Here is a 59973-nt window from a genome sequence, read left to right as displayed (position 1 = left end):
AAGATAAGGTATCTAGATATACATTTTTAAAGTTGAGGTGTTCAGTTGATATCACGTTAAGATGTTAACTTTCATTGTGACCATCTAGACACCTTTAAAGGGGTGCATTCTCAAACTTGGGGTGTTTACGATGTCAATTTAAACCAAAATAAGGTATCTGGATACATTTTTAAAATTGAGGTGTTTAATTGAGACCACGTTAAGATATTTATGTATGTGAGAGCAAGTGTCTTTTTCTTTTATCTGTTCAAAAACAACCATTTACTCCAAAGTTTTTGATGAAATAAAGATGATAATACTTCTACGTAAAAATGAATTTGAAGTTACCTACAAAACTAAAGTAAAAATTTATTGTCATATGCTTATATGTATCGATAATAAAGATTATAACACTTATTCAGTGTAATTTTGCAAGTGAATTTTAAGAGGATAGGATGTATATTGACCTAATCCTATTTTTGTGGAGTAGAGAGATTTTCGATAAACTTTTGACTCAAAAGAAAAGTTGTCAAAGCAGAATTGCAAAAAATAATATGACAATAAAATAACATGATAAAAAGCAAATGAAACAACAAGTAACAATATGCATTTTAGAATAAGCTACACAACTACTAAACAACCCCCAATATCCTCACATAAAGTGCAACAACGATTGGTTATTTATCAGTCTTTTACTCCGATCCTTGATGTTCAAATTTTCTTATCTAGGGCCATGTTTTAGTAAAGAAGACGTTGTGTTATGCCCTGTCTAATTACTTTCTTTCGGTTCATTTTCAGCCTTCCTATAAATCTCTTAATTTCTGCTACAATCAACTTTTGACACCTCCTAGTTCTTTTTATATTTATTTGCTATTTAAGTATACAAAAACATGGTTGGAGTTTTTCCCAAATTTCCTTATTTTGATTTTCAACAACACAACAAACAAACTTTGTCTTGAAAATAAAAGGCACATTCTTTTATTTTTATTTGGAAAAGGAATTTTCAACATTAAAAAATGCCCAAACAAAAAAAATGGACCCCAACATAGATCTGTCAATTCATTGTCCAACCTATTACAACCAAGAAACAGCAAATTATTTTTCTAATAAAAAGAGTAAATAATTGAACCAACAATTCCTAAAATAAGGCAAAACAATCACAACCAATAATAAGCCAACGGAAACACAAAGATTCACAAAATTACTAGTCATTATCTTTCGGACATGCATAAGATAAATTCGTTTTTGCGTAATAACTCATAAAAAAAATATAAATTATACTAATTAAATTTAATATGATGAGCTCAACTGAAAAAATATTCACGAATATCACCTGTGGTACTAATTCAATCATCCTGACCGACTACAAATTGAATTTTTGTTTTTTCACATTCATCCAAAAACAAGTAGTTGAAATTAAATAAAGAAAGAATAGTAATCAGATCATTTATTCAGATTCTTTTCATCTCTTTTGGATAATGACCGTTCAATCCAAAAGAGATTCTCTACAACTGGATTATTTATTTTATAGTATGATATATTGATAATCTCGATTTATATAATATTTATATAATAAAAAATAATATTTATTTTCAACTTTTCATAAAACGTATCAATTATTCATTCTAACACATTATATATGTATGAAAACAATATTCATACCACTATTCTACCATGCAAAAAAAATATATCTAAATTATCTTATAATTTATATATGTGAATTTTCAAATTACAAATTAAATATCATTGTGTTGAATTTTATAACATAGCAAAAAAAAAATACTACAAACCGTAATATTAATTATACATGATTAAATACATGAATAATTCAACTCCTAATCAGCTCGTGGTTATACTATTAGCTGTTAATCCCTCTTTAGTAATTTCTTGCTAACTCAAGGGCACATGTGTTATACTAATTCTCATATATATAAACACCCTACGCCCAGTATTTCAATGAACTCCATAGCTACGGAGGAGCTCCTCCATTTCTTCACCCAGATTCCGGTGAACAATTCGAACTATTTTCAGCGTAAAATGTGCTCGACGAAGCAAAATCAAAAACTCAATCAACGCCGTTCGAAGGGAGGTGGAGGTGGAGGTGGAGGTGGAAGAGATTGGAGGGAAGAAGTAATCGCCGGCGGGTCATTGAAATGCGTTGATTTGAATAATGGAACAAATGGATGGGCGTCACCTCCGGGAGATAATTTCAATCTCCGAGGTCCGAATTACTTCATTAAAAAGACGAAAATACCCTCAGGTGAATGGCTTCTACAACCCGCCGGAGTTGATTGGCTCCGATCAAATTCAAAACTCGAACACGTACTCTCTCGGAACGACAACCGTGTAATGCACGCTCTGAAGAAATGTCATTCACAAGGTGAGTTTCTAAAAACCTTTACACTCGCCGTAAACCTTCAAATCCCCGGTAGAGATCACCACAGCGCTGTTTTCTACTTCGCTACTGAACAAAACCGCCCGCTCGAACCGGGATCACTACTCTACCGGTTCGTACACGGCGACGACTCGTACCGTAACAACCGGTTCAAAATCGTTAACCGGATGATTAAAGGACCGTGGATTGTGAAAACCGCCGTCGGGAATTACTCCGCTTGTCTACTCGGTAAAGCTTTGAATTGTTATTACCATAAAGGACCTAATTACTTAGAAATTGATGTGGACATTGGTAGCTCGGCGATTGCTAGTGCGATTTTGCATTTGGCTTTAGGTTATGTTACGTCGGTGACGATTGATATGGGGTTTTTAGTGGAGGCGGCGACGAAGGAGGAGTTGCCGGAAAAGTTGTTTGGAGCGGTGAGGATTTGTCAAATGGAGATGAGTTCTGCTACTTTCATTGAAACGACGCCGTCTAGGAAATTAATTTCCAATAATAGTAGCAAAGTGCAGGCTGAAAACAACGAAGATGACGAAGACAAATGATTTTTTCTTAAAATTATTATTATTATTTTTGTAATTTCGGAAAATTTTAATGATGTGGAATTTTTTTTGGTGGGTCCCGGCCTCCCAGGTAGATAATATCTCTGTTGTCAATTTAATTTTAATAAAAATATTACAGTAATTTTTACTAGTATTTTGTTTTTCTAATTTGTGTCGTGTAAGATATATTTATCAAGAAAAAACTTGCTCTTTTGTGGCTATAAATTATTTATCAAGGCAAAAAAAGAAATATTAAAATTAAATTTTAATTTATAAAAAAGTGATAATTTGTTTAGAGTAGATTTAGAATTTCTTTACTCTCAAACTTGTTCCAAAGTTACTTTAGGATTCGATTTTCGATTTGGTTGGATATTTTAAAATTTACTAATTCAATTAATTTAGTTTTGTGTTATTTAAGATGTAAAGTGTTTTTAAGTAAAAACATGATACTCTCATTAAAATAAAGAAATCCAACTTTTTAATAGATTCAAGATTTTTATTACATTTAGGAGTAAAAAAACATGAAACATACCTCTTGTTAATACTCATAATCAAATATAAAATAAAATAATTTTACATTTTATCTTAAATTATTTCTTAATAAAAAAATAAAGTACTAGATGATTTTCTTTTTATTTGTCTAATTTTTAATAGATATAATTACCTTATATCTGTGCTGATAAAATATAATATGTACTCAAATAAAAAGTTTAGATGGATACAAGTTGAAGTTGGCATGAACATTATTATTATAAAATAAAAAAATAAAATTACTTGCGAAAATAATGTTTTATAAATTTATTTATGATTTTATATTTTTAGAAGAAATCTTGATTTATCACTCATAATTAATGTTTAATGTTTACACTTATGGTTGAGTGTGATCTACAATGAAGTGAGTGCAACCATGTGGTTTGTCGGTTTAAGTCGGTCACTTTTGACCACACGTACTATTATAATCAATATTTGCGATTTTAATTGCGCGAATATAATATATTTTATTTATTTTTTTTAAAAAAATGTTACAAGTAACATTTCCACTATATTTTACAAAAAAAGATAACTTGCAGAAATTCTACTACATAGGAGCTAATTACTTAGATGAAAGCTAGTTTATAATATATAGACAAATCTTGTCCGCCTTCCTCCCATTTTCCTCGTCACTCTCTTATCTCGCTTGTGTATTTGATATCCCATATATATGCAAATTACACCAGATACATTAAGGCTGCGTATCAATCGATTCAGTTCGATTTTGAAGTTTATCGATTTGACTTATCAGTTTATAGACATGCCAAACTGTTATGGAACCATTAAGATATTAACTTATCGGTTATTGATCATTATCGGTTTAACGGTTATGATTTGATACAAATTTTTTTATTGAAAATCACTTAGAAACAAGGTAACAAACCAAATGAACCATGTATATGAGTTGATAAATTGTGTCCTGCTCAAAAGCAAATCTAAAACATTGTATAATAACCAAGTGTTTGAGACAACAAGAAATAAAAGTATGATAACTAAACCCTAAGTAAAGGACTTTATATACCAAATGGTAATAAATATAAATTATTAAGTTATTATCAGATTATCGGTTAATCCGTTAAAAAAAATCTTAAACCGATAAGAACCGATAATAAAAAAAATTAAAATCATTACCGAAATCACTAAATCTATTCATTACCGATAAACCAATAACTTTTTTTCGTTTCAATTTATCGATTTCGGTTTGATTTTGAACATCCCTGAGATACATGATCTAGTGTAATTTACTAAACAAATCTCGCTCACCTTCCTCTTGTTCTCACTTGCCTCTCTCCCTATTTTACTATATCTGGTAGCAAAAAATATGTATTTGGGTGTATCTAACTATAAATCTGATATGAAATTATTAATTAGTAAGACAAAATATAATTATGTCAAACTATAGAAAGAATTAATAAATATGATAAAAATATTTGTATAATTAGATAGTTTCATGTTAATGGGTCCTAGTTGTGAAATTTTCCCATTATTTGTTTTCCTTTTCCCTGAACTTTTTCATCAACCACAATTGAAGTATTTGGAAAGTGGGGTTTTAGAGTTGGTACAAGTTTTTTCCTAATTATTTCCAGACTACGTTTCATATAGTCCCAAAATTAAAGCGCCCTTGTGCAAGTATATCAAGGGATCATTTGGTAGTTGATTCGGAGATCGGTTATGCGGATATTATATTTTGTATAAATAATATTATTTGGTAGTTGCTTAGAATTTAAGAGGTAAATTATTTATGTATAAAATTAATACGGTATTTGATTTACAATTTATAAATCCGCATAATTAATACATGTATAAATTATGAGAAATTAATGTATTATTATAATATGCATGATAGAGGTAGAATAACTAATATATGAATAACTAAAACCTGCATAAAATCATACATAAATCTTCTCATAACTAATCCATGCAAAACTTTAACCAGCTACCAAATGATCCCTAGAGCTCTAAGTTGCAATTCTTCTTATATCAATCGATATAATAAAAAAAACATACATCTTAAAATATCGATCAAAGTTCAAATAGTTCAAATGTAGTAACTTTTGGATGACATCATTGAAGAAAACCTTTTCTGTCTACAACTTTAACATGCTTACACAACTAACTAATCAAACAACCAATTATACCCCCAAAATGTCTAACAATCCTTAAATTTCTGTTCTTGCAATTTTCATACTAGACTGAATTTACAAGTGGATGAGAAGCTCTAGTGAAAACTTATGACACACAGAACACAGAAAAAGAGGATTGGTGATGCAACAAATTCTACAGAAGAATCATAAAGTAGGGGTAGAAATTCACTCTGGTGTTAACAGAGAAGAACGAAGAAGTTTCTTAACAATGGCGAGAAATTAACGGTAACCATTAACGTGAGACAAATGCCAGACTTTTCCAACATAATTGCACAGAGTCCATGGAGAAAAGGAGACACACGTATGCTTAGGCAAAGGGGGCTCGCTAATCACCAATGCCTTGAGTGTAAAACTTGTGTCTGAAATGTATAGAATGAATCCCTAGCAAAGAAAAGGAAAGTTTCAGTCATCACAAGGCAAAAATAAATAAATAAAAAACAAAAAAAGAGGAATATATGCACATAATGTATGACGAGTATTGTTTGATATAGAACCTGAATAGCATGAGCTACTTTATAAGATGCAGAGGCTTTGATTCTGTATATCGAAAACTCAGATAAATATTCTAAAACAATGATGCGGTACACCTAAGAATTGGTACAGTTATAGATATGCTCCTTCTACAGTGGTCAGATGATAACTCTGGAATTGAGAAATAGGGAACACAATGTGAGAAAGCAACAGTGCATCTAAGCGAAGATATAGCTCCTCAAAGAAATCAAAAATCAATCAAAACAAGTATCTGATAAAATCACTGAATAAAAGAAAATAATCAGGTTCATCAAACAATGAATGGCGTAGATGCAAAGCATGTCAGAAGAAAGAATGATTCGCAGTTAAAGAATAAAAAATGTATGTGAAGATGGAAAATGAGAGACTCCCACAATAGGGCAAATTAGAGTTGCAACTTTCAAGGCCTACTTATAACTACTACTTTCTATTGGTACGGATAAACCCCTAGTTTTGGTTATCAATAAACACCTATCACCTTCAGTTGCCTTTTGCATAAACTTCAAAAGTAGCAATGTTCAGTAAACAGCCAACCTTCACCCTACCTTCAGGCTTCAGCCCCTACCTCTCAAATAATCTGCCAGCCCTTCATCCTCCACTTTCCAAATACCATCATTCCTTTCTATGCTACCCAACAACTTTACTACATCATAGGGGTGATGGACACCCATGCTGCTCGGGGTGGGGTGGGATGTAGTTGGTTTCTGCTGATAACAAAATAAGGTAAGACAGCTTTTATTCTTGTTTCTCTTCGCCCATCTCTTCTATATTTCAATTTAAATTTCCTAGCCTTTCCAATCTCGTTCTTTTGTATTTCCACGCCAAGCATCACATGAAGAACAAGATGAAGTCGAGAAAATATATTGTACAGTCATTTTTGGGGGTAGGAGCATGTAACAATATTGCTTTGTTATTTATTATCAATATCAAAGATAAATAAGAGTAGAGAGTATGCTATAAAACTTCACCAGTTTCAATAAAAAGAGTATGCTATAAAGCTTAAACATGTTGTCACAAACTCGATTAGCTATTTATTATTATTTTTATCAATAGAGAAGGAAATAAGTGCATAATATGTTATAAACATCGCTTTCCTCATTAAGAAAGTGCTATAAACATTAGTTTTAGATTATTGGGGATTATCCAGAAATGAAAAAGAAATGTGATTATCCCATCTACGAGTTGTTGAATCGTGTGAACATCTTATTTAAAAGCTTAAATTGTCAAATAGAAGGCATTTATATTTATTTACTTGATGTGCAAAACACCCTCATTCTCATGTGGGCCTAATTCTTTCTCTTGGCCAAGAACATATAAATACTTTTTATCTCTGGGTAACAACAGGGATCAAACTCAGACTTCAGCTTAAACAATTAGAGAAAGGATATTTTTATTTTCATTTTCTATCTACGAAAAGGGATACAATATGAACATCCAACTCAATTTTTGAGGGGCTACAAACATTCAACTCAAAATATTAAAACAGGGGATTTACGAGTGGAACTGGCATTGTATCATGTGAAAGAATTTGAGCATCCAATCAAGAATATTACGGCAACAGATGAAATCTCAACACCTTTATAGAATTCTTTGGTTTCACTTATGTACCCAATGTGGGATATAAATAGTTCAACAAATGGAAGTAGTAGTATTCTGAATTTGATGTAGGATTCTCTCTAGTTAGCCCTGGTTTGTTAATTCCTCCATTTCACTTTATGTGACCCTGTTTGACTGGGCAAGGAGTTTAAGAAAGAAAGGAAGAATTTTGAAACTTGTAATCTTATTCAAGCGATAACATTTTTATGACTACAAGACTTTTGGAAATATGTGGTCTTAAGTGTCTTAACATTTGTGTGGCTATAAAGGCTTGTCATTTAGGGAAAATGGGAAGTTTAAGTCAAATTGTTTCCTAGTTTAGAAAGGAGTCATTCTGTCTGGAACAAAATAAAAAAAGAACTAGGACTGCATAAGCTGGAATGGAGAGAGTTGGATGTTATATATCTTTGATCTTCCTTCTTCATTCTCATGTTCGGAAGCTTTAATAACATGCTGATAGTTGATATTCTTGCACAATGCAGTCCTTATGTCATGTCACGTTTTGTAACAATCATTGCTATAAAATATTTCAACCCCCAACCCCAACTCCAGAACAATAAGAAAAGTTAAGGACCTATTCAGGCTTTTGCTCTATAGCTGGGAGTTCAGAATAACATCCCAGCAATCCTAGATCATGACTTTTTAAAAGCAAAACCTCCACCAAAGTATCCATCAATCATCCCGACACAAATGCAAAATACATACGTACACACACACACACACACACAAAAACACAAAAGCATGAAATTCCAAACCATAATAACAGATTTATAAATTATATCGTATTATCTTCTTCACTTAATCCCTGAATTCTACCAAACCATCTATGTCCAATAATAATTTTGCCACCAGTTCGCAGCAGTTCTGAGAGAACTACTAAGTAAAGGGGAAAGAGAGACAGTAAGACAAGATGTTCTCAAGTACAGAGTGCTCAGCAATCTCACAGGGATCACTTAAACAGTAAATCACCAAAATAGCTGACCTTTTGAAACTACCATGTCCTAAACATTACTGGAGACATAAAGTGCTTTTAAGAAATTTTTGCACTACGCTCCCACCAAACTCACCAGAAATCCACAAGAGTTGCAGAGTTTTTTAGGTTCTTTTATCAATAGAGGAAAAGGCTCTGAGAATTTATTAAAAAGAAAGGAAATAGATATTGAGTTCAGAAGAAGACCATAAAACTTCACACACATAACACCACATAAGTGCCACTAATCGCCAGAACCCCTAACAAAGGAAACAGTTGAAGTCAACTGATGTACATCCTTAGAAATTTGGAATATTTTAGTATTTATCCACATCACATCTTTATCATTATCCCTTGTTTCATTTTAGTTGCATTTTTTTCGTTTTTGTTTTTTGAAGCAGGAAAAAGGCAAATAGATAATCCTTTCGTCCCAATTTATGTGGCACCGATTGACTTCGCACAAAGTTTAAGAAAGAAAAGAAGACATTTGAAATGTGTGGTCTAAAACAAATCTCAGACATTTGTGTGGCTATAAATCATTTCATTAAGGTAGACGGAAATTTTAAAGTTGAGTTGTTTCTAACTATCCGAAAGGTCATTCTTTTCGGGACAGACTAAAAAGGAAAGTGTGCAACATAAATTGGGACAGAGGGAGTAAGGTTGATGCTATCTATCCTCATCTTCTCATTCTTCTTCTCCTACCAACCTTGAATTCTTGACCCAGTCGTGCAGAGAGGACTCCCTAACCACTATGAAAAAGCAAGGCCGGTGCTATCTATCTTTATCTCTTATTTGGAGATAAAGTTCCAATTGTTTTAGGATTTTACCTTGTGCAAGGTTCCCTAAGTGTAAATACGAGCCTCCTTTTTCTCATGCAGATTGACAGCTCACAATGTGATCTCTCATCCAGAAAGTTCAGCAATGCTTAGTCTATTTCATTTATACTGCAAAGAATTCTCTATTACCATATTTAACATACACATCATGCGCCTCTTAAAGAAGCTCAATGGCAAAAGAAAAGATTAATTCACTCTGCCCATGACTAAACTATGAAAATTCATTCACATTTGCAACCATCTTAGACATTAAGCAATACGAAAATGGGCACCAATTCAAAGAAAGCAAAACCCCTAATATGGGTGAGGGGTAAATAAAGTCAGTATATCAAGAATCATATGATCAGCCCAAAAATGAAAAAGAAAACACTGAAAAAAAAAGGCATCACTCATCGCAACATTAACTGCAAAATTGTTAGCTCACAATGTGGTCTCTCATGCACAAAGTTCAGCAAAATTTCAACAATGCTTAGTCTATATCATTTTGACTGTAAAGAATTCTCTACTACCATATTTAACATTCACATCATGTGCCTCTTAAAGAAATTTCCTTCATAAAAAAAAAATTAATTCACATTTTCAACCATCTTGAACATTAGGCAATACAAATATCGGCACTCCAATTCAAAGAAAACGAAAACCCACAAAAGCCCTAATATGGGTAAACAGTAAATGAAGTTGGGCCATCAAGAATCATATGATCAACCCCCCCAAAAAAAAGAAGGGATAAAACAATACACAAGCACCAATCTCCCAACAAATTAACATCAAAATTGACAGCTCACAAAGTGATCTCTCATGCACAAAATTCCGACTGATTTGACACAGATTCAACAAGAAATTATACTCACAAGAACTCGAATTTTCAAGTAATTCAAATTTCAAATAAACAAATCGTAAATTACATAAACGTAAAGGTAAAATTGAAAAGAGTGAGAAATACTAGGGTTTGTTTGTTACCTTGCATTTTCCTACAAGCTGAAGCGAAATGAAATCAATCTATCTACATTTTGCTAGTGCTTTTTACTTCTCTGAGGCTGTTTCTCAGTTGCTACCCGGTAAATCCAGTACACCTACACACAAATTCAGCAAATTACTCAATGTTACTTGTAACAAAACACAAACACACACACAGTGGGGAGTGAAAATACCAAAGCGAGGACATGAGCAGCGATTAGTATGACTACAAGAAGAGGCAATGCTTCGAGAATCCATGGCCGACTCGATTCTTGTTGCTGATTCGCCATTTTCAAGAATTTTAGTATTTCTCTTTCCTCCGGGACAAAGACGATCACTGCTAAAGCTTACAAAACACTAAGCACAAGGTTTTATTTCTACTTGAAAATGATATTTAAAAATATTATTATTATATTGATTTGTTCCGCGGCTTGATACACTTGAGTTGAGGTCTTTTGAAAATAGAACTTCCTCATTCTCTATTTTGTGAGTATGTTGTTGTAGTATTATTATCTTGATTTAAAAGATTATTATTATATTAATTTATTTCGGGGCTTGATTGTTGTTGTAGTATTATTATATTGATTTAAAAGATTATTATTATATTAATTTATTTCGGGGCTTGATATACTTATGCCGAAGTCTTTCGAAAACAGTTAAGATCAACGAATATTTAACTTCCTCATACTTCTCTTTGTGAGATTTTACTATGTATGCTGTATAGTATTATTATATTGATTTGCTAATTATTATTTAACTTTCTCGTACTCCACTTTGTGAGATTTTACTATGTATGCTATGTAGTATTAATATATTGATTTGCTAATTATACCTTTTTGTTTCTTTTTACAAGTTGCATGAAGAAATATAGGGGAAAAAACATTTTGCATTATTGATCTTGTAAAAGGCTTATTGTAGTTTTTAGGGTATGTTGGCTCCAATGAAAATGTTTTCCAAAGATATCCTTTCTATTTTGGTTTCAACTTTTAGTTACTATACCTTTCTTAGGCTTACTTCAATATTCATTGAAGTTTGTTGCAACAAAACCCATTTTTGGGACAAAATTTGACCAAACTAGCTTGGTGATGATATATACTAGTAAACCTCATCATATTTTCTGACCAAAAAAAAACCTCATCATATTTGAAACAATCTTTTGCACAAATGTATGCTAAGCCAACATATAACATACCCTTATAATCTAAACCTTTCCTGCACATAACAAAACCTTAATGCACCAGATTGACCTTTTTTTTAAAATCATATTTGAGAAAGACTCAAATTAGATTTTATTGGTCCGTCTTAAAAGCAAACTAATGCATCTTTTATGCAGTTCCTATACGGCAGAGTTTTAGAATAAAATAAATTATAAATCTCTCATATTGTAAAAATTTTGCTAGTAATAAAACAAGACACTCAATTTGGTAAAAACTAAGAGGAATGACCTTAACATCCGCTAACATGCTAGCATTCCCTGGATATGTTTCCATTAGAGAGCATAAGGTTCAAAACTCGGTAAATAAAACGTCCGCTCCTCTAAACTTTCTCCACTTAAATAATGGTTTTTTGTATGTGGTGAGGTTCAACTCCATGACGTGTGCTAACCCACACATCACGCGATGCACACATTACCACTCGACTAACTGACCACCAACTTAGTTTTTGTACAACGATGGACGCTAATCAAATACATGACCAACAATATATATGAAGATAATGGTTGCAAATCAAATCACAAGCTTGATCATTAATGTCGTTGATTTTCCAATGCAAGGTCGTGCCATGTATCTGCATCAACTTGTGGAGCCTCTTGATCTGCAAAAGGATACAATTCAATCATCCAAAGACGAGAACTGATGGAAAGTAGACAATAAGAAAATAACCAACAAACTGATCTGTTCCGTAACAACGAATGTAAGATTCCTGATATCAAAACTCAACAAAATGTGCACGGACCAGGAAATATCTGAATTACATCTATGTATAAGTGTTCCTGATCTCCGTTTATGCCAAAACCCATTTCAGAAATAACCCAACTATAGCATCCAGTTCTTCTCATTAAAATTCCATCAAATGCTTATAAGCAAAAGTCAAATGATACTAGTTGAAATAATGTACGCTATAAGGCAGCATCACAGAAACGAGTAAGTAAAGCCCTTCAGTACACACCAATCGTGGATGAACAGAGGCTAGATTAAACTTTAGGGAACGTCATTGCAGGCTTGCAGAGCCTACTAAAGAAATCTCAGAGATGACTTCAAATTTCAGCTTTCTTTTCTAAAAGCAATATAACCACATATGAAGTGCTTAACCAAGGAGATTTTTTCTTAAAACATAGGCCTACATAGGGCACTGCAAGACTTGGCTAAGAGCTAGAATACAACAGCTACTCACTTTATAAGTTATCTGTTCTAACAGAACGTGGCGATGAATGACTTAAAAGTCTTAACTTGTCATCTTTTGTTCTCACATTTCATACCCAAACCAACGATTAAGTGATAAAGCATTCCCACATTCAATATCTCCCAAGCATATGAATACAAGTAATACTTACTTGAGTCTTCATTGTCATCAATCTTTGGAAGTAGTACAGGTGGTAACGGGAGATCTGCAGAAAGATGAATTCAAAGCACCAGTAAATTCTACAATGCCTCAATTCTAAAGTAGTTAAGCTAAACAAGGAAACCGGAAAATGGAAAAAATTGAGACAAAAAATTATAAGAATATACAATAATCATTATTATACATCTGAATTGAGATAAGTGTATTAGAAAACCTCTAGCTTTAGAGGATTTCTAATTTGTCTCAAATAAAAATTATTTAGTATTGGAATGAATGGCCCTTAATAGAGCGAAAATATGATTCACAGTAAAAGCCAAAAATCCAAAAAAGAATAGAAGGAACTTATACTATGCAATAATTGATGAAGAAAACCCCAAATTAAGGAAAAAAACATGCAAGTCAAGAATAATAACTACAAATACAATCAAATATTATATGCACAAGGAAATTGAAAATATATATATAATTAAGTGAAATGTTTATTGTTTATACTGCTCTCTTCGAGATAGAAGCCAGGTGTGATGCACATACTTAGTGTCTCACTGGCGAACTGGAGTGCTGCCTAATTGAGACAACACATCATCCTATCTTGGACCAAACTTGAGAGCTAAGCATGCCGTGGGTAAGCATTTGATAAGACTGATGTAGTCGATTGCAACTAATTTGGGATTGAAGCACAGTTGATTGATTGATATACAATAACAATTGAGTGAGAATAGTACCATCTGCGGGCAGAGTATCTCGCATCCATTCTTCATCCACAACATCTATGAGGACTCCCAAGCTGAGGATTCGCTCTGCCATGCGTTGTTTTTTTCTATATACATTTCCATTTCAAAGATGAAATCTCTACTTAGATGAGAGAAATTCAAACAAGACAATCAACATCTATGCAAAAAAATATCAGATTAAAGCCCCAAAATAGTCCCTTTAACTTTGTCCTTAAATTCAAAATCATCATTCTTCGACTTGGATCACTAATAGTCCGCATTGTTGTCAAACTAGTGCACTTTTGATCCTTCTAGTTTTTAACGGAGAGAGCACCATGAAAGAAAATAACAACAGTTAATTCCATTACTACTCCGCTTCTTCTTCTTTCAAAAAGAAAAGAAAAGCCTCAACTGAAATAGACATTATGAATTATGACTGGCAAAGTTCAATATTTTATTTTCTTTATAAGAACAAAGAGCAATGGGCATGATCAGCAAGGTCACAATCCTCAATTTGCTTAAGACTTGAATAGACTACTCGTTTGCATTTCTTACCTACCCTGTAAGTGCTAAATAGATGAGATTTTTATGATACACGATAGGCATTAAATTTGGAATTATATACTTTCTATTCTCACAACAGCTAACATCTGAGAGTCAAAAGACAGACCCCAAGGTTTTAGAATCAACAGAATCTTCAAAAAAAAACAGCGAAAAACAACTGATTTTACTATCAGGTATTAACACTAGATCCTCCCAAGAGTCACTATCATAAATGATGATTACAGAGAAAAAATATTGCAAATTGAGCACAACTTAAGCAATCAAACATTGAGAAAAAATATTGCAAATTGAGCACAACTTAAGCAATCAAACATTCACCAGCCAAGACGGATAATCCCCAAGAAATGAAACATAGAACTGCAAAAAGGCTTTCAGAAAACAGAATTAGCGGAACTTTAGGAAATAATTTAAGCGAATTAAGATTATACAACAACAGAGTGATAAAATCATGGTGCTCTCTGTGTTCAAAAGTAGTCCCTCTGTCCCAAAATGTCACTTTTCGCTTCTCGAGATTCAAACAACATGAACTTTGACCAACATTTTAAGATGTATTTTTTTACCATATTAATATGAGAAAAATTGCAACTTAAAATATTTTCCCTACCATTTTCGAATATATAAATCTTAATTTTAAAATATTAAATTAATCTAATCCAGTCTACCTTCAAAGATTAGTCAAACTACCTCTGAAAAAACGAAAATACAACAGCATCATACCCAGTGTAATCCCAAAAGTGGGGTTTGAGAAGGGTGGTATGTACGCGGCCTTACCCCTGCCTTGAGAAGGCAGAGGTTGTTTCCGATGGAAACTAGCTCACGTAAAAGTGACATATTTTGGACGGCAGGAGTGACAGTTTACTTGGAAGGGGATTACAAGTGCACAAGTTTGGCGAACAATTAGTACCATTTAGTGCTTCATACGAAAAAAGAGATGATTAACAATCTGTAATCTACAATTCCTCCTCTAATAAATGGTGGAAATTCGAAAAATGATTAGGGTTATGACAGATACTGAACATCAACTTGTCTATCATGCAAAAGGTAAATTCGGAAAACTTCTGGAGAGAGAAAGAGCAGAACTTACAAGTCTGATTTCGCCGGAGACGGAGATGGAGAAGTTCGCCGGAGACGGCGATGTAGGGCACAAGTATTGGGGATTGTGACACTTAAATCAATTTGGGCTAATAATTGGAGAGCTTAAAGTAGCCTAGCAGGAGAGAGGGAAGACACGGAATAGCTGAAAAAGTTGTCTCAAGACGTTATAAATTTAAATCGCAAAAATGTAAGATAAGACTGTATTATAATAATTTGAATATGAAAATTCATCAAGGGTCTGTTTGAAGTTAAAATTTTAAATGTCAAAAGTTGTATTTTTCTAGAAATATGAAAATATTATAATTTGTGAAAATTACTCACTGTGTTATCCAATGAAGCATATTATAGATCATTTGCTAACAAAACCATGTCATATATATTTCTCATCTGGTAAAATTTGAGATGACTTAGCTGATTGGATCAACATTAGACTCCATGTACTTTTATGGTGATTTATGTTATACTCCGAGAGGTTATTTTAGGTGTGGTCGGTATTCGAAGACCATTGTTTGCTTCAAGCGAACTATTTGGTCTGATCATTTATTCAATCACTCGGCGGAAGACTCTACTTAATAGATAATTTACTCAAGTGGGAATTTAGAAACATCATCATCAATAAATAAATAATAAATTAAAAATACTCAAAATATAATGTAACTCAATGTCATAAACTCAATAATAAAATTATGGTTTAAAAACAGACTCTGAAAGAATCTTTCTACTCAACTCTACTATGTGTATGAAGCCTCTAACTGACTTATAAAAAGGTGCCAAGAAAAGTCCGTGGCTACCTCAAGAATTACTAAATAATAAAGGAATGACTGGAAAGAAAGGAGCTCATCCGAATGCAAAGAGATCTCACCAAATTGGAGAAGTAGATCCTCAATGATACGCCTGTTGATGATCTTTAATACCTATGTATGCATCATAAAACGATGAAGGCCAAATGACGTCAGTACATGGACTGTACGAATATGTAAAATAGCTAGAAAGAAACACAATCAACACAACTTCATGCAACTTAACTCAAGGGACTCACTCTAAAATGACTCTGCTCAATAAAGAATGAAGAAAAATAATACAATCCTTTAAATGATATGCAATAAAAGATGCAACTCAATATATAAACATAGAATGTTTTACTCTTAGAGAGTTTCTCTAACCGACAACCATCACTTATGAGCCAGTGATGATACAACACTTAAGAACTGTCGTTGCTGCAGCCGTCCAATACATTGCCAGAGTAAGGGATGCTCAAACTCACTAGATTCAAAATCAATCAAAGTCCATTGTTTTGGGACTTAGAGGGCATAACCTTTATCCTACGCTAGCTACATAGTTTATGGGGTTTAACTTTACTCTACTCTTACGCAAATTTATGCTCAATACTACTCCCAAAATACTTTATTATGCTCATATAGTGAACAAAATACTCAATTAACTCATTTAATCTCTTTTGGAATTTAGCTCAAAACCCAACTCATCTCAACTCATCTCTTCTCTTTAAAATAGGTATAATCTCAACTCAATTGAATGTATTCAAAAATAAAAATATAATTTAACTTCTCAACTCATGCTCAAACTCTTTCTCAATCAAAGATGAAAATAGTCATTTTTTAAACTCAAAATAATGCATAATTTAATTAATGCAAAACGTTCACAAATCATTCTAAAAAAAACTCCATCAACGCATAAAATACAAATGAAATCTCAATTAAGGTTCATGTGAATACAAACACTAATCCATACTCTCAACAAGACTCAACTCAAGAAACTCATCAAGGAATATTATAATATATATATATATATATATATATATATATATATATATATATATATATATATAATAATACAATGAAATTCATATACAAAACTCAATTAGAATTATAAATAATTCAAGAACTCAATTCATGGAACTTCAAAACTCAACTAGGGTTCATGTAAATGGAACCATGAACAGAAATCTCAAGAATTCAAGGTGTAGAATCAATAATAATCTCGATGCATAATTATATAGAAGTCAATGAACGAAGAAATTACTCATTCGAAACTCAAGGAACTAGGGCTAAACTCAACTCAACTATTTAATGGTAGAATTTAGATGTAGGGCGCATGGATGAACTCAACCCAACGTTATGATTAGCCTTACATACCTGGAATGAAGATTATATAAGCGAAAATCAAAAACTTGGCTTGAAACTCTTAAACCCTAGCTTTTCCTCATCTCTCCAACCTTACTCTCAAAAGTTTTGGGTGTTTAATGAGAGAAAAAAAATCCCTTCAGAAATTAATAAGGAAAGGATTTTGGTCTCAAATGTCATGGGTTAGGTATTGGAGGGGTGAAAAAAAGACCAGAACGCCTTTCATTAAAACTGAAAACAGACAAAAAAAATTACATGTATTCAAAGAATGCATTTTATGAACAAATCTTAAATCGCATTCCAAGAATGCGATTTATAGCCAATTTTGAGTTTTGGCCAAATTTCGGAAACAAAATTACACTATGGGGGAGCAGGTCTGCGAAGCGGACTGGTCGCGCACCTTTTTGGAAATGCAAATTTGCCCCAAAAAATTATCTTTTGATCTGATTGACCTAAAATTCAATCGAGACCACTTTCTCACATGGTTTGTTCCCCTGATCGATATTCCGACTTCGAATTGGCCCAAAAAATTAGGGATGATACGTTATGCGAGCATGCTGTCCACTAGGTATATTTTGATAATTTTTGAGGTATAACAATTTACGAAAAGGGGTCAAATATACCCCTGCATTATTGAAAATAGTTTAAATATACCCCTCAGTATACTTTCGAGCTAAATATGCCCCTGCTGTTATATTTTCGATTCAAATATACCCTCTCATTATACTTTGATACAAATTTACCCTTAATTTTAATGAAAGAACACATGAAAAACTCAAAATTAAATAACTCATTTTCAATTTTAAATATAACCCTAAATCTTCATTTATTTATTTTTCTCAAAAGTTATTTATATTTTAAAAATAAAAAAAGGTGAGATGTGTCTCTTCATTTTTTTTTGGACTAGTACTAATGAATAATAGACTCGTTGAATATAGTCCTTATTAAATAAATAATTTGATATTCGAAAAATACCAAATGATACTAATGTCTCATAGTAAACTCAAATCCGAAAATCATAATTTTAAAATTTTACTTCCGAATATCATACCGAATTATCGAAAATTTTAATTTGATTCAATAATTTAATTTTCGATATTTTATATCCATTGATGAGATTCGACGTTTAGTGCAAGAATTGATGTCACTTCGATTAAGAAATTGTATCCCGGCTCTTTGTCCAGCTAGACTATATTTTTCAAATTTAGTGAATTAATATATTTTAGTAGCTAAGAAAAAAGATAAATTAATTATTATAAGGAGAGCAATGATACACAAATAAATTGACTGAGCCCCCTTATGTGTATACTGCATAGTAGCAGCCCTAGATTAAAAGTATAGGGCTAGTCCAAAAAGAAATGAAGAGACACATCTGATTTTTTTATTTTTAAAATATAAATAATTTTTGAGAAAAAAAAATTTAGGGTTACATTTAAAATTGGGAATGAGTTATTTAATTTTGAGTTTTTCAATTATTCTTCAATTAAAATTAAGGGCAAATTTGTACCAAAGTATAATGAGAGGGGTATATTTGAATCGAAAGTATAGCAGAAGGGGTATATTTAACCCGAAAATATAGCAAAAAGGTATATTTAAACTATTTTCAATAATACAGGGATATATTTGACTCTTTTTCGAACAATTTATGTATGTTGGTTATACCAGTAAATGATATCGGCAACCTAATGTTTTCTTACTCCTTTTATTTTCTTATGTTGTGACAATGCTTTATCATTTATGTCTTATGCTTCATTTTGCCATTTCATATACAATATAATTTTATATGTATTTATGTTTCTTTTGTGGGAGGATTTTGCATTTTAAATAATGCAAATTTAGGTATTCAGGATGATCGAGCAACATGTTAAGGCTTATATTTCAGTTATTGGTGAATTTTATTCGTTCTTGGATCATATATGTTAGATTTATTTAGCGTATGGCTATGGCAGGAGTCTTGTCCCGATAAACTCATAAACAGTTTATTCATATTAGAGGATTCATAGATAGATGAGTCTAGAATATTCACGCAGGTTATAAAATTTCAATTTTGACTTAGGTGTCATCTTGTTTTCAAAACTTAAAGATTTTGTTAATGTGAAACCTTTTTATTTTTAAGAATTATTATTATATAAATAAATATGTTTTGAAAAAAAAACTTTTGGGAAAAGGCATAAATTTTTCCTTGAAGTTGTACCGAAAAGTCAGTTACACATTTAAACTATCATGGTGACCTATTACACATTTAAATTATCTAAAAGTGAATTTATTATCCCTGAAATGTATAACACCACTCTCATTGTATGTGGTGTATTACATCCGCTTCCATGTGGTGCCACGTCAGCGCCATATCAGAAATTATAATTTTTTATATATGTTTTTCTTTTTTTATTAATTAACATTTCTTTTATTAACAATATATTATACTAATTAACTCCTAATTAATTATTAACCGCCCATCCGATTTTTATATTTTTTTTCTTTTCTTTTCTTTATTAATTAACTTTTCTTTTATTGACTATATTTTATATTAATTAACTCTTAATTAATTATTAATCATCCATCCGATTTTTATATTTTTTTCTTTTCTTTATTAATCAACTTGTCTTTTATTAACTATATTTTATACTAATTAACTCCTAATTAATTATTAATCACTCATTCGACCTCCCCCCAACCCCAATCGTCTTCTCCACCAAAATTGGGAGAAGAATTCTTCTTCTTCTTAATGAGTTTTGAAAGAAAAAAAATCAAGATTCAAAATGGGGAGTAAATGGAGGTGGGTGTGAAGAAGAAGAGGGTAGGTGGATCTGAAAAAGAAAGGATGTGAGGTGGGTAATTTTGTTTTTTTAATTTTTTTTATTTTAATGGGTTTTGAAAGAAAAAAAATCAAGATTTAAAATGGGAGTAAATGGAGGTGGGTGTGAAGAAGAAGAGGGTAGGTGGGTGTGAAGAAGAAAGAATATGAGGGAGTGATTTTTATTTTTTTTCTGATGCGCTCTTTTAACAAAAAAAAATTTAATTTTTTTGCCACGTCAATTGGATAGGGGTAATAAATTGACTTTTAGATAGTTTAGGTGTGTAATAGGTCGTCATGATAGTTTTAGTGTTAACAGACTTTTCGATACAATTTCAGGCAAAAATTTGTGCCTTTTCCCGAAAACTTTTACTTATTAAACTCTTCCATCCTTTTTACGAATGTCTTATGTCTCATGCCATGTTAAGGGTTTGCTCATGCAAACTTTTACATACTTGAGTAATATTAGAGGAGCAATTTGTGTTTATCCAAGATTTCGAAAGGGTCTTACATCATTTTGAATAGATGATTGTTCTTGTTGGCAAATAGAGAAGCTCTTTGAGACATCAAAAGACAACTTGCTTGTGAAAATTGAACCAGTCCAAATTGTTGACATTTATTTTAAATCATGTTGCCTAGTTTTATTAGTATGTTAAGTCATTAACTTTTACCAATAATTGTCTTTGCCTTCTTGTTTACAGTCATTTGAGAGCTTCTCTATTAGCATACTGATCAGGACCAATTTTTGTCGATGGAAATACTTTTTAATGCTGTAGGTGGCTTGATTGTTGAGACGGTAAAGTATGTGTGTAAATGCATCTATCCTAAAGGTTGAAAATATCGTCCGTTTTTCGTCAAAAATTGAAAATTTAGAGGAAATGGAAAGGCTAACAACATTTAGAGATGATATCAAAGAAAAGGTGGAAGGAGCTAAGGGAGAAGGCCATAAACCAAAATCTAATGTTATCAAGTGGATAGAAGATGTTCGCAAGCTAGAGAATGAATGGGAAACTATGCAAGAAAGCATTATAACGGCTAAAAAACTTGCATATAAGTGTCGTCCAAAATGCAGCCTTCGTTCAGAAGTCTCCACTCAAGCACAAAACATTCGAGATGAACTTTGCAGGCATATAAAGGTTCAAGAAAGCTTTGGATCCAATTTGGTGGTAGAAAATTACCAAATGAAAGAAGTTGAGTTCATCCCGGGACCATCAATAGAAGGCCAGAAATCAATAACTAGAAATCTCCACAAAATCCTACAAATATTAAAAGATGATAAGGTATTGTTGGAATTAAATCAAGTTCACTAATTGTCATGACCCAACTCCGAGGCCGCGACTGGTGCCATATTTGGACACCCAAACGAACTTACATACTAAATCGTCATATCACAGGAGGATTCCGATTTAGTAAAAAAAATTTCAGAACAAAAGTCAATTTTTTTTTTATTTTAAGCGATCGCGCGTGTAGAAAATATTATATCAAACCAAAAGGGGCGACGGAACACGTATCGCCGGATATGTGCATATATATACAAACATATAGGTTGTTTTGGCCGTTATAACAGGAGGGACCGCATTAAGACACAAGTCATAGATAAATACGCATACACGACCCATGACCCACACTGATATCTATAGGCCTCTACCAAAGCATAACGAAAATATATGACGGGACAGGGCTTCATCGTGCCCAAATGGTCAAATACATAAGAGTGTGTACATCATAAAGACATATTCCAAAATGCAGCTCCGAGTCAAAGGAGCACTCTGTAGTAGCAGAAGGTGTGCAGCCTACGCCGATGGATCCGGAACGTCTGTACCTGCGGGCATAAATGCAGCCCCCGAAGAAAGGGGTCAGTACGAAATATGTACCGAGTATGTAAAGCACAAGTGTAAGGAATATAAATTGTAACTGAAAGAAAGGGTACAAGGAGCACATACCAAACCAAAACATCAAAATCTGTACTGAAAACATATGTACATAATGCAAATAAAATCATGCATAAGGCGTAGGGACGTGGTCACTACCCTGACGCTGGTGCCACAACACATCATACTCCGGAAGGTTTCAAATCTCCATACCAACCCCGAACATATCATATCATCACAGCATGCCATATCATCAGAGCATATCATATGTCATATCACATCATATCACCATAGACGGTACCCGGCCCTATGACGAGGTCTCGGGACCCGTAACACATCATACTGCCGAGTATATTATAAGGCGCACGATTACAAAGCCAGTCCGGGTTCCGACGAACGATATCATAGTAGTATGCACGAGCAAAGTAGTGAGAAACTAATGCAGCACATATATATATCAGACATTTCTGAAATTATGTTGTTAGTCCCAAAATGGGTATTAGAACATAAGGGGACGATTAGGATATTATTATTTTATTTTTAGTTTTTGTAGAAAAACTCATAGGCAAAAGTTATCCCTTTATGTTATATCAGAATAAACTAGATAGGACAACTAGGTAAATTTCGGAGCTAGTGGTCCTACCTCCGGCCAAGCCGAGGTGGCGTACATAAATTTCAAAAAGTTGGCCCTATGGAGTCATCTATCAAGGTTGTAGGATGATCCGGTCTTATAAGTAGAAGTTACGGATATTTGCACGTTTCTTTTCAATATACATGAATTTTTAATTCAATTTTACTGAATGGATTTCTAGGAAATTTAAGCTTGGATTCTCATGAGTAGAGTTTTTTTCGAGACTTAAATTACAACCTACTACACTTAGGATATGCCAAAAGAAGAAAAGGAAGAGCTTTACATACCTTATCCGCTTCTTACGCTCACTCAAACTCAAATTCCGTTTCTTCCAAAATCTATAAATGGTCACAATTACCAAATATAAATTATAAGCCTTTAAGAGTTTAATTTTTTTCCTTTACTTGCCTACAAAAATTTGGGCAGCACCTCCCCTATAAATTCAATATCCCCGAGAATTTAACTCGGCCGAAATATCAACAACAACAACCACAACAATACCGATAACATCAACAATCACTACAAAATACATCATAACATTAATAGTCTTTCTTCTTCTTCTTCTTCTTTCTCTTCTTTCTTTTTGTTACACAAAACAATAATTTCAACTCCAACTTCACACCTTGCCATAATATCAACATTTCATATTTACTTACTAACTAATTTGAAACCATTTAGACATAACTCAAAAGAAATTAACATTATTCCATACAATATACCAAAAATTCCACCAAACCATAATCCATCCAAAACTTCTACGAACACAAGGAAACTACCAAATCACATTACCTTCTTCCAAATTCGTTAAGAATGATAATAATTTCCACAATAGAATTCTACTTCCATAATTACATATAAACTATACTAAAATCACATAATTCCCTATAACAACTTATAACCCATTTTGAGGTTGTCTCGAATCATGAAACTATTAATTACACTGTAACCGCCATAACGACACAACTAACAAGCTAAATAAAGTTAAATTCCTCTTCTCCCAACCATCACACCACATGGACACACACACACCCACTTGCACACCCACATGGTCACACACACACATACATCACAATTACATGATTTCCACTTAATTCTACTAACTACTACGCATACACTTCTTCCATAACATAAAAAATAGAATTCTTACCTTATTCTTCAAATTTTGACTTGCCACAAATGAAATTTTCTCGCTCAATTAATTATACCACGTTGAAGAGGGCCTCGAACTTGACAAGAATTCAAGAAGACAAGATTTTTGGATCAAAATTGAAGAACTTGATTATTTTTTTCCCTTTTTTGTTTCCTCTTGTTTCAGTCTCTTCTTCTCTTGGAAGATGACTTAGCTCTCTTTTGGAGCCTTGAAACTTCTAGAGACAATATATACTAAATAGATGATGGGCCAATTTAATTAATGAACTAAATTTCCAAGACTTGGGCCATATCATGTGTTGGGCCTTAATTCTTTTATTACTATTAGTTAAGCCCAAAAGTTACAAGTCTTTTTTTTTTTAATGCGCCAAAGTGCATGATGTAACACTAATCCTAAATGGTTTAGAATTTGTTAGTTGCTAGTTTTATTAATTTCTTTCTAATTAGATTTTATAGTCAAAAATTAATTATTTTATTTTTCTATTATAAATATGGGTGCTGCACTGCTAATGCCTCTTTTCGTAAGAAGGTTAAGTGGAGATTAAGTTATCTAATTTGAGATAGAAAAATATTATGACTGAATGCTCAAAGTCTCTTACTTCCTGAAAGAAAAAAAATAATAGTCAAAAAGGGCTGCAAAAGACAGTAGTCAAAAAGGGCTGCAAAAGACAGAAAAACAATAGTAAAAAAGGGCTGCAAAAGACAGAAAACACGTAGGCAAAAAAATGTAAAACTTTGACAAAACACGTAAAAAATTAATGCGTAAATTTTCTACGCGTTTTCATCCTCCTATAAATATAGGGCCTCATGCCCTCATTTAATTCATTCAGAAAAAGTGAGAGTAAAAATACAAAGAGAGTTATATACCAAGATAAATATTGTAGTCTTGAGTGTCCTCTTTAGTAGTTGTTCTTTTTACAAGAGAGAAGACTTAATTGTTGTTTTCTCCTTATAGTTGAGAGCAGCGTACTTCATATTTTAATAGTGAGATCCTTCTACCCCATGATTTTTTCCCTCTATTTGTTAGAGGGGTTTCTACGTAAAATTCTCGTATCCAATTTATTTTCATATTAATTGTCATATCAAACTTTAGTTGTGGTGCTTTCTCTCCACAATAGTGGTATCAGAACTCTCGGTTATTCTGTCTGTTTTATGCGAAGGCACTATTCATGAATAGTAAAATTCAGTGAATAGTACTATTCATGTGAATAGTAAATTTCGATGATGGTACAGTTTATCACGATTGTTCACAAAAATATTCAGAAACGATCTAGAAGGATGTGAAGCAAATAACAATATCGAGTACAACAAAGTTTGACGTTGAAAAATTCAATGGGACTAATTTCTCATTGTGGAAAATAAAAATAAAAGCGATATTGAGAAAGGACAATTGCTTAGCTGCAATTGAAGGCAGACCCACAGATTTTACTGATGACAGCAAGTGGAATAAATTAAATAGCAACGCAATTGCTGATCTACACTTGGCACTAGCTGATCAAGTGTTGTCTAGTGTGGCTGAAAAAAAGACGGCGAAGGAAATATGAGATACTCTTACAGGGTTGTATGAGGCTAAGTCTTTGCATAATAAAATCTTCCTTAAAAGAAGGTTGTATACTCTTCGAATGGCAGAATACATGTCAATTACTGAACACATCAATACTTTGAATACTCTATTTTCACAACTTACAACAATGGGTTGCAAAATAGAGGAGTCTCAATGTGCAGAGCTTCTACTTCAAAGTCTGTCTTGACGCATATGGAAACTGCTTTTTCAATGATATCGAAGCATTAGACTCGTAAGATCAACTCATCATCAACCTGAAGAACAATACAAACATTCTAGTTTTTGATGAAATTACAGTCGCTGTCTTGAAAGAACGTGGCCCCAGTGAAATTACAGTCGCTGTCTTGAAAGAACGTGGCCCCAGTCGCTGTCCTGAAGAGCAAGTTCGCAGCAAGCTGAAACTTTGATGATGGTGAGAGGAAGATCAATAGAACGTGGCCCTAGTGGGAGTCACAATCATGGTAGATCTCAATCAAGAAGTAAGAAGAATATCAAGTGCTACAACTGTGGCAAAAAAGAACACTTCAAAAAAGATTGTCGGTTCAAGAAGAAGAGTGAACACCCTGAGCCATCAAATGCTCAAGGGAATATTGCATGTACCTCAGATGATGGCGATATTTTATGTAGCGAAGCAATATCAAATAATGAAGGCAGAAAATATTTCACTGATAGAAGCAACATGGCACATGACTTCTCAGAGAGAATGGTTCCATCAATATAATCCTATCTCATGAGGGTCTGTGTTCATGGGAGACGATCATGCTTTGGATGTTATTAGTATTAGGTCCATCAAAATAAAAATGTATGATGACACAATACGTACCATCCAGGAGGTACGACATATAAAAGACTTGAGAAAGAATCTATTGTCTTTGGGACAATTAAATGATAATGGTGTTCATATAAGACTCATGGTGGAGTCATAAAAATATCCAAAGGAACGCTTGTAGTGATGAAAGCGGAAACACTTGCTGCAAATCTATATGTGCTTAAAGGTGAAACACACCAAGAAGGAGAAGCCTCAATCGCATCAGCAAGTTTATTTGAAGAATCAACGATGATATGGCATCATAAACTTGGCCATATGTCTGAACGAGATTTGAAGATTCTTGCTGAGCAAAAGCTTCTTCCAGGGCTCAAAAAGGTTTCACTACCCTTTTGTGAGTATTGTGTTACCAATAAGCTAAATAGACTGAAGTTTAGCAGTTCCTCTGCTAAAAGCAAGGAAATATTAGATCTGGTCCACTCTGATGTCTGGCAAGCACCGGTGGAGTCCCTAAGAAGAGCGATATATTTTGTGTCATTTATCGATAATTACTCTAGAAGAAGTTGGGTGTATCTAATCAAGAGAAAGACAGATGTTTTTTCAGTTTTCAAATAGTTCAAAGCTGGGGTAGAACTTGAATCTGAGAAAAAAATCAAGTATTTGAGGACAGATAATGGAGGAGAATACACTGGTGATGAATTTGATGACTTCTGTAAATAAGAAAGTATTAAATGGCAGTTTATGGTGGTATATACTCCACAATAAAATGGAGTAGCAGAGCGGATGAACAAAACCTTGTTGAAATGGACAAGAGCTATGTTAGCAACTGCAGGGTTGGAAAAACCATTTTGGGCAAAAGCAGTCAAAACTGCCTATTATGTGATTAATCGGTCATTATCAACCGCAATTGATCTGAAAACGCCAATGAAGATATGGACAGGAAAACCAGCTGATTATTCTCGCTTACATATATTCAGAAGTCCTGTTTATGTTATGTACAACACCCAAGAAAAATCAAAGTTGGATCCAAAATCAAGGGAATACATTTTCTTAGGGTATGTTGATGGAGTCAAAGAGTATCGCTTGTGGAATTCCACAGCCCGCAAGGTGTTAATCAGCAGGGACGTTGTATTTGTTGAAAATAAGATACAAGAAAAAGAAGGTAGCACTTCAAAAGAAAAATCAGAGACTACTACAGTTGAAGTTGAAGAAATAGAAGAAGTTCCAGTTTCTTCTGAAGCAGCACCAGAACATGAAGAACAAGAGCCAGCTGAGATCGAAACTTCAGAAGTTCGACGGTCAAATATAAAGAGAAGAGAACTAGCTTGGCACTCAGATTATTCTATGGAGAGTAATATTGCATACTGTTAGTGTCTACTAACAGAAGATGGAGAGCCTTCAACTTTTCACAAGGCTATGAAAGGCCAAGAATCATCTCTATGGGTGGCAGCAATGCAAGAAGAAATTGAAACTCTTCATAAAAATAAAACATGGGATCTTGTTCAATTACCACAAGAAAGGAAGGCCATTGGAAACAAATAGGCCTACAAGATCAAACGCAATGACAATGATCAAGTGGAGAAGTATCGTGCAAGATTGGTGGTGAAAGGATTCGCTTAGAAAGAAGGTATAGACTTCAATGAAATATTTTCTCCAATGGTTCGACTCACAGCAATTTGAGTGGTCCTAGCGATGTGTGCTACATTTGACTTGTACTTGGAGCAGTTAGATGTCAAAACTGCATTTCTTCATAGAGAACTTGAAAAAGAAATTTACATGATCCAACCAGAAGGTTTTGAAGAACAGGGAAAAGAGAACTTGGTTTGCAGGTTAAACAAATCTCTATATGGTCTCAAACAGGCGCCGAGATGTTGGTATAAGAGATTTGATTCCTTTATTATAAGTCTTGGATACAACATACATAGTTCAGATCCTTGTGTTTATTACAAGAGATTTGGTGATGAAGATTTTGTTATTTTGCTGTTGTATGTTGATGACATGTTGGTAGCAGACCCCAACAAAGATCTTCTTACAAATTTAAAGGCACAGTTAGCTAGGGAGGTTGAAATGAAGGACTTGGGACCAGCAAACAAGATTCTGGGGATGCAAATTTACCGAGACAGAAATTATAGAAAGATTTGGCTTTCTCAAAAGAACTACTTGAAGAAAATCTTGAGACGCTTCAAGATGCAAGACTATAAGTCAATTTCTACCCTACTCCTATTAATTTCAAGTTATCCTCAAGTATGAGTCCTAGCAATGAAACAGAAAGGATGGAGATGTCTCGAGTACCGTATGCATCAGCAGTGGGAAATTTAATGTTCGCCATGGTATGTATAAGACCTTACATTGCACAAGAAGTGGGAGTGATCAGTCGATACATGGCTAATCCTGGTAGAGAGCATTGGAATACTGTTAAGAGGATTCTGAGATATATCAAGGGTACCTCAGATGTTGCAATGTGTTATGAAGGATCAGACTTTACTGTTAAAGGTTATGTTGATTCAGATTATGCAGGTGATCTTGATAAAAGTAAGTTCACCAAAGGTTATGTGTTTACTCTTGCTAGAGAAGTTGTAAGCTGGGTTTCAAAACTGCAATCTATCGTGGATACATCTACGACGGAAGCAGAATATGTAGCAGCTACACAAGCTAGCAAAGAGGCAATATGGATGCAGATGTTACTAGAGGAGCTCGGGTACAAACAAGAGAAGGTTACTCTGTTTTGTGACAGTTAGAGCGCTTTGCATCTTGCAAAGAATCCGACATTTCATTCAAGGACAAAGCACATACGAGTTCAATATCACTTTGTTCATGAGAAGGTGGAAGAAAGCAGTGTGGATATTTAGAAAATTCACACTAATGACAACCTAGTAGATATGTTTACGAAGCCGATCAACAGTAACAAGTTTAAATGGTGTCGATCTTCTATTGGCCTAGTAGAAACGTAACATTGCAGTAATTGGGTAGAAAGGATGGTGTGAAGACTTAATTGATTCCCAATTAAATCTTCAAGTGGAAGAATGAAAGAAAAAAAATAATCAAAAAGGGCTGCAAAAGACAGAAAAACAATAGTAAAAAAGGGCTGCAAAAGACAGAAAACACGTAGGCAAAAAAATGTAAAACTTTGACAAAACGCGTAGAAAATTAACGCGTAAATTTTCTATGCATTTTCATCCTTCTATAAATAGAGGGCTTCATGCCCTCATTTAATTCATTCAGAAAAAGTGAGAGTAAAAATACAAAGAGAGTTATACACCAAGATAAATATTTTAGTCTTGAGTGTCCTCTTTAGTAGTTGTTCCTTTTACATGAGAGAAGTGTTAATTGTTCTTTTCTCCTTGTATTTGAGAGAAATGTACTCTATATTTTAATAGTGAGATCCTTCTACTCCGTGGTTTTTCCCCTCTATCTGTTAGAGGGGTTTCCACGTAAAATTCTCGTGTCCAAATTATTTTCATATTAATTATCATATCAAACTTTAGTTGTGGTGCTTCCTCCCCACAACACTTCCTTGTTTCTCTAGTTTTCTAAATTTCTTCTATACGACCATTGTTGCATATTTCCCTAGTGAGTAAATTATTTTTTTTGGTATTTGAATCCTTTTAGGTATGCGTCATCGGTGTGTGGGGTACGGGAGGAGTTGGGAAAACAACATTGGTGACTAATTTAAACAATGAACTTCTAAAGAGTGATGTGTCAAGTTTTAAATTGTCTTTTGGTGTTGTGGTATGGGTTACAGTGCCCAAACCGCCAATAAACATAAGAAAGGTTCAAGCACAAATTACTAGCAGATTAAACCTAAAGGTAGATAACGAGGGAAATTTAAAAAGTATTGCCAGCAAAATCTATTAAAGGCTGAAGCAAGAAAAGAATTTCCTTCTCATACTAATGATGTTTGGGAACCTATCAATTTGGATGATGTAGGTGTGCCCCAACATGAAGATCCCACATGAAGCAAGGTCATTATAACTTCTTGTTCTTTGGATGTTTGTAGGCAAATGAAAACAGACACCGAAATGAAAGTTTACACATTGGATGATGATGAATCTTGGCAATTGTTAGTCCAAAATGCAGGAGATAGTGCCAAGTTGGAGCATATTCAACCATTGGCGAAGGATATTGCAAGAGAGTGTGGTGGTTTACCTTTAGCAATCACTGTTATTGGAACATCTATGAGAGGGAAGAAGAGGGTCGAGCTTTGGGAAGATGCTTTGAAATCACTTAGAATGTCCGAACCTCATAACAAAGATGTAAAAGATGGGGTTTACAAGGTCATCAAGTGGAGTTTCGATTATGTAGAATCTCCGGATATTGAATTATCCTCGGAGCAAAGAAGCAAATATGTGAACAAAAAGAGAGGTGACATTCAAAGTTGTTTCTTATATTGCTCCTTATATTCCGAGGATATTCTAACAGATGATCTCATACTTGCTTGTGGGCGGAGGCGTTCCTTGGTGAACATGACACATATGGAGAAGCCTACAACAGAGGAATCACAATGATTGACAGACTAAAGGATGCCTGCTTGCTAGAAAACCTATGGTTGGATTTTGTGAAGATGCACGACGTGGTTCGTGAATTTGCTATATGGATAGCTAATTCCTTTGGGGATGAACACAATTCTGTTTTTCAAGCTGGAATCGGATTAACGGAGATTTCACATATTAAATTACCAGCTTCTGTCAAGAGAATATCTTTCATAAGTAACAGAATTGAACGTCTAACTGATATCTTCACGAAATGCCCAGAGACAACATCTTTACTTTTGCAAGACAATGAACCCCTTGTGAAAATTCCCCATGAATTCTTTTTGGCATTTCCAGCACTAAGAGTGCTGAATCTGAGTCAAACTCATATTAAAACACTGCCTTCTTCCAGCAATAGTTTGTGTCAACTACATGCTCTAATACTACAACATTGTCACATGTTGACAGAGTTACCACCTATTGGTAATCTTTGCAATTTGCAAGTGATCAATTGTGATGGTACAACGTTACATTGTCTTCCGCAAGAATGAACAAGTTGACAAATCTGAGGCTATTAGATATGATCGGTATCTGTGTTGGACCAACTTATTTTGATGAGATATCATCTCTACACAATCTGACTTCTCTTTTTATTCAATTGGATAGCTTGTCAACTTTCAATAGAGACTACACCTGGATGAAAGGATTTCACATTGAAGTAGGGGAAACTCCATATTATGTACCATTCAAAAAGTCAGCACGGATGATAGGCGTCTCCAATTGTGAAACTTTTAGTAACGGAGAGCTCTCAAGCATATTGCAGTTTGCTTCAGATTTGTTCTTGGACAAATGCAAGGGTCTCAGGAAGTTGATTGCGTTCAACAGTTTTGATGGATTAAAAAAGCACTACACATTAGGGATTGTTCTTGTCATTTCGGACAAGTTGAGGAAGGAAGTGGACAGACTGACTCTTTGCCAAATCTGGAACATCTCAGCCTCCATTCTCTATATAGTTTAGAGAGTGTTTCTGATTTTGGTCAACTTCTTGGTCTAAGATTTTCTAAATTATGCCAACTAGATATACAGTTTTGTTTCAAGTGTAACATGTCTTTTTAACGTTGGTGGAGGTTTTCCTGTACCCAAACACTTGCAAGAAATTAGAATTAGATATTGTTATAAGCTGGTAGAGTTGTTAGTGCAATGCGGCTCAAGTCAGGCAACACTTGTCAACTCAGAAATTCCAAGAGTTCGGAAATTCTGGTTGGAAGGCTTAGGAACATTGGAGGAGCCACAGAGTATGTGGGAACACCTGGAGAAACTTACCTTGATGAAGTGCAAGCAAATAAAGAAGTTGCCTCTCTCTATTCAAACCTCCAAAAACATCAAACAAATAATAGGAGAATCAGAATGGTGGAGCCAACTGAAGTGGGATGATGACAACTTCAAGTCGAATTTAGAGCATTGTTTCACTGCATTTCAGGTGATGTGCCAATTAACATTCAGATTTCTCTATTATGAAAATGTCTTTAGTACTATGCTCAAACTCTTTTACAAGAAAGATGAACACATCACTACGGCAAAAGAGGCATTTAGTGGCAATATTTATTGCCGCAAAAAATTTAGCTGCAATTGAGTAAATGTCATTGCATCTAGAGTCGCTAAAACTTTTTGCGGACTTTATTCAGAGTGTTGGTTATAAATATCCATATTTATTATTGCCGTTTAATCCTTTATTTGTTGTAATGATATGGTCAACTGTTGAGTATGTGTTGGAAAGGTCAGCTGAAATATTTATTATTGCCGCCTAATCCTTTATTTTAATGTGATATATATACCGTCTTTTAGCTGACCTTTCCAAACCATGCTTCGCAATCAGGCTAGAAAATCTGAGAGATCGTATTTCAGTTTTGTGACACAGGTTTCTCGTGTTGTAAAAGGGTCCATGGTAAACAACTGAAAAATATATATATTATTTCCTCAAATATTGAAAATAACAACAATTTTCACAAGATATTCCCACAGAAGTCCTTAAAATTACAACAATTTTCATCATTTTCAGTTCGCTCTTCATAATATATTTTTGAAATTTTCAAATGTAAATGGTAAGTGTAGAATGTGTATATATAAAATGCATATTTTATATTTATTAATTTGGTGTAAACAGCCGATACTAATAAGTTTTTACCCAACCAACATTCATCTCCATCTGAATATTGCAGAAGCCCATGTAAGGCCAGCTCCAAATCCAGCTGCAGCAATGACATGGCCTGGCTGCACCTTCCCACCCCGAACAGCTTCATCCAATGCTAAGGGAATCGATGCAGCGCTAGTATTTCCATAATTTTCCACATTTGATATCACGCGCTCTGATGGCACCTCTAACCGAGTTGCTACACCGTCTATAATCCTTTGGTTTGCCTGTACGTAAAGTAGAAGTAAGACTGAATACGTACATTGTAAGTTTACTAGAACGAAACTAAGGTTCAAAATGAAAAACAATGTAGATATATTAGTTCATCGTTTCAAGAGAATAGAATGATAAAACAAGATGTTACTCAGTGAGAATCTATTTCCCACCATGCATTTTTCCAGTGAACTAGTTCGTTATTCATGATTATGTTTCAGGAAAGATCCAACATAGCTATAGAAGTAGTTCACTAGTATTCATGATTTAAGATGATTGAAAAAACATTGTATTATCTCAGAAAATGATACCTGATGGAGGAGCAACCAATCGAAATTATTAGAGCCAGCTAAACCTGCTTTCTCTAAAGCTGCTTCGATTGATTGTGGTACCACGCGAACAGCAAACTTGAAAATCTCTCTACCGTTCATCTGGAGGTAAGAATAAGAGGAAACCTTGGGCGGGAAACTAGTCACGGAATGATTTTTACTTGATGCATCATCTGTTTCATTCTCTTTGAAAGTGGAAATCAAGTGTCTGACAATGGAAATTAAACCACTAGTTAGTGCCAATTCGAAGATGAGGACATAGTAATGTAATTCCTCCTATGATGAATAGACGTAACGTACCTTTTACCATCACCATCACTATGCAAGTCGAAACCAAACAAACCATCTTCTCCGATATCACAGGCCTAAAAGAAGCATGGATATGTGAATTTTGAGAAATAGATATTGCTAAAACTTATATGTTCAATCATTCTTTATGAGCTTTATGTTGGTAAAACTTCTTGTAAGTTTGATTATTTTCAAACTTCAAACTCTCCTACATAAAAGAATCCTATTGTGGAAAGAATGGCAAAGTAAGGGAATCAATGTGTTTCAATTTCTGGCTTTGCACCAACCATCCAATGGACCATGGACTAAACCGCAACTGCCTCTATGTCCAGGGAGCCCCTATTACTGCACAAACACACAAGGTACATCTCATCCCTATGGGCCGCTATAACCGTTGATGAAGTATTCCTAAACCAAATCAAGTACCAGGTCAGAAGCATTATGCTATACAGAGAATGGAAACTATGACATAAGATGCAACCACAACCGAATTCCTAGTAGTGTATGAGGATCGTGGAAGAGTTATTTCAACTGCTTGTTCAGAAAATCCGAAAGCTAAAGTAAGAAAACAACCTATAAAAGAACAAAACTCTTCACACATGTTTTCTGTCAAATCTCATTCAAACTGTAAACAATCTGTTCCTGAGGACGATGGGCTTAGCACACTTTAAAAATGTCCGGTGACTAACTCCTACCTACCCCGAACAAAAAAATTGAGTGTGGACTTCACATTAATACAGAATGTCAGGAAGAATATAAAAACATTCATCATCTAATGGAACTTGAACTTCTTTCTTTCGGATAGTGCTAAAAGCACGCCTAGTAAAAGACCTGATTTTTATTCAATAATTGGTTCAGTAAAAATGCTTCTTTATCAATACCTGTACAAGTACAGCACCAGCAGCATCACCAAAGAGAATACAAGAACCTCTATCCGTCCAATCAACGAAACGAGAAACAGCATCAGCCCCAACTACGAGGACATTCTTAAAAGCACCAGCTGCAATAAGAACGGAAATATAATAATAACAAAGCATATCTAGGAACAAAATACAATTAGACTTCTCTATAACAGTCATTCTTTATAACAACATTTCACTATAACAACCAAGTTTTCCTTAAAATCGATTTTTCATATTATGTTATATTATATGTTCTCTATAACAACATTTCTCTGTAACAACCAAAAAATATCCAGACAAAGGATGTTGCTATAGAGAGGCTTGACAGCATCAATAGCTGCAATAGTCAATTATTAATACATAGCTATAGCATGCAAAGAATGAATACAGTTCACAAAAATTTCATAATAAAGGAAAAGTTAGAAGATTCTACCTTTGATGTAGCAAGAAGCAGAAAACAAACCCAATAAGAATCCGCTACAAGCAGCCGTTATATCGAAAGCCAATGGATTGTTTTTGCAGCCCAGTGCTTTTTGGATCTAAGAACAGAGAAGTATCAAGGAACTGATGAAGAGTCCTTTATAAAATTTTGAAGCAAGAATGATTAAGATAATAATAAGACAGTTGAGAAATAAGTAAAGACTAGAAAGGAAACAAAACTTCAATAGGTCAAATATATTCCCAGTAAATTTTGTTGGACTTTGGTCTAATAACTTAAAAGATCAACAAATTACTTTTTCCAGAGACAAGTCAGCTATGTTGCTAAGACTCTTCAAGAATGTTGTGCACCTGTATCAGATCCTAAAATTAAATGAACTACTTTTGGAGGATCCAACACGCGCCTATTGATATTTTTGAAGAGTCCGAGCAACAAAGCAAGTAAGAGTACCACAACATGTCAAGCTAGTCAGTGTAACCATTAACCAGGGAAATTGAGACATTCACCAATTAAATGAACCAAGCATTTCAATTCAAAGTTGCAATACTGTGAGAATCTGTTTTCAGATAGATGAATACGTGATAGTCAGAAAAAGTTTGATCGATCCCAAGAAGAGCATCTTTTATAAAATTTCACTACTCTCCGTTGCTTCTGTTTATAAAACTTTAAGGGGAACATGTTTTGATGCTCAATTTTCATATCCGGACCAATCGAAAATACATTCTTAACTAACTGGTAGAATGCTAAAGAATTTCAAGTTTCTCTTCATTGGATTCGTATATATGCATATGAAAAGAAATACGTAATATATAACGACACGTTTCATGCATGGGAAACCATAAGCTGCATGTTGTCCTTGTATTCTGTTCTTATCTAAGTTGTCCCAAGTTTTTTCTAATCTAAGTTGTTTCCTATGTTGCTCAAACTCTTCAAGAATAATGCTTCACCCGTGTCAGATCCTCTAAAAATGAACAACATTTGGAGGATGTGACATACATTAGTTGACATTTTTAAAGAGTTCGAACAACATAGGTTGTTTCTCTACAAGGAGCTTCACTTAGTCGCGTTAAGGGGAATATCAGCTATAAATTGGTGATTTCTGTTGCTCTAAGATGTAGAGAAATGTTACTTCTCTACAAAATCATACCACTGGAGCACTGCCAAAACGGTCATCTCCAGTTGAAGAACACATCAAAATTAGATCAACATCTTCAGGATGAACCTCTGCCATCTCAAGAGCTTTCTGCGCAGCCTCTATAGCTAAATCCGTTAAATTCTCTTCGCCTGTAAAAGTGCATATCATATCGTGAGGCATTTACATACAAAAATGATTTGTATTATTTTCCATACATATCCAAATATCACCAATGAATTAACACATCATGTTACTGTCATTTCTTTTTGTTAAAGAACAGAACACAACAACGTGTAGTACGTTAGTATGTATCAAGATCAATGAAAGATTCACCTGAAAGAACTCTACGGTTACGTATCCCTGTACGGACAGATATCCATTCATCATTAGTATCAAGAAATTTCGCAAGATCATTATTGGAAACTCTCAGGCTTGGTACTGCAGAGCCGCATCCAACTAGTTTGCAGCCTGTGTTAACTAGTCTGTACATAAGATAAATGGGGAAGTAAGTGGTTCTGTGACAACAATCTAACATAACTTTGAGACTGCTTCTAACGTGGGAAATTTACTAAGAAATGGGGTATATTACATCTTAAGTAAATTCCACATCAGAAAAGGATGGAAAAATGAAGGCTATTCAAGAGAGAGCACAAATATGGTGTCGAAGTTTAACTCTCCCAGTACGATGGTGGGACAAACCTCAATTCAACACTCTAAGTCCCTAAGAGGGGTGTATGTGATGATCCTAATGGGGGCGAGTTGATGAAGGTTAGTCAATGTGAAGGACTGACACGCTTCTAGACAAGTAAGTTTTCGAAGAAGGGATGCACATGACACCTTACACAAATTGCTTGGAAAGGTAGGCAAAAGTGATGTTCTATATAAGACAGAGGACAAGTTCACATGGTAATGATGGGTGTAGCCAAGGAACAAATCCGTGAAGTCTGTTAGGTCAGGGCGAACTACGTGTGTCATGGTTCTCTGAGTACAATGGACCATACGTTTTGGCTATTGAAATTTGGCCCCTTAACTTGCTCAGACACTCGGCATAGATTATCCTAGTTCATATCCTTTACTTTCAGAAAACTATTTCTGGCCCTATGACCCTATCTCAACATAAATGTTGCCGCACTCACGTTGGATACTCCAAAAAAACACTATTTTTGGAGGATTTGATATGCTCTGGTCAACATTTTTGAAGAGTTTGAGCCTATTATACCTAATTTTTAGGTGTTCCTTGATATACTAAGCCACAATGTAATATGCAAAATTCTACAGAAAAGAGGATGAACTTCTGATGCAAAGTTGAAACACATCTCTAATAACAATTAATTCATCCTCAATAACATAAACTAACCTCATTTAATTATCTAATTTATGCAAAATCAGATATCCACATTAATTAAGTATCCTAATTTGCAAAATAAGCTGTTAATCAAACAAAAATTAACACATTACCTTGAAAGCTCCTCTGCACCTTTATCTGTACTGGAACACATTATCCTGTTGATTGTTCCAAAAGAGAATTACTTAACTCCATGTAATGCCTATTGATTTAAACATGTTCACAAAGTAATATATGTTCACAAAGTATATACTATCTATCACAAAATTCCTAATTGAGTTATAGTTACTAGTGCCATTTGAACATGTGAAAATGAGTTGAGTTAACAAATGAGCAAGTTATTGATCCGTCCAAAAAATAACTTAGGTTGAAATGAGCTTAAAAAACGAGCCAAAACACAATCCGCTCAATTATTACTAAAGAATTATGACTAGATATAATATATATCAAATAAAAAAATTATTTTTAGAAAATATTTTGACAAAAATTCTCAGCGATCAATATCAGCCCAAATTTTGATGGACTGAAATGAGCTAAGCTAATAAATGAACGAGTCAATAATCAATCCAACCTTAAGCGGATTGAGCAGGTTAAAATTTCATGTCCGGAGAACTGACGATGATCCGTAATGCAAAGTTAGAATATTGAGTTTATGAATTCTGAATTCTTGAAAATACAGTTTAATGATTTTTTTGTCAATCCAAAGCTACTGAATTATACCGAAATACTTTTGCATTAACACATTGAAGGTACAACTCACATAGTGGGTACTGCTTGATGCTGCCGCATTCTACTGATACCAAATATTCCAGAAGATGTAACAGCTGCAGTGACAGATGCGTTCGCCATAAAAATCGATCGATAAATCGACGATGCTAGCTAACTTGACGTAGCGTAGCTCGAAATTTAGCTAAGAGTGTGCAAACTTTAAAGAAGCAAATTTACAAATGAAAAATAATTTAAAAAATCTCTGATGAAACAAATGAAGATATAATGAATGGAAGAATTAGAGAAATGTTATACATTGCAAGAGAAACGATTAAAAAAAATTGTGTAAGCACATGGCATGTATAATAAAATAAGGTAATGGTTTTTTGTGCATTACTTGGCCTCAACGTTTATTTGAAAATTAAATTGTGCAGATACCAATCTGTATATCTTCTTATAAGGTCAACGTACTAGACAGTTGAGTACGTAGCTGTTTGGCCAAATTTTTAAAATTAGTTTATTTTGATAAGAAATTATTTATTTTTGGTTAATAAATTTGAAAAATACTTTTGAGAAGTAATTATTCAAAATGAATGTCTAGATCTAAATTATTCATATCTTGACCCATTAAATATATCTATTTTTGTTAAAATTTTGTCACTTATTCGCTATTATAAGATATGATTCGGTGAGATAAATATCTTAACAACATTCAGACCTTAATACGAAAATTTTTAATTATTAAATTGTATATTACTAAACACCTTAAAGAAAAACATAAAAGTCTTATTCCACTAACGGTTGATTTCTTCCACAACTTCTATTTTTAATCACTATTTGTTCTCTTTTGGAAAATAACAGAGCATCAAATCTTATATCTTTCTTGGACTTTGGATTTACTAAAGAATATCACGTATATTTATATCCAGACGTTTTAAAGTGTATTTTCTCAAAAATACTTTTCCAAAAAAGCTACTTTTTTTAACTCGCAAAAAACACTTGGCCAAACAAACTTCTTTTTCAATTTATTTTTACTTGTCAACGTTTGATTTTACACGAACTTTAAAAAATAATAATTGATATGAGAATTTTACCGTAATATTCATATTAATTGATATTTAATACTTATTTTAAAAAATTAAGGTGTTTTGATTTAACTTTAAAAACAAAATAAGTGATTTTAATATAGCAGAAGCTATTTCCATACATAAAAAAGTATTAACTTTTCTGCAGAAATATTTTAAAAATTTGACCTAACACAAATTACGATAACGAGACAGTTGGTAATACTTTGCTATTAATGAGAAAAAAAGTAAAATAGCATACTGTTATTTATAGGTAGTTGTTTGTTACGGCAGTTGACATAAATTCACTATTAATTGTGAGTTTATTGAACTACTTCATTTCATTAGACAATACTACTTTTGTCTCAAATTATTTATCATAATTTTAAAAATAATAATCTCAAATTATTTGGCATTTAAAAAATTTAAGATAATATTAATTGTTTTTTCTTGTTTTACTCTTAGTTGTAATTGTTCTTGAAGACTATAAAAAAATTTAATTGTGCGGAAATGACACATAAATAGAATAAATATCCAGCGAAGAAAGATAATCTCTTAAGACATAAGTAAGAATAAAATAGTCAAAATATCTCCTAATTAATATTTTCTTAAGAAATGTATTATTTCTTAAGCCTAAAGTTTCACAAAGGATGTTCAAACTTTAAATAATAAATAATTTTTTCCCTGATGATTAGGTGCACCAAAAAAATTAAAAATCAAACTATAGGTATCTAACTAAATTATAATTTTTAAAAAAACAAATTTTAATAAAAATAACTTTTTTATAAAATTAAAACATGATTTTAAGGTTGAATTTACGTTTTTGGTCCACATTAGTTTCATGACCTTAGGCTTTTAAAGCAACGGTTCATTCGATTTCAAGAGCTGTTTAGGCCCAATTTTAAAGCAAAGGTGATTTGAAGAACTGATTAAGCCCAGTTTTAAAAGCAAAGCCCAGGTTATAAAAAAATAGAGAAAATTTACACGACATGGCAAACATTACTCCATATGAGTATAATTTTATTTTATTATCATTCGTGGGTATATTTTGCTGAGATTTGCTATAATTTATTTGTATATTTCAGTATACAATTCGTATACATCGTTTGTATAATTCGTTATAAAATTCATAGTGTTTGTATATTTTGGTATACAAATAATTCGTAGGTATATCGTTTGTATAATTTGCTATACAATTCGGTGTTTTTTGTATAACATTTATATATTTCGCTATACAATTCGTCGGTACAACGTTCATATAATTCGCTATACAATTCGCAGTGTTTGTATATTTCGGTGTACAAATAATTCGTGGGTACAACGTTTGTATAATTCGCTATACAATTCGCAGTGTTTGTATATTTTGGTCTACAAATAATTTGTGGGTACAACGTTTGTATAATTCACTATACAATTCGCAGTGTTTGTATATTTCGGTGTACAAATAATTCGTGGGTACAACGTTTGTATAATTCGCTATACAATTCGCAGTTTTTGTATAGAGTTTGTATATTTCCCTATACAATTCGTGCACAACGTTTGTATAATTCGCTATACAATTCGCAATGTTTGTATATTTCAATATACAATTCGTGTACAACGTTTGTATAATGACAACCATAAGTTTGCCATTATAAGTAATTAGAGAAACTATACCCATATAAAATTATTATGCTTAAGATGTTTGCCATATATGAATTTTTCCCTACAAAATAATATAATTGTGTGTGTTACCGGGGAATCGAACTTGACACAGCTCACATCCAGGAGCTCTAGAACCTAACTGATGCATATGTATAACCTTCATTATCTTGCAAAGTTCAAATTAAGGAGTTCATACTTTTACGGTAATATAATATAGAGAAGATAGATATAGATTATTGTTTCCTTCTTTCAGCAATAATGCCACATAAAGTGCCCCACTCAAAATTTATACCTATTTTAGTGCAACAAACCCATAATCGAAATTTCAAACTGTTGATACAAATTTATCTTAGTTATAAATTATGATACTCCTCAAGGGAACAAGCAGAGTGTGTATATTACATCACACAAGCATGGCAGTGTAAACAAACTGTAATGTAAAAAAAGTAGTATTGCTCTATTCATTCCTAATATTTAAACTTTAGTTCCACAATCAGCGGTCTATTGATCGTAGACCTTTTCCAGCTTGATGATATAGCTCTGGACTTTGAATGGTGTCAGAACTCTTGTTAGAAATTGAAGCAAATGCATTTCCAGAATTCTTTGTCTTTGCTTCACAGCCAAGATAATTTGACAAGACTCTCTTAACGCCAAAGCCACGTCCAGTCAGTTTGTTGCTATTTGCACTGAGGAATGGAGTTCTCTCCCCCCTTGAAGGGCTTATCATAGGCACAGGTGAAAAGCTTGGTGTTCTATATGGGGTGCCTGAATATGGGATTGGCACTTTTTTGTGGACAATGACACTGACTGTAGGAACAGACGAATTCCTAGTTAAGGCGTCTACATGTAGTAGATCATCAATTCGTGCGACAATATTGAATGCCAGACTCTCAAGGACTCTTGAGTAGCTCTCTAAGATACACTTTCCTACATCCTGAAATATGATTGAAGAAAAAAGTCTAGTCACTAAATTGTATCAGCAAGAAAACACAACACCTTTTTACACTAGTAACAAACCTTGTTGTACTGAATCTTGCTGGCATCTAAAGTGGTTTGGGTTAGGCCAGGGAATCGCTGCTTCAGGCAAAGTAGGAGGTTTTCAGCTCTCTCAGCAAGTGACTCCCTCTTGTCTCCATCAACCACTAGATCCTTAACCATCTCCCAAGATGATTTTGCTGTCGAGCGATTTGGATTAGTTGCAGGTCTAGGATGGTGTCTTCTTCGCCACACGTAAATTGAAGCCTCCACACGGTTTGCTATCTCTAAGGCAACATATTCAGTCGATAGATCAAGGCAATCAAGCAAGCACTCAGAGGAGAAATGCTCTGATGTGATGTAGCGGTAGATGACATCACCTAGACAGGTTCTTCCGTTCTAGAGACAAAAAAATTAATCAATATCTAGCTTTCCTTGACATGTTTGTTGAAACATCAAGAACAACATAACCATAATGAAGCAGACAACAAAAAATAAAATAGTTCAACAGAAAACAGGTTGAGACAGAATTAGAATCTCAAACAACTTAGCTAAATGTTTCTTGTATTGATCAAGGGAAAGTTGACGTAATTTCAATGATGTACCTTTGGAAGAGCATCTAAATATGATTCAGGAACTTCCATCTCAGCTAATGTAATGCTATTTATTGACATAGCAGCTTTCATAATTTGACTAGCACATTCACGTTTGTGATTTAACTTCTTCCTTGTGTCTTCAAGCAAACCACCATGAGGCACCCTTGGGACAGGCAGCCACCACTTATCTTGTTGGCGCTGGATAGCTTTCCGAAAAGAGGCTGAACCATCATCCTCAGCCGCGATTATCCCTTGATCCACATACCAAAACTCAGTATTGGTGAAGCTATCTAGTATTTCCTGCAACATAGCAAACGGATCATGTGACGATCTATTCTCTACAGGTAGTACTTTCAAAAAATACGAACAAAGAGATTCTTACAATAAGCATATTGTCAAGTTTCCGAAGAGCTGGAAGATTAATAAAAAGGTCTGCTCTTGGTCTACTAGTCATGACCTCAAGCTTACTTCCATCATGAAATGTTTGCCAAGCAGGTGTTAATTCAACAATGTGATCACTAACAGCAACAAGCCATTCCATCTCTCTTCGCCACATTGATTTCTTTTCCGGAGGCAGCGGTTCTAATCTCCACAATTGTCCAAATATAGTAGCTACACATTCAATTTTTTGTCAAAAGCAGGAAAAAAAAAACTGTGATAAAAACGTCTCGAAAACGAAAATTTACCACAGAGATTGGTTATGGCATTTGAAATGGCTAATGATGTGCAAACCCCTTTCCCACTACCAGACATGTCTTCACCAAGCAACAATTTTGAAAATCTCTCTTTCATCATCTCCAATTCTGTACAATATAATTGTGAATATCTTAGAGTAGCTTCTAATTTAGAGCAAAATTGACCGCCATAAAACATTCAAATTTGAATATGCAAAAAAGCAGAATCTGTGCTTTTTTTTTCTTTCCAAAAAAAAAAACAGTAAGGGATGTAAAAAGTGCATCTACTGTACATGTCAAAATCTCCTTTCCATTTTCTAGTCATCTCTTCAACCATAAAATTCAAATTACAAAAGAAGGAAAAAGAAAGCGAACCTGAAATATTTGTATTCGTATCATATTTTGTGGTTATTTGAGGCTTCCATCCCAACAGAGACGACGACGGTGAAGAACAACAGTCCTTCTCCTTGCTCTCATCAGAACTAGATCTACTCCATACCGATTCGCTCAATGAGCCATTCTCAATCTCAGCTATATTTTCCATTTCAGCTCTAAAATTCATCAAAGAAAACAGATCTCATACCTGACCAACATTGTCCAGTAGAAAGCAGAATTTCAAATCCTTTGAGATGGGTACCAAACTGGTCCCCCTCTGAGTTTATGTTTATGTGTATTTGTTTGCAATTTCCTTCCTCTTTTTTTTTTCTTTCAAATTTTAAGAAAACTGTCTAAAGGACAATTGCCAACGTCTCTCTACCGGACTTATTTTCAAATTGTTATTACTATTAAAATAAGCTAAAAGACATGATATAGGCCTAAACTTTTCTAATTTAGAGATGATATACCGGGCGACCTCTATTATCACACAAATGACTTATATTTTTTTTTTTGGTTTAATGGAACTAAAACATTAATTTTAAGTTTATTTTTACTAGGTTAATTTTAATATTATTTTTTTGATGTTTAAATTTAAATATTAGTAAGGATTGAGTTACTAATATTCTAGTGCATATTTAGAAGATAAATAATGGTATTGTCAATTTTTTAGTTTATTTAATTCAATTTACTAGGTTAGTCATTTGTAAAAAAGACAAATGATTAAAGAATCAAATCAGTTTAGTTTGGTTTCCATCTCTCTAGAATAGAATTGAAAAAAAAAGTAAGTAATACTATGAAACAAAAGAAAAAAAATCTAATTAAATAGATATTTTTTTAAAGAATATTGACGTCTTTTAAATTTCTACATTCGACTAAATTTAATTAATCTTATTTTATATAAATATTTTCTCTATCTTAATTTCAAGTTTAATAACAGTGCATCATTTTTTAAAGAGTTTCTTCGAGTTAGTACATCAAAAGAAAGTTACGTAGAAATAAAATGAGCATTAGAAATAAGAAGAATAAAAGACGGAAAAAAAATGGATCAAATAAATTTAAACAAAGGCGAATTAAGAAGGAGAAAAAGAATAAGAAAAAAATAGAAAAGAAAGAAAAACAAAACTTTCACATTAAGCCCAAAAACAATGTAGCTTTTTCATTGAATTGGGATTCCAAGCCCAAAAGTCGAGCGCATAGACTTTTCAAAGCCTAAAAAGGGGGGAAAATAATGCACCAAGTGAGATTAGAACCAAGGGTACTTTTTGAAAACCTTTAACCACTGAGTTAAACTTCTTTTTGATTTCACGAGGGTTCATTATAATATATATATATACGCATAAAATCAGAATTTGATTATATATAGTGTAATTTTTCAAAAAATGAGGTTCGAGTGAATTTCTGATCCCCCCTCTCCGATGCCTTATATGCTTTCTCTGTTTTTCAACAAACTAAATTTGTAAAGTTTGCGGATAAGAAAAGAAATAGTGTTATTAATTAAAAAGAAGAGAAAAGGCATAAACATCCTCTTGAATTATAACTGAAATTTCAGAAACACTTTTGACCAAAATATGTATACTCTTCCTTGGTCTTTTCCCCCTAAATTTTTGTTTAAAATATATATATATATATATATATATATATATATATATGTGTGTGTGTTCTCTCTCTCTCTCTTTTTTTTTTACTATTAAATTTTTGCTACTCTAACATTTCTTATTTTCTCTTATGAGAAATTACGGCTATTTCCATCACCTACTTAATTGTTTGTCTGATATTCAACTAATTGTTCACTAAGAGAAAGGTGTATTGCTGACTCTGCAAATAATTCGATAGATGGGACACTAGTAGTTATGAAAGCTAGTCATTCAAATGTCAAATTAATTAGTTTTTTTTTATAAGAGAAAAGATATAAACATATCACGGAAGTTGTTTTATTTTTGTAAAAAGACATTTTAACTTTGAATGTGTTTTATTACCCACAAAACTATTTAATACCTTTGTAAATGAATCATTTTAATCCAATTTATCATCAATTCGTGTATATGTAGAAGCGCGTGATGTTCACCTTCTTTAAATTATTTATTTTACTTTAAAACACGGGTTTAACCCTAAACCCGCCCTGAAATAATTCAAAAGAACGCTTTACTTTTCCTATTTTCATTTCTCACTTCCTCTCTTTCTTTTCCTCTGAAGAAACAATCGACTCTTCCAATTCACACTTCAAGTTTCACGTTTGTTCGTCAATTTGTTGGGGGTACTAGCTGGGTAAAGAAGGAATTAAAGGTTAACAGGTTAGTCTATTCATATTTATGTAGTAAAAATCATATTTTTCTTCATGCATTTGTGATTTTTCGGAGAAAAACACATGATTTGAATTTATTTTAGTGTAAAAAAATGTTAGAATCGACTTTGTTGTGTTTTGTTGTGTTATAGGCTTAGTTCTAGCTGTGTAACTGTTAGGATTTTTTAGTATTATGTTGTCTTATCGATTTAGTGCTACTGTTAACATTTTTTAGATTTCACCCTTTTTCAGTGTAGTATTATAGAAATTATATGAGTTAATTTTGTGTTATGGACTTAGTGTTACTGTTAGTGCTAGTGTAATGTTGAATACTGCAGTGTGAATTATTTCTAAATGTGTGGTTAAATTGATTTGTCTACATGTTTCTTTCAGAATCTTCATGTCTTTTGTTCTGATATCTTTAAGATGGTATCATGAAAATAAAATTGATTTTGGTCCCTCGCCATAATATATTTGGTGGAGTGTGTCAGAATTCCTAGATGTAGACGTAAGAATGTCTTACTTTGAGTTGAGGAGCTACATAAGAATCTAGGATATACTACAGAATGTGACTTTTTCATTAAGTGGGATGGGCTATTGGTTCTTATTAGTTGTGACAAGATTATATTTGACATTTTCAAAATGATAAAAAATGGAATTGAAGTTGAGGTGTATGTTTGTCATGGGATAGATGAACCTGATCAGGCCCCACTTAAATTGGAGTATGTCCCCAATGTGAGGGGCAATATATTAGGTGAGGAATCTTTGAATGAGGCCGAGGATTTGTAACCCTAATAATCAGCCTTTTTCTTCTACTTCTCCTTCAAATCTTACTATTGAGACTTCATTGGTTTTGAAACTTCTAACACTACTTTTGAAGTTCCTCCTTTTACTGTGCCTTCATTTCCTGTAGCTTCTTTTTCTATTGTGCCTTCATCTCCTATAGCTTCTCCTTCTAGTACTTCCGTAGTTTCTCCTTCTACTGTACCTCCTCCTTGTAGTGTACTTTCTCCTTCTGTTGTGCCTCCTTCTTATAGTGTACCTTCTCCTACTGTCGTGCCTCCTCCTTCTACTGTACCTTCTCCTTCTACTATGCCTTTTTTTCTACAGTACCTCCTCTTTTTACTAATTCAACTAATGATGAACTAGAAGATGTTTCAGGATCAGAAGAGGATACTAATGAAGATAGTGAGGTTGACAGTGATGTCCATCAAGAGTATGTTGATATAAGAGTAAGTAAGAGGCATTTCAAAAGGTCACAAAAGAGAAGTAGAGATACTCCTTCGGAACAGAGACTGATCAAGTAGTGCATAAACCTGTTAGAAGGAAGAAAACCTCAAATAGAGTTGTATTTGATGAAACTTCTGAAAATATTATTTAGGAATTAGGCCTAGTTTTGGGGAGTGATGAGAAATTTAGGCTGGCAATGACAAAATATGCAGTTCAAGAAAAGATCCAAATTGAAAAATAAGTGAATGAACTTGACAGAGTTAGAGTGAGATGTTGCAAAGAGACTTTCCCTTGATTGTTGTGTGCAAGTAAGGATAAAATTAGTGGAGATTTCATAGTTAAAAAGATACAGCCCTGTCCATAGATTTTTGACATCAATTTTTAACTATCTTTGCAACTCAAAATTTCTGGCCACTAAATACAAAAAGAGAATAACTTAACAACCAAACATTAGCATTGTGATGTTGCAGAAAATTATTAGAAAAGAGTTGGATATCTATATTAGTAGGACAACAGTGACAAAAGCTAGGGTCAGAGTGTTACAAGAGATCATGGGTGATCACATTGTGGAGTATGGTAGGATTTTTAATTATAAAGATGAGATTTTGAGGAGTAATCCAGGTAGTACTTGTGTTGCGAAGGTTGGAGAAGAAGATGAATTTGGAAGAAAAATCTTTCAAGAATTTTATATTTGCTTTCATGCTTTAAAGAAAACATTCTTTGGAGGTGCTAGAAGGTTGATTGGTTTGGATGGGTGTTTCCTCAAAAGTGTGTAAAAGGGCCAGTTGTTAGTGGCAGTTTGCAAAGATGGAAACAACTAAATATTGCTTATTGCTTGGGCAGTTGTTGAGGTTGAGAACCAATATACATGGACATGATTTCTCGAACAAGTAAAGAGTGATCTTGATCTTGGAGAAGGGTATCAACTTACTATCATTACTGATATACAAAAGATATTACTATATTTATTGTTTGATCTCTTACTTTTTTATTATTATTATTTTACATTTTAGTTATTATTTCTGCTATATTGCTTTGTAAGAGACTAAAAATTGTTGTTCAAGAGGTGTTGCCAATTGCTGAACACAGAAAATGTGCAAGACATGTTCTTGCAAATTGGTGTAAAGCTGAAAAGGAGTAGAAAGAAGAAGACTGTTTTGGAGGATTGCTAAATTCACATTTAAAGCTGAGTTGAAGAACAATGTACAAGAAATGAAGAAGTTGAAAAAATCATGTTTGGATGATCTTTTATGGTACAACTTAGATATATCGTGTTAGAGATATTTTCAAGACCATAGAAATTGTGATGTTGTGGACAACAATATAACAGAAAGTTTTAATTCATGAATACAACCTGCAAGATATAAAACAATCATTACAACGCTTGAGGAAATTATAGTAAAGATGATGAAAATAATTAGTGATTTGAGATAATTTTCTAACACTTGGATTACTGATATATCTCATATGTCTTTGAAGATTTTGCAAGAAAATATTAAAAAGTCTATGCAATGTAGCTTGTCTTGGAATGGAGAAAGAGGTTTTGAAATTAAGTATTTCGATTTTACATATACAGTGGACATTATTAATAGAAGTTGTAGTTGCATATCTTGACAATTTAGAGGCATTTTTTGTCCTCATGATGTTGGGCCCTGCATTACAAGAAGTTGAAAACAATCAATTATGTGGATACTTGTTATAGCAAGAAGACCTACCTCATCACATATGTCCATTTTATTCATCCAATGAATAACATGAAAATGTGTTCAATATCAAATAATCCAACTGTAAAGCCATCAAAGATCAAAAATCTCCCTGGAAGACCAAATAATGCTAGAAGAAAGAAGGCAAATAAAAGCAGAAAAACTGGAAAGCTTAGCAAATGTGGTGCTGTTATGACTTGTACCAAATGTGGTACACAAGGACATAATAAAAGAGGATGTCCTACGAGAGACCAAGTTAGTCCAAGTCAATTAGCCGAAACTTCTTCTCAAACACTTGTAATTTTATTTAAGCCGTTCAAATGTAAGTTATATGTATATTTATCTCATTAATATATGAACATACAGGTAAGAGGAAGAGCAAGAGGCAGACCAAGAGGCAGTGGTCCAAGTCAACCAACTGAAACATCTTCTTAGACACAAGTGTTTTTTATTTATCTTTATTTGTTACTTTCAAATGTAAACTAATGCACACGTACTGATATATATATATATATATATATATATATATATATATAGATAGATAGATAGATAGATAGATAGATAGATAGATAGATAGATAGATAGATAGATATAGATAGATAGATAATGTATTGATTTATAATGGTTCAACCCAATCACCTGAAGCTTTTTCATAGGTAATGTATTGATTTGTAAAAGAAATAGTTGTAGTATCAGTACTAATATGTGTAAACTCAGGCCACCACAATCAATAAAAGTGGTAGAGAAATATGTAGAGGAAGAGGTAATGTTTCAAGTCCTGCAGATGTTACAACTCAATCTGCAGCTACTGCTACTACACATGCAGATGTAATACATATAATTATTCTATCATTTATAGACAATACATATATATACACTCTAATATTAGAATTTCAATAAATAACATGCAACTGGTAGAGGCAGAAAAATAGGTAGAGGAAAAGGTTGTTCAAATCCTACCTATCTGGTCGAATGTTAGAGTCAGCTCCTTTCACTCGTAATGTGGGGAAAGAGTGGACTCTAGGGGTCCTACTAATTGAGTGCACCTACAGTGATCACAGAAAATTCTAACGGAGCTCTAGTGGTAAAGCCAAAGAAGAAATCTCACTTCGTCACTCAATAGTGAGTAGCTTTAGAGAGGTGTTACAACTCAGTCACAAGGAACTTCTACACACACAGAGGTAATACATATAATTATTATAATATTTATAGAATATATATATATATATATGCACTATAATATTTGAATTTCAATAAATAGCATGTAAGTGGTAGAGGCAGAGGAATAGGTAAAGGAAGAGGAATATGTCGAGAAAGAAATTTGAATGAAGACATAGATTGTCACGACCCAAGCCTAAGGCCTAGACGTGACATGGCGAATGAGGAACCCGAAAATACCTCAAACAAGCCTCTTAGTATTCTTTTAGCCTTTAATAGGTAATGACAATAAATAAACAATCATAAATCATAATAATAAATCTTCAACTTACATATGTCCAACAATACCTCTAACTTTTAGATTTAACGGAGCTAAGATAAGTCTCTAGTTCACCGTCAATCATAATAGAAATAAATGTCATAGTAAGTGTCGAACGATCTCAATATATCATAAGCTAGAAAGATAAAGGAGTATTGTTCCCGGAACATAGAAACTCACCAAAAATAGTCTTTAAACGAAATATCAACTAGCCACCTAGAGGAGAACGAGGAGGAGCACCGGTCCCTACATGGTGATATCATGTAGGCAAAAAAGTATGCGTTAATACTTTGAATGTACTAGGCAAAATCCATCGGTGGTCTCCTAAAGTTGACACCAACTTTCACTTAGACACCTCAACTAGGCTTTCTTCATTACTATCAAAAAAGTTGCAGCTAGAACTGAACCCGCCAAGATGAACACCTATTTTTAACCTTGCTCTGATACCACTTGTTAGGAACGAAAATAATTAGGTGTCATGCGGAAGCTAGCAACGCAAACCTCGAAAGACCATAAGTAAGAAGACAAAAATGAGAAATATATCAAAAGAGACACAAACATTTAAGTGGTTTGGTCAGCCGACCTACATCCACAAGAGGAGATGAACAATCTACTATAAATATGAGAGTACAAATAATCGAGAGAAATAACCTCACAATTCACTCGGAATAAAAAGAGGTTCACACAAATGCTAACGTAACACTTGTGTCTCACCATTTCTCCCCCTACACAAAACTCTCAAAGCCCTTAGGACTACATTGTGAATGCTACCAAGTTAGAAGGAATAAACCTCTATTTATAGAGTCATAAACATTTTCCTATAAGAAAAAGGACTAGCCAAATATGAAGACATTGTGTTTTCCTTTTAGGGAAAGAAAAACTTAATTATACTAGGAAAGTCAGGGCAAACACCCAACAAAACATTCCGTGCATTTGTTGTTCTGGATGCCATCACGTTTATATGTTCTGTTGGTGCTAAATTTGGTCAGCTAATTTTAATCAGTTCTTGCAAACACATACTGGTATTTCCATAAATCATTATTATGATCTGTAGATAAGCTTCTGGTGATATCTTCTTGATACTTACATGCAAACTAAGGCTAGAAAATTAGAATATTGGCACTTTAAATTCCAGATTTTGCTTGTTCCTTAACAAATTCTACTTGAAGCTCACATGCCTAACTTATACTTGAATTAGAAATTAATGCTTTCATGGTGACACTTACATTATGTTTTTAAGTTTTTCATTGATCTTGATCGTGAAATATCGATTGCTTGTTGAAGTTTCTATTTCCTACAAAACAAAACTAGGAAATGTCCTACCTTTGAGTGCGCGCATGCAATTTGAACTATTAATACTATTGTTACAGGATTCAGGTGGTTTTTATTAATATGTCTCTGTCCTTGTTTATAAGGATAGATTATAAAATCAAGAAAACAATTTCCTTTTTTATTTTCAACCATTGATGGTATACAAAGTCTTTTTACGCCCAAAAAAATCTACCGACATTCTATCCTCTCTAGATTTCACTTATAGTACTACACTGGTGGATTTATTTTCTAGAACTTAGACTGCGCACTTGATCATCCTACCGCTTCATGCAGGGCCGTCTTAATCCCTAGGCCACTAAGGCCATTGCTTGGGGCCCATATTTTTTAGGCCCCATTTAAAGAAAAAGGTACTTGTACATATTTGTTTTAAAAAAATTATATGTACTAATTTTTTTTTAAAAACAATGGATAAGAAGTAAAAAAACTATATATATTCAAAGTGTCGTTAGTTTCCACTTTCCTAAGGGAATGAAATATTTTTTGGGAATAGTTTCCTTACGTGGGAAATTGTACTTCCTTATTTATTTCCTAATAATTTGAGCCTATATTATTATTTACCTTATATTCATCTTTTTTATCCTCTATTTTATTATTATTATTTTCAATATTGTACTCTCTCCTACAAAGCTTATTGAATTATTGTTTCTTACAAGTTACTAACGAATAAAATCTGTTTTTTGGTGTCTTTTTCAAAATTTTAAGAAGTGCAACAAGCCAACAAACAATCATTATATCGAAGGAACATAACACTATTTTGATATCATTATATCAATTTATCAAATTCTTGAGCCAAGTTTTATTATTCTAAACTTTATTTTATAATTTTTCTTGAAAATTTGTTATTGTTGATATTCTTAGTTCATAAGTATATATATTCTTGTTTTAGTTATTATTAAAATTTAGTCAATTTAAATATGTCAACTAGAAAATATGATTTAGATTTTACAAAAAGAGAGAAAAAGAGAAAATTTGAAGAATTAAATTAATACCCAAAAAGGAGCACTTGATAGATTTTCAACAAATAATAAAAATCTTGAATCGAAAAATATGAGAGGCTGTTTTTCAAATGTACAAGTCACTAATAGAGTAGAGTTAGATGATAATAACATCCAACACGAAAATCTAGAAGAGGTTGATGAAAAATATGACATATTCCCGATAATCAAGAACTCCTAAATAAATTAAATAGTTGCACTCTTATAAATAAATAAATGTGAGGATTTTTTTTTTATATATTTTTTTAAAAAGAATAACAAACAACAACAACATACCCAGTAAAATCCCACAAGTGAGTCTGGAAAAGGTAGTGTGTATGCAGATCTTACCACTACCTCTATATAGAGAGGTTGTTTCCGAAAGAGCCTCGGCTCAAAAGTCACAGTTTCAAGTTCGAGAGAAAAACTATATATATAGCATAATAATAATAACAAAATAAAAAAATATTAGCGCCCCTCTCTAAGATTTGGCTTTAGGCCTCCAATCTGCCCCTATGGTCGTGGACTAAGCGAAAACAAAGCCAAAAGACAACAAGGAAATAACTGCAGCCGATGATACATATAGTAATGGCGAGAGCAGCTGAATGAGCTAAGGTTGCGTACATACCAGTTACAAATGCAATTGCAACTGCAACTATTGCCAAACATTGCAGACAGCCTGTGACAATATAAAGCTCGACTAAAAGTAGATACAATTCTCGATGATTGTATTGTCCAAGTCTTATGTCCGTCATGGTGTAGTATATGAACATAGTCCCCGTGGAGCATGCAAATGCAATGACATCCGTAACAACAAAAGCACCGAAGGCTGGCTTTCGTAATAGAATTGCTGTTCCTTTATTAGTGCTATTGGGATCGTTATCAAAACCTCCTGGCAAAGTTAAGCCAGCTGCAAAGGTCACTGTAACTATTAAAGTAGCCACAACTAGATAGGTTTGAGATGCGTTCATAATATTTTCGATTTTTTTTCATAGAACTCTGCTTCATTCTGCCTCGACGTGCTTTCACTTGCTTCCATTCCTTTGAGTATGATCTTGTGAGTTCAGTACTTTCTCAATGTTATAAATATGTAGGAAAGGGATTTGGGCATTTACCTTGATCAGGACTTAGAAGAAAGGAATTAATTTGGTCCTTGCATTTGATCAAAAGAAAGGCATTTACCTTTGATCAAAAGAAAGGGACAGAAGGGATTGAGCCTAATCTCAATACAATACTGTCAAATCAAAAAAATATGGTGATATAATCATCTATTTATATCTATATCTATCTATATCTATATTATTATAAAAGCATGAATATAAATGTTGATTGACCAAAATATCCACTAAAAGTTGATTTACTTATTTTCCCTTTTAAGTTAAAATTTTTTCCATCTAAAAACTTACTAATGGGTATAAATGTAATTTTGTATTAGGACTAAACAAAATATATTTCTATTAGGACTAAACTTATTATAGAATACATATTATCCTATTAATACTAGGAGCTTAACATTAAATTTATTTCAAGTAAACTATGAGTAGGAAATTTCTACACGTTTAATAATATTGATAGTTATAACTTTAATTAATTTCAAAGTCCTACATATTTGCATAATAATTAAATAACAATTATTTAAAGAAGATAGTAAATGACAATTTTGTCTATTGTAGAAAAATAGTAAATGATAATTTTATCTATTATAGGGTCTTTCAATAAAGGCAATGTTCAATCAACAATTCAATGAGATACAATCTTCCAGCATTAACCTTTTTTCCTAAATTCAAGATGATTCGAGACTCAACTTCTGGATTCCGAGTCGGATAGGGGTCGGATCTCAATATAAGTGTCGAATTCCAAGTCAGAAATCAAGGTAAGATTCAGGGGTTTCAGGATTGGGACTCGTGTCGGGTGTCAGAGTCGAATTTCAAATCGAGAGTCGAGGTCGGATCTCAGATCAAATATCGAAGTGGGTCCTTAATCGATCATCGAGGTCGAGTGTCGCGATCAGATTTCAGTTCGAAAGTCGGATCTCGTGGTCGGGTCCCGAATCAAAAGTTGGCGTCGAGTCTTATGTTGAAAATCAGAATTGGTCCTACGTCAAATTTGGGGTCAGATCCCGATTCACAAGTCAGATCCAGGGTCTAATGTCAGGGTCGAATCTTGAGTTGAAAGTCAGGGTCGGTCTCTGTCGATTGTTAGGGTCGAGTGGGGTCATATCCCATCTCAAAAGTCGGGTGTAGGGTCGAATCTTAGCTCATAAGTAGGATCTCGACTCTGGATTCTGATCGGGTCCTAGGTCTAGAGTTGGTGTCGAAAGTGCTGTCCCAAATCAGTATCAGATTTCTGATCTTGAGATCGGATGTCGGTGTCAAGTTTCGAATCAGGTCTAGAGTCGAATATCGAGATCGGATCTTGAGTCAGAAGTCGAGTCTCAAGTCGAGTCCTGGAACAAGTGTTGGATAAGGAAATGGGTCGGGAGTCAGAGTCAAGTCTTGGTTCGAAAGTATAGTCCTAATTAAGGTTTTGGGTGTCGAGGTCGGATGTCGGGGTCGAGTCCCGAGTTGGATGTCTGGATGGGACTCCAAATTTGTCATTATAGTCTTTTTTTTGTATGATAATTGATAGGGAGTAACGTGCGAGGCACGTTCATAGACAATAGTATATTATTAAAAGTAGGAAGCTCCCAAGTACAAATTTGGATTATCATTTACCCCTACATTAATTCAAAATATTATAAAATATTTAATTAATTAAATATTACTGTTATAAAATATTAATTTCATAAAGTTGGATAAATGGTAAGTTATTATATTATTATTATGATGATAAATAGAGTAAGTATAAGTGAAAAGGTGTAAAATAAAAAATTAAAAGATGAAAATATCCATAAAAGTATGTGCATTTATTTGGTACATCAAAACGTGTATCTGAATATTCTGACTAAACATTTTCCCCTTCTCTAAATTAATTTGAATAACTTAATTAATGTAGTAGTATTTGATTTCATGGAAATTTATGTGCATTTTGTATACACGTATTCTGATTTTTTTTTGCTTTAAATATTCACCTTCATATAACTTATATCTAATTACACATTCAATTGTTACTCTTAATATTCATAACTCTCATTCTTTTCATATTCATAACTTTCAAATATTTAATTTAAAACTTTAAGATGTCTTTTGATATTTCTCTACTTTTATCTATATAAATTATCTTTTATTTCATGAGAAGAATCCTACCCAAGGTTATCCATTTCATTGTACAGTTAAAGTACGTAGTAAAGCGCTTGAATCATTATTGTACTATTTGATTCATGTTTAGTTTGATTTGATGAAAAACACTTTTGAATTTCTATTGGTTATGGGAGAAGGTATCGTCAAGAACTCGGAAAATTATATAATGATTATGTATTTTTTTTATCATCTATATTGTTATAATTAAAGTCTTAAGACGGATGTGAATGTTGTATTTGTTTTTATCTGTTTAATTTTTTTTGTATTCTCTATCTATTATACTTCTTTAATCTTTTATGAAATTCTAAATGTTGTAAGTTTCTATTTTTATTTGCGAAATTAGTCATTTATGACTTTTATATTCATTTTTAAATTTACTTCCATAACATTTCTTTCTTTTATCATTGTCTTACTGATATGGTTTCTTTAAGTAGCTACATAAATGTGCACTTATTGATATGGGAGCACTTAGAGTTTATATTATCTTAATTAGTTCTGCATATTGGTGGCTTGATGGCCAATGTGTCATTCGATTGTTATGAATTTTATTTAATGAATAAAATATAAATTAGTAAAATTAATATTGTTAATTTCAGCATTTTCTATATAATAACTCTATTTTATATATAATAATTGTACGGAACAAACGTGTAACGCACGTTCCCAGAAATTAATATCTCTTGAAAAACCAAAAAGTACCAAAATTACAACTTTTTGGCTGAGCAATTATGTACAGACTAACTTGCTAATGTAAAAGTTTGACTTATCAACTTTTGTTGTAATGCTACGGATTTACCTCTTGTCGAGTTGAACCAATCCCTTAGCTTGTCTTGGTTGCTGGCTTAAGGAGTGGTACATACTATTCTACCAAAATTTGGAAAGCAGTTCAGCCGCTTGATTTTCCTCTCTCTGTAATAGTGACTCACTTGCACACCATGAAAATTTCAAGTTGACAATTATATCTATATCTTTGTCAATGACAAATTAGTGGAGCCCCATTGTTCACCATGTTCCAAATAAAATTAGTGTACACCATTTCATGAATAATTCCTTAATTTGATTCAATATTTGAGATTGTATTACACTTTTTTTTGTTAACCTTGATAGTAGGATTGTACAGGGCAAATCGATAAACCGCACCAAATCGACAAACCCCACCAAACCGGAAAAAAAACGACTAGTGATTTGGTGTGACTTGGTTTGGTGTTTGAAAAAAAACCGACCATTATAGGGTTGGTTTGGTTTTAACTAAAAAAAGTCAAACTGAACCCAAACCGACCAGATTATAGATATACTACTTTTAAATTATGTTATACCTAAAAATATTTATTAAAATGTAATTTATAAATATTTTTTAAAATTTTTTCATAATTTTTATTTTCTTTCTTACATTTAGATTTGGACTTGAGAAGCCCATCTAAATAAGAAAAAATTACCAGGAAAAGCACTTTTTAATAAATAATTATTGATTTTAGCGATACTTTTTATTTATTACCATCTATAGCAATACATAACAATATTATGATATATCTGTCATGTATTAAAAGTAAATTATGCATGCAATATAAATGTATTATAAGTGTTAAAATATATTATACTTGTTTGGTAAGAAATTGACACAATGTATTATAAGTGTATTAAAGTATGTGATAAATATATTATCCATGAATAAAACTTGTATTATATGAGTTTTAAAAATTATTTTCGCTAATATGTATTAAAATTGTATTATAAATGTCCAGTGAAAAAAATATTATTGCTATAAATAGTAAATATTTTCTTAATATAGTATATTTATGTAAGTTTCCCTCTAAATAATATACAAAAAAGCTCATCTTATAAAGTTATATTATAAAGTTAAAACTTCAAACAGTTCTGCCTCCATCTTATATGTTGATATTTTGTACTAGAACTCTTTTTAAGAAGCACTGTTCTGTGCTTTTTATTAGATATTATGAAAAAATCGAGAAACTCGAAAAAACCCGAAAAACCTGAGAAAAATTGATATCGAAAAAACCCGACTTTTATTGGTTTGGTTTGATTTATAGATTTAATAACCCGACACAAATGATTTGATTTGATTTGTAAAAAATCCGAACCAACCCGATCCATGTACACCCCTACTTGATAGGTACTATTATTAATTAAGGATAATTTAGTGAATACATCTTTAACTATTTAGAGGTGAGTGAATTTCTTAAGGGGCGTGCCAATATTAAAAATATCATATAATATGGTCCTAGGTGAGTAAAAAACTTCTTTGATATAATCGAGAAATCTCTGAAGGTCAATGACTCACAATTCAAAACTCGGTGGATGATAGACTAACCTCTTCTTTTATTCTCTACTTAAATAATAAGTTTTTGTTCACGACATAATTTGAACCCGTGACGTGCACCTAATCTACACTTGGTGTATGCAAGATCCTCCTGTTATTGGCTCGATATAAGATTTCGAGGCAAGGGATCACTGGTCTTTTCTCTTTTTTATTTGTTGAAACTTGAAGTACTGTTCATTTGATGCTATCATTTTCGTTTTCAGCCACACTAGTTATATATATATATATAGTTAGCGTGGCGGAATCAGGATTTTCAATAAGGGAGTTCAAAATCTAAAGAAGTAGACATACAAACTAGCCGAAGGGGGTTCGACATCTACTATTTATACATAAAAATAGTATATATGTATAGGAAAGTGATTTGGGCATTTGCCTTGATGAAGAAAGGAATTTGGTCCTTTCCTTTGATCAAAAGAAAGGGATTTGGTCTTTTCTTTTGATCAAAAGAAAAGGATTTGTTGTTTGCATGTCTTAAATAACAATATTGTCATTATTCAAATATTTTAGTTTTCAAGTGCATGCTTTGCCTTAATTTGATTCAATAGTTGAGATTGAATTACACAATTCATTTTTTGTTAACTTTGATGGATACTATTATGTAATAAGGGTAATTTAGTGAAAACACCTCTTACTTTTTAGGGGTGAGTGAAATTTTTAAAGGGTGTGCCAATGTTAAAAATACCATATAAGATGGACGGATAATCAAAAATCTTTGAAGGCAAGTGATTTATAGTTCAAAGCTCGGTGGATTATGGGCTCGCCTCTCAATTTTTCTATACTTAAATATCAGGCTTTTATCCATAGCAGAGTTCGAACTCACGACTTGCACCTAATTTACACATCATGATATGTTGTGCTCTTATCATTTAACCAATTAAGAGCACATAATTATAACATTATCGGGCCTTTTATCCTTCTATCAACATATACTATTTAACTAACCAACACAACCATGGACAACTCAGTAGTTTCCTACTCGAGCTGCAGGGATGAATGTAGTTAAGGATATATAGGTTCATCCAAACTCAATAACTTTGATTCAGACCTTGTATATATGTTAATAATTGTAGTCGAAACTAAATAAATTTATATTGTGAACAGGATCTATCCTGAATTGGCTCACCAGGCTTTATTCGGATTTGAGATCAATAATATGAGCAAATGCGCACTAATCTTGTTTGTTCTGAGAAATTAAAAGAACCATAATAAGAATGAAGTAAATCTTAAAAGATAATAATAAAATTGCTTTAATATTCACTTTGATATTCTTTTTATGCAAACAGCAAATCCCTTTCTTTATTGTCAAGGCAAAGACTAAGTTCCTCTCTTCTGATCCAATAAGTGTTGTCAAGTGCCGAGTAAGAATTTTTATTGAAAGGTTCAAAATATAAAGAAATAAATATAGAATTTTAAAAAAAATTAATATTTATTATGTATACATTAAAAATAATTTTAATCATATATAAATAGTGTAATTTTCTGCCTAACTTGGTCTTGCTAATTTTCTCTAGAGGTAGGTGCGTTTGATACTAAGGCAAAAACTTTTTTTTTAAAAAAAAAAGCAAGAAAACTCCCAAAAATGTTTATAATGTAATTTTTTAAAAAATGGGGGGGGGGGGGAAGGTGGGCAGTGCCGAAGCCAGAAATTTCACTAAAAAAGTTCAAAATATATAGAAGCAAATACACGAAAAGTCAAAAAAGGGTTCAACATCTATAATATAATATACAAACAATAATTTTCC

The 59973-nt window shown here is 33.0% G+C and overlaps 3 protein-coding genes, 1 long non-coding RNA gene and 1 pseudogene across 4 annotated transcripts; 2 read left to right on the top strand and 3 right to left on the bottom strand.

Annotated features, from left to right (window-relative positions):
- The first annotated feature begins 1796 nt into the window (after nucleotides 1–1796).
- Nucleotides 1797–3070, top strand: LOC129890374 (protein ENHANCED DISEASE RESISTANCE 2-like). The gene has a single exon (XM_055965935.1). The coding sequence runs from the start codon at nucleotides 1885–1887 to the stop codon at nucleotides 2917–2919; it is 1035 nt and encodes a 344-aa protein (XP_055821910.1). The 5' UTR covers nucleotides 1797–1884; the 3' UTR covers nucleotides 2920–3070.
- Nucleotides 3071–5492: 2422 nt separating this feature from the next.
- LOC129888908 (uncharacterized) lies at nucleotides 5493–10903 on the bottom strand. The gene is made up of 3 exons (XR_008766753.1): nucleotides 10655–10903; nucleotides 10464–10576; nucleotides 5493–5972 (listed from the first exon to the last, which is right to left on the bottom strand). It is a non-coding gene; the product is annotated as an uncharacterized LOC129888908 (long non-coding RNA).
- Nucleotides 10904–21077: 10174 nt separating this feature from the next.
- Nucleotides 21078–32409, top strand: LOC129890274 (disease resistance protein At4g27190-like; annotated as a pseudogene).
- A 310-nt stretch (nucleotides 32410–32719) lies between these two features.
- On the bottom strand, nucleotides 32720–38529 carry LOC129890373 (beta-ketoacyl-[acyl-carrier-protein] synthase III, chloroplastic-like). Its single transcript, XM_055965933.1, has 9 exons — nucleotides 38379–38529; nucleotides 37732–37776; nucleotides 36607–36755; nucleotides 36286–36422; nucleotides 35133–35238; nucleotides 34679–34797; nucleotides 33810–33874; nucleotides 33492–33717; nucleotides 32720–33194 (listed from the first exon to the last, which is right to left on the bottom strand). The coding sequence occupies exons 1-9, from the start codon at nucleotides 38465–38467 to the stop codon at nucleotides 32973–32975; spliced, it is 1158 nt and encodes a 385-aa protein (XP_055821908.1). The 5' UTR covers nucleotides 38468–38529; the 3' UTR covers nucleotides 32720–32972.
- Nucleotides 38530–41278: 2749 nt separating this feature from the next.
- Nucleotides 41279–44035, bottom strand: LOC129890372 (rop guanine nucleotide exchange factor 5-like). Its single transcript, XM_055965932.1, has 6 exons — nucleotides 43655–44035; nucleotides 43292–43408; nucleotides 42988–43217; nucleotides 42615–42905; nucleotides 42052–42408; nucleotides 41279–41968 (listed from the first exon to the last, which is right to left on the bottom strand). Exons 1-6 carry the CDS (start codon nucleotides 43839–43841, stop codon nucleotides 41528–41530), a joined length of 1623 nt encoding a protein of 540 aa, XP_055821907.1. The 5' UTR covers nucleotides 43842–44035; the 3' UTR covers nucleotides 41279–41527.
- Nucleotides 44036–59973: the final 15938 nt, after the last annotated feature.

Source organism: Solanum dulcamara, chromosome 5, assembly GCF_947179165.1.
Source record: "Solanum dulcamara chromosome 5, daSolDulc1.2, whole genome shotgun sequence".
NCBI classification, from domain to species: Eukaryota; Viridiplantae; Streptophyta; class Magnoliopsida; order Solanales; family Solanaceae; genus Solanum; species Solanum dulcamara.
The sequence above is the reverse complement of the archived record's forward strand: the minus strand, read 5'-3'. Positions and strand labels throughout refer to the sequence as shown.

What these genes read in the sequence shown, in the direction of transcription:
- LOC129890374 (XM_055965935.1), top strand. Translation starts at nt 1,885, where the DNA reads ATGTGTTATACTAATTCTCATATATATAAACACCCTACGCCCAGTATT.
- LOC129890373 (XM_055965933.1), bottom strand. Translation starts at nt 38,467, where the DNA reads ATGGCGAACGCATCTGTCACTGCAGCTGTTACATCTTCTGGAATATTT. An exon ending in CTGGTGCTGTACTTGTACAG is followed by an intron (nt 33,875 to 34,678) that starts GTATTGATAAAG and finishes TGCTTCTTTTAG; the next exon opens with GCCTGTGATATCGGAGAAGA. An exon ending in AGTGATGGTGATGGTAAAAG is followed by an intron (nt 33,718 to 33,809) that starts GTACGTTACGTC and finishes TTCCATTGTCAG; the next exon opens with ACACTTGATTTCCACTTTCA.
- LOC129890372 (XM_055965932.1), bottom strand. Translation starts at nt 43,841, where the DNA reads ATGAATTTTAGAGCTGAAATGGAAAATATAGCTGAGATTGAGAATGGC. An exon ending in TACGAATACAAATATTTCAG is followed by an intron (nt 43,409 to 43,654) that starts GTTCGCTTTCTT and finishes TATATTGTACAG; the next exon opens with AATTGGAGATGATGAAAGAG. An exon ending in GCAAGATTCAGTACAACAAG is followed by an intron (nt 41,969 to 42,051) that starts GTTTGTTACTAG and finishes ATCATATTTCAG; the next exon opens with GATGTAGGAAAGTGTATCTT.